This window comes from Callorhinchus milii, unplaced genomic scaffold, assembly GCF_018977255.1.
Source record: "Callorhinchus milii isolate IMCB2004 unplaced genomic scaffold, IMCB_Cmil_1.0 Scaffold11, whole genome shotgun sequence".
NCBI classification, from domain to species: Eukaryota; Metazoa; Chordata; class Chondrichthyes; order Chimaeriformes; family Callorhinchidae; genus Callorhinchus; species Callorhinchus milii.
Window position 1 is genome coordinate 111,281 of NW_024704752.1, and position 67,203 is coordinate 178,483.

At 48.4% G+C, this 67,203-nt stretch overlaps 2 protein-coding genes across 10 annotated transcripts; one reads left to right on the forward strand and one right to left on the reverse strand.

The window, feature by feature from the left end:
* Positions 1–9,490: 9,490 nt before the first annotated feature.
* On the forward strand, positions 9,491–22,145 carry LOC103190948 (leucine-rich repeat and IQ domain-containing protein 4). Of its 3 annotated transcripts, none has more exons than XM_042339175.1 (6): positions 9,491–9,606; positions 14,885–16,018; positions 16,140–16,313; positions 16,728–16,866; positions 18,245–18,441; positions 21,390–22,145. In XM_042339175.1, exons 2-6 carry the CDS (start codon positions 14,924–14,926, stop codon positions 21,549–21,551), a joined length of 1,767 nt encoding a protein of 588 aa, XP_042195109.1. In that variant the 5' UTR covers positions 9,491–9,606; positions 14,885–14,923; the 3' UTR covers positions 21,552–22,145. The 3 variants fall into 3 exon arrangements, with proteins under 3 accessions (XP_042195109.1, XP_042195110.1, XP_007910057.1); XM_042339176.1 differs by having other exon boundaries at positions 14,888–16,018; XM_007911866.2 differs by lacking the exon at positions 9,491–9,606 and having other exon boundaries at positions 14,859–16,018; positions 16,797–16,866.
* A 1,387-nt stretch (positions 22,146–23,532) lies between these two features.
* lrrc31 (leucine rich repeat containing 31) lies at positions 23,533–49,863 on the reverse strand. 7 transcript variants are annotated; one of them, XM_042339353.1, is made up of 11 exons: positions 49,801–49,847; positions 45,344–45,397; positions 44,779–45,030; positions 43,811–43,960; positions 42,027–42,194; positions 39,218–39,385; positions 34,818–34,985; positions 32,039–32,206; positions 30,931–31,095; positions 29,318–29,485; positions 23,533–24,768 (listed from the first exon to the last, which is right to left on the reverse strand). In XM_042339353.1, the coding sequence occupies exons 2-11, from the start codon at positions 45,354–45,356 to the stop codon at positions 24,398–24,400; spliced, it is 1,791 nt and encodes a 596-aa protein (XP_042195287.1). In that variant the 5' UTR covers positions 45,357–45,397; positions 49,801–49,847; the 3' UTR covers positions 23,533–24,397. The 7 variants fall into 7 exon arrangements, with proteins under 7 accessions (XP_042195287.1, XP_042195288.1, XP_007910058.1 ...); XM_042339354.1 differs by lacking the exon at positions 49,801–49,847 and adding an exon at positions 48,267–48,411; XM_007911867.2 differs by lacking the exon at positions 45,344–45,397 and having other exon boundaries at positions 49,801–49,863.
* Positions 49,864–67,203: the final 17,340 nt, after the last annotated feature.

Here is a 67,203-nt window from a genome sequence, read left to right on the forward strand (position 1 = left end):
GACGAAGTTTGCTAAATAACTAGTCGGAATGCCCTCCTCTAGATGATAACCGATACATCCAAGCATGAACGGTGTGTGTAATTCTCTGTGTGTGTGTGTAATTCTCCTGTGTGTGTGTGTGTAATTCTCCTGTGTGTGTGTGTGTGTATGTAATTCTCCTGTGTGTGTGTGTAATTTTCCTGTGTGTGTGTAATTCTCCTGTGTGTGTGTTTGTGTAATTCTCCTGTGTGTGTGTGTATGCAATTCTCCTGTGTGTGTCTGTGTGTGTAATTCTCCTGTGTGTGTGTGTAATTCTCCTGTGTGTGTGTGTGTGTAATTCTGCTGTGTGTGTGTGTGTCGTTCTCCTGTGTGTGTGTGTGTGTGTAATTCTCCTGTGTGTGTGTGCAATTCTCCTGTGTGTGTGTGTGTGTAATTTTCCTGTGTGTGTGTAATTCTCCTGTGTGTGTGTGTAATTCTCCTGTGTGTGTGTGTAATTCTCCTGTGTGTGTGTAATTCTCCTGTGTTTGTGTGTAATTTTCCTATGTGTGTGTGTAATTCTCCTGTGTGTGTGTGTGTGTAATTCTCCTGTGTGTGTGTGTAATTCTCCTGTGTGTGTGTGTGTGTGTAATTCTCCTGTGTGTGTGTAATTCTCCTGTGTGTGTGTGTGTAATTCTCCTGTGTGTGTGTAATTTTCCTGTGTGTGTGTGTGTAATTCTCCTGTGTGTGTGTGTAATTCTCCGTGTGTGTGTGTGTAATTCTCCTGTGTGTGTGTGTAATTCTCCGGTGTGTGTGTGTGTAATTCTCCGGTGTGTGTGTGTGTGTAATTCTCCGGTGTGTGTGTGTGTGTAATTCTCCGGTGTGTGTGTGTAATTCTCCTGTGTGTGTGTGTAATTCTCCTGTGTGTGTGTGTGTGTAATTCTCCTGTGTGTGTGTGTGTGTAATTCTCCGGTGTGTGTGTGTGTAATTCTCCGGTGTGTGTGTGTGTGTAATTCTCCTGTGTGTGTGTTTAATTCTCCTGTGTGTGTGTGTGTAATTCTCCTGTGTGTGTGTGTGTAATTCTCCGGTGTGTGTGTGTAATTCTCCGTGTGTGTGTGTGTGTTTCTCCGGTGTGTGTGTGTGTGTAATTCTCCGGTGTGTGTGTGTAATTCTCCGGTGTGTGTGTGTGTGTAATTCTCCGGTGTGTGTGTGTAATTCTCCGGTGTGTGTGTGTGTGTAATTCTCCGGTGTGTGTGTGTAATTCTCCGGTGTGTGTGTGTAATTCTCCGGTGTGTGTGTGTGTGTAATTCTCCGGTGTGTGTGTGTGTGTAATTCTCCGGTGTGTGTGTGTGTGTAATTCTCCTGTGTGTGTGTGTGTAATTCTCCTGTGTGTGTGTGTGTAATTCTCCTGTGTGTGTGTGTAATTCTCCTGTGTGTGTGTGTAATTCTCCTGTGTGTGTGTGTAATTCTCCTGTGTGTGTGTGTGTGTAATTCTCCGGTGTGTGTGTAATTCTCCTGTGTGTGTGTGTAATTCTCCGGTGTGTGTGTGTGTGTAATTCTCCGGTGTGTGTGTGTGTAATTCTCCGGTGTGTGTGTGTAATTCTCCGGTGTGTGTGTGTAATTCTCCGGTGTGTGTGTGTGTGTAATTCTCCGGTGTGTGTGTGTGTGTAATTCTCCTGTGTGTGTGTGTGTGTGTGTAATTCTCCTGTGTGTGTGTGTGTGTAATTCTCCTGTGTGTGTGTAATTCTCCTGTGTGTGTGTGTGTGTAATTCTCCTGTGTGTGTGTGTAATTCTCCGGTGTGTGTGTGTGTGTAATTCTCCGGTGTGTGTGTGTGTGTAATTCTCCGGTGTGTGTGTGTAATTCTCCGGTGTGTGTGTGTGTGTAATTCTCCGGTGTGTGTGTGTGTGTAATTCTCCGGTGTGTGTGTGTGTGTAATTCTCCGGTGTGTGTGTGTGTGTAATTCTCCGGTGTGTGTGTGTGTGTAATTCTCGGGGTTTAACCCCTCCAGACGTCCCGTATCAAAACGCGGCGTAAAGCGGTTGTGTCCGGAACAGGTTATTGAATCTGTCGTTGTGAATGATTTACCACTTCAGTGAGAAAGAAAACGTATTGATCTGTAATTTAGACGCAGTATATTCGTGAACAAAAGCTTTGGTGGACATTATGTGGAAGTTTGCAAAGAAAAAGGGCGAATGTGTCAAAACCTCCTGTCAGTAAATTAGCGTTTAATCGCCATCACCGCCTCAGCCTCACCTCCGCCTCAGCCTCAGCTCCGCCTCAGCCTCCGCCTCAGCCTCACCTCCGCCTCCCACTCAGCCTCACCTCCGCCTCCGCCTCAGCCTCACCTCCGCCTCAGCCTCAGCTCCGCCTCAGCCTCCGCCTCAGCCTCACCTCCGCCTCCGCCTCAGCCTCACCTCCGCCTCCGCCTCAGCCTCACCTCCGCCTCCGCCTCAGCCTCACCTCCGCCTCAGCCTCAGCTCCGCCTCAGCCTCAGCCTCAGCTCCGCCTCAGCCTCAGCCACAGCTCCGCCTCAGCTCCGCCTCAGCCTCAGCCACAGCTCCGCCTCACCTCCGCCTCAGCCTCAGCCTCAGCTCCGCCTCAGCCTCAGCCACAGCTCCGCCTCAGCCTCAGCCTCAGCTCCGCCTCAGCCTCAGACACAGCCTCAGCTCCGCCTCAGCCTCAGCCACAGCTCCGCCTCAGCTCCGCCTCAGCCTCAGCCACAGCTCCGCCTCACCTCAGCCTCAGCCTCAGCCTCAGCTCCGCCTCCGCCTCAGCCACAGCTCCGCCTCAGCCTCAGCCTCAGCTCCGCCTCAGCCTCAGACACAGCCTCAGCTCCGCCTCAGCCTCAGACACAGCCTCAGCTCCGCCTCAGCCTCAGCCTCAGCCTCAGCTCCGCCTGAGCGTCAGCCTCAGCCTCAGCCACAGCTCCGCCTCAGCCTCAGCCTCAGCTCCGCCTCAGCCACAGCTCCGCCTCAGCCTCAGCCTCAGCTCCGCCTCAGCCTCAGCCAAAGCCTAAGCTCCGCCTCAGCTCCGCCTCAGCCTCAGTCTCAGCTCCGCCTCAGCCTCAGCCTCAGCTCAGCCTCAGCCTCAGCCTCAGCCACAGCTCCGCCTCAGCCTCAGCCTCAGCTCCGCCTCAGCCTCAGCCTCAGCCACAGCTCCGCCTCAGCCTCAGCCTCAGCTCCGCCTCAGCCTCAGCTCAGCCTCAGCCTCAACCTCAGCCTCAGTCTCAGCCACAGCTCAGCCACAGCCTCAGCTCCGCCTCAGCCTCAGCTCCGCCTCAGTCTCAGCCACAGCTCAGCCACAGCCTCAGCTCCGCCTCAGCCTCAGCACCGCCTCAGCCTCAGCTCCGACTCAGCCACAGCTCCGCCTCAGCCTCAGCCTCAGCTCCGCCTCAGCTACAGCCTCAGCTCCGCCTCAGCAACAGCCTCAGCCTCAGCCTTAGCCTCAGCCTCAGCTCCGCCTCAGCCTCACCTCAGCTCCGCCTCAGCCTCAGCCACAACCTGAGCTCCGCCTCAGCCTCAGCCACAGCCTCAGCTCCGCCTCAGCCTCAGCCTCAGCTCCGCCTCAGCCTCAGCTCCGCCTCAGCCACAGCTCTGCCTCAGCCTCAGCCACAGCCTCAGCTCCGACTCAGCCTCAGCCTCAGCTCCGCCTCAGCCTCAGCTTCGCCTCAGCCACAGCCACAGCTCCGCCTCAGCCTCAGCTTCGCCTCAGCCTCAGCTCAGCTCAGCTCAACCTCAGCCTCAGCTCCGCCTCAGCCTCAGCTCAGCCACAGCCTCAGCTCCGCCTCAGCCACAGCTCCGCCTCAGCCTCAGCCACAGCTCCGCCTCAGCCTCAGCCTCAGCCTCAGCTCCGCCTCAGCCTCAGCTTCGCCTCAGCCACAGCCACAGCTCCGCCTCAGCCTCAGCTTCGCCTCAGCCTCAGCCTCAGCTCAACCTCAGCCTCAGCTCCGCCTCAGCCTCAGCTCAGCCACAGCCTCAGCTCCGCCTCAGCCACAGCTCCGCCTCAGCCTCAGCCACAGCTCCGCCTCAGCCTCAGCCTCAGCCACAGCTCCGCCTCAGCCTCAGCTTCGCCTCAGCCTCAGCCTCAGCTCAACCTCAGCCTCAGCTCCGCCTCAGCCTCAGCTCAGCCACAGCCTCAGCTCCGCCTCAGCCACAGCTCCGACTCCGCCTCAGCCACAGCTCCGCCTCAGCCTCAGCCTCAGCTCCGCCTCAGCCTCAGCCTCAGCCTCAGCTCCGCCTCAGCCTCAGCCACAGCTCCGCCTCAGCCTCAGCCACAGCTCCGCCTCAGCCTCAGCCTCAGCCTCATCTCCGCCTCAGCCTCAGCTCCGCCTCAGCCTCAGCTCCGCCTCAGCCTCAGCCTCAGCTCCGCCTCAGCCTCAGCTCCGCCTCAGCCTCAGCCTCAGCTCCGCCTCAGCCCCGCCTCAACCTCAGCTCCGCCTCAGCCACAGCCACAGCCTCAGCTCCGCCTCAGCTCCGCCTCAGCCTCAGCCTCAGCCTCATCTCCGCCTCAGCCTCAGCTCTGCCTCAGCCTCAGCTCCGCCTCAGCCTCAGCCTCAGCTCCGCCTCAACCTCAGCTCCGCCTCAGCCACAGCCACAGCCTCAGCTCCGCCTCAGCTCCGCCTCAGCCTCAGCCTCAGCTCCGCCTCAGCCTCAGCTCCGCCTCAGCCATAGCCTCAGTTCCACCTCAGCCTCAGCTCTGCCTCAGCCTCATCCTCACCTCAGCCTCAGCTCCGTCTCAGCCTCAGCCTCAGCTCCGCCTCAGCCTCAGCCTCACCTCAGCCTCAGCTCCGTCTCAGCCTCAGCCTCAGCTCTGCCTCAGCCTCATCCTCACCTCAGCCTCAGCTCCGTCTCAGCCTCAGCCTCAGCTCCGCCTCAGCCTCATCCTCACCTCAGCCTCAGCTCCGTCTCAGCCTCAGCCTCAGCTCTGCCTCAGCCTCAGCCAAAGCCTAAGCTCCGCCTCAGCTCCGCCTCAGCCACAGCCTCAGCTCCGCCTCAGCCTCAGCTCCGCCTCAGCCTCAGCCTCAGCCTCAGCTCCGCCTCAGCTCCGCCTCAGCCTCAGCCTCAGCTCCGCCTCAGCCTCAGCTCCGCCTCAGCCTCAGCTCCGCCTCAGCCTCAGCCACAGCTCCGACTCAGCCTCAGCCACAGCTCCGCCTCAGCCTCAGCCTCAGCTCCGCCTCAGCCTCAGCCTCAGCTCCGCCTCAGCCTCAGCCTCAGCTCCGCCTCAGCCTCAGCCTCAGCTCCGCCTCAGCCACAGCCTCAGCTCCGCCTCAGCCTCAGCTCCGCCTCAGCCTCAGCCTCAGCTCCGCCTCAGCCTCAGCTCCGCCTCAGCCTCAGCCTCAGCTCCGCCTCAGCCTCAGCCTCAGCTCCGCCTCAGCCTCAGCCTCAGCTCCGCCTCAGCCTCAGCTCCGCCTCAGCCTCAGCCTCAGCTCCGCCTCAGCCTCAGCTCCGCCTCAGCCTCAGCTCCGCCTCAGCCTCAGCCACAGCTCCGACTCAGCCTCAGCCACAGCTCCGCCTCAGCCTCAGCCTCAGCTCCGCCTCAGCCTCAGCCTCAGCTCCGCCTCAGCCTCAGCTCCGCCTCAGCCTCAGCCTCAGCTCCGCCTCAGCCTCAGCTCCGCCTCAGCCTCAGCCACAGCTCCGCCTCAGCCTCAGCCTCAGCTCCGCCTCAGCCACAGCCTCAGCTCCGCCTCAGCCACAGCCTCAGCTCCGCCTCAGCCACAGCTCCGCCTCAGCCTCAGCCACAGCTCCGCCTCAGCCTCAGCTCCGCCTCAGCCTCATCTCCGCCTCAGCCTCAGCTCCGCCTCAGCCTCAGCCTCAGCCTCAGCTCCGCCTCCGCCTCCGCCTCCGCCTCAGCCTCAGCCTCAGCTCCGCCTCAGCCACAGCCTCAGCTCCGCCTCAGCCTCAGCTCCGCCTCAGCCTCAGCCTCAGCTCCGCCTCAGCCTCAGCTCCGCCTCAGCCACAGCCTCAGCTCCGCCTCAGCCTCAGCTCCGCCTCAGCCACAGCCACAGCTCCGCCTCAGCCACAGCCTCAGTTCCACCTCAGCCTCAGCCTCAGCTCCGCCTCAGCCTCATCCTCACCTCAGCCTCAGCTCCGCCTCAGCCTCAGCCACAACCTCAGCTCCGCCTCAGCCTCAGCCACAACCTCAGCTCCGCCTCAGCCTCAGCCTCAGCTCCGCCTGAGCCTCAGCTCCGTCTCAGCCTCAGCCTCAGCCTCAACTGCGCCTCAGCCTCAGCCTCAGCCTCAGCCTCAGCTCCGCCTCAGCCTCAGCCACAGCTCCGCCTCAGCCTCAGCCACAGCCACAGCCACAGCCTCAGCCTCTGCTCCGCCTCAGCCTCAGCCTCAGCCTCAGCTCCGCCTCAGCCACAGCCACCGCTCCGCCTCAGCCACAGCCTCAGCTCCACCTCAGCCTCAGCCTCAGCCTCAGCTCTGCCTCAGCCACAGCCTCAGCTCCGCCTCAGCCTCAGCTCCGCCTCAACCTCAGCCTCTGCCACGGCCTCAGCCTCAGCTCCGCCTCATCCTCAGCCTCAGCTCCGCCTCAGCCACAGCCACAGCTCCGCCTCAGCCTCAGCTCCGCCTCAGCCACAGCCTCAGCTCCGCCTCAGCCTCAGCCACAGCCACAGCTCCGCCTCAGCCTCAGCCGCAGCTCCGCCTCAGCCTCAGCCGCAGCTCCGCCTCAGCCTCAGCCTCAGCCTCAGCCTCAGCCGCAGCTCCGCCTCAGCCTCAGCCGCAGCTCCGCCTCAGCCTCAGCCACAGCCTCAGCCTCAGCTCCGCCTCAGCCTCAGCCTCAGCTCCGCCTCAGCCACAGCCACCGCTCCGCCTCAGCCACAGCCTCAGCTCCACCTCAGCCTCAGCCTCAGCTCTGCCTCAGCCACAGCCTCAGCTCCGCCTCAACCTCAGCCCTGCCACGGCCTCAGCCTCAGCTCCGCCTCATCCTCAGCCTCAGCTCCGCCTCAGCCTCAGCTCCGCCTCAGCTCCGCCTCAGCCTCATCTCCGCCTCAGCTCCGCCTCAGCCACAGCCACAGCTCCGCCTCAGCCTCAGCTCCGCCTCAGCCTCAGTTCCACCTCAGCCTCAGCCTCAGCTCCGCCTCAGCCTCAGCTCCGCCTCATCCTCAGCCTCAGCGCCTCAGCCTCAGCTCCGCCTCAGCTCCGCCTCAGCCTCATCTCCGCCTCAGCTCCGCCTCAGCCACAGCCACAGCTCCGCCTCAGCCTCAGCTCCGCCTCAGCCTCAGTTCCACCTCAGCCTCAGCTCCGCCTCAGCCTCAGCTCCGCCTCAGCCTCAGCTCCGCCTCAGCCACAGCCTCAGCCACAGCCTCAGCTCCACCTCAGCCTCAGCCTCAGCTCTGCCTCAGCCACAGCCTCAGCTCCGCCTCAACCTCAGCCTCTGCCACGGCCTCAGCCTCAGCTCCGCCTCATCCTCAGCCTCATCTCCGCCTCAGCCACAGCCTCAGCTCCGCCTCAGCCTCAGCTCCGCCTCAGCCACAGCCACAGCCTCAGCTCCGCCTCAGCCTCAGCCGCAGCTCCGCCTCAGCCTCAGCCACAGCTCCGCCTCAGCCTCAGCCTCAGCCACAGCCTCAGCCTCAGCTCCGCCTCAGCCTCAGCCGCAGCTCCGCCTCAGCCTCAGCCTCAGCTCCACCTCAGCCTCAGCCTCAGCTCTGCCTCAGCCACAGCCTCAGCTCCGCCTCAGCCTCAGCTCCGCCTCAACCTCAGCCTCTGCCACGGCCTCAGCCTCAGCTCCGCCTCAGCCTCATCTCCGCCTCAGCTCCGCCTCAGCCTCAGCTCCGCCTCAACCTCAGCCTCTGCCACGGCCTCAGCCTCAGCTCCGCCTCATCCTCAGCCTCAGCTTCGCCTCAGCCACAGCCACAGCTCCGCCTCAGCCTCAGCTTCGCCTCAGCCTCAGCCTCAGCTCAACCTCAGCCTCAGCCTCAGCTCTGCCTCAGCCACAGCCTCAGCTCCGCCTCAGCCTCAGCTCCGCCTCAACCTCAGCCTCTGCCACGGCCTCAGCCTCAGCTCCGCCTCAGCCTCAGCTCAGCTCCGCCTAGCCTCAGCTCACTCCGCCTCAGCCACAGCCTCAGCTCCGCCTCACCTCAGCCTCAGTTCCACTCAGCCTCAGCCTCAGCTCCGCCTCAGCCTCAGCCTCAGCTCCGCCTCAGCCTCAGCCTCAGCTCCGCCTCAGCCTCAGCCTCAGCTCCGCCTCAGCCTCAGCCTCAGCTCCGCCTCAGCCTCAGCTCCGCCTCAGCCTCAGCCACAGCTCCGCCTCAGCCTCAGCCTCAGCTCCGCCTCAGCCACAGCCTCAGCTCCGCCTCAGCCACAGCCTCAGCTCCGCCTCAGCCACAGCCTCAGCTCCGCCTCAGCCACAGCTCCGCCTCAGCCTCAGCCACAGCTCCGCCTCAGCCTCAGCTCCGCCTCAGCCTCATCTCCGCCTCAGCCTCAGCTCCGCCTCAGCCTCAGCCTCAGCCTCAGCTCCGCCTCCGCCTCCGCCTCAGCCTCAGCCTCAGCTCCGCCTCAGCCACAGCCTCAGCTCCGCCTCAGCCTCAGCTCCGCCTCAGCCTCAGCCTCAGCTCCGCCTCAGCCTCAGCTCCGCCTCAGCCACAGCCTCAGCTCCGCCTCAGCCTCAGCTCCGCCTCAGCCACAGCCACAGCTCCGCCTCAGCCACAGCCTCAGTTCCACCTCAGCCTCAGCCTCAGCTCCGCCTCAGCCTCATCCTCACCTCAGCCTCAGCTCCGCCTCAGCCTCAGCCACAACCTCAGCTCCGCCTCAGCCTCAGCCTCAGCTCCGCCTGAGCCTCAGCTCCGTCTCAGCCTCAGCCTCAGCCTCAACTGCGCCTCAGCCTCAGCCTCAGCCTCAGCCTCAGCCTCAGCCTCAGCCTCAGCCACAGCCTCAGCCTCAGCCTCAGCCACAGCCACAGCCTCAGCCTCAGCCTCAGCCTCAGCTCCGCCTCAGCCACAGCCACCGCTCCGCCTCAGCCACAGCCTCAGCTCCACCTCAGCCTCAGCCTCAGCCTCAGCCTCAGCTCTGCCTCAGCCACAGCCTCAGCTCCGCCTCATCCTCAGCCACAGCTCCGCCTCAGCCTCAGCCTCAGCCTCAGCTCTGCCTCAGCCACAGCCTCAGCTCCGCCTCAGCCACAGCCTCAGCTCCGCCTCAGCCGCAGCCTCAGCCGCAGCTCCGCCTCAGCCACAGCCTCAGCTCCGCCTCAGCCTCAGCCTCAGCTCCGCCTCAGCCTCAGCCTCAGCCGCAGCCTCAGCCGCAGCTCCGCCTCAGCCTCAGCCTCAGCTCCGCCTCAGCCACAGCCTCAGCTCCGCCTCAGCCTCAGCCTCAGCCTCAGCCGCAGCCTCAGCCGCAGCTCCGCCTCAGCCTCAGCCGCAGCTCCGCCTCAGCCACAGCCTCAGCTCCGCCTCAGCCTCAGCCTCAGCTCCGCCTCAGCCCCGCCTCAGCCCACCTCAGCCCAGCTCCGCCTCAGCCTCAGCCTCAGCTCCGCCTCAGCCTCAGCTCCGCCTCAGCCTCAGCCTCACCCTCAGCTCCGCCGCTGCTCGGCCCCGGGACCGGAGTGCCGCGGCGCGGACCCAACGTCAGGCTTCAGTGTGACTTCAGCCGCTTCAAAACTGCAGCGTTCAGCCGCTTTCAGTGGCTTTTTACCCCTTAAATGGCGAGATTTAGGTATGTGATTCTCCCCCACAATCAGCGCATTGGATACCGTGTACTTTGTCAAAGTATTTGCTGAGACTGAATTGATTGTGTTCGGTCGCTATGGCGATCACCATTCAATATTACAATGCAATACATTTGTGTAGCGCGGGTGGGGCGGGGGGGGGGGGGGGTCAGGGGGGTGGGAGGGTGGGATGTGGGAGGGGGGTCAGGAGGGTGGGAGGGTGGGGTGTGGGGGGGGTCAGGGGGTGGGAGGGCGGGATGTGGGAGGGGGGTCAGGGGGGTGGGAGGGTGGGGTGTGGGGGGGTCAGGGGGGTGGGAGGTGGGATGTGGGAGGGGGGTCAGGAGGGTGGTCAGGAGGGTGGGAGGGCGGGATGTTGGAGGGGGGTCAGGAGGGTGGGAGGGTGGGGTGTGGGGGGGTCAGGGGGTGGGAGGGCGGGGTGGGGGGGCAGGGGGTGGGAGGGCGGGGTGGGGGGGGCAGGGGGTGGGAGGGCGGGGTGGGGGGGGCAGGGGGGTGGGAGGGCGGGGTGGGGGGGCAGGGGGTGGGAGGGCGGGGTGGGGGGGGCAGGGGGGTGCCCAAAGGCTGGATTGAAGAGGAGGGTCTTGAGACTGCCTTGAAAGAAGGGAGGGGGCGAACAGGCAATGTGGGATGAAGTACCAAAGTGGGTGCAGAGAGGCTGAAGACCTGACTGCCAAAGGTGGGGCTGGGCGGGGGACATGGAGCCGGCCAGAGACTGGGTGGGGCAGGGCCATGGAGGCAAGGACAAGGATTTTGAACTGTATCCTATGGGGGATGGGAGCCAGTGGAGCCGGGCAAGGTTGTGGGTGATGGGGTCACGGAGCCTGGTGTGGGAGAGGTCACGAGCTGCAGTGTTCTGGACGTCATGATTTGCAGCTTGTGGAGGGAAGAGTTGGGAGAGCAGGGAGTTGGGCAGTCCAGTCCAGCTATTATGAACATGTGAACAAGGGTTTTGGACGGCCTGAGGGGTGAGGCAGTGGCGGAGCTGAGCGATGTTGCTGAGGTAGAAAGAACAGCTGAGGGTCATACAAGATGCCAAGGTTCCGGACTGGCGTGTTGAGGTGGAGTGTGCATCGTTAGACGGTGATGCTGCCAGTGTCTGAGGTATGGAGGCACTGACGGGAGCCAATCAGGAGAGCCTTGATCTTCTGTAGAAAGTTAGCTCTCATTCAGGACTTGATGTCTGACAGATATTCTGTCATATTCCATATGTATGCGGATGACACCCAACTCTATCTTTCTGCCTTCACCCTCAACTCCAGGACCACTGCTGTCGTGACAGAATGTCTGGGGATTATGTCACCAAGAGGGAGCATTATAACACCTAAGGAGGCCATTCGGTCCAACATGTTTTCCGGCTCTTTGGAAGAGCTACCCAATCCCACTCCCCCATTCTTTCCCCATATTCTTGCAAGTTTTTCTGTTTCAAGGACCTATCTAATTCCCCCTTGAAAGTTGTTATTGATTCTGTTTCCACCGACCCTTTCAGGCTGTGCATTCCAGACCGTAATAACTTTGTGTAAAAAACTGTCTCCTCATCTCCCCTCAGGTTCTCTTGCCAATTATCTTAAATCTACGTGCCCTGGTTACTGACCCACCCTCCAGTGGAAACAGTTTCCATCTACTCTATCAAAACCTTCCATAGTTTTGAACATCGCTATTAAATCTCCCCATAACTTTCTCTTCTCTAAGGAGAACAATCCTCAGCATCTCTAGATCTGCTGGATTCATCCACCCCTTCAAGAATGAGTTGATAGATTTTTGGTAGGTCAGGGCATTAAGAGATATGAGGAGAAAGCGGGAAATTGGAGTTGAAAGAATCAGTTGAAGTATAGATCAGCTTTGATTAATTAAATGGTGGAACAAGTTCGAACGACCTCCTCCTGTTCGTAAATTCGCAAAATTAAAGTCCCTCGTCCCCTGGTACCAATCTGGTAAATTTCCTCTGCACCCTCTCCAAGACCTTGATATCATTGGAGGGGAGTCACCAAGAGACTCGAGACCTGCTCAAACAGCTGCCCTATTGCCAGACTCCGATTGCACATGGGATTCGCTATCCTAGCGTGAAAAATATACAATATCATTTTTCCTCTTTCCCAACCTCCTTTCTCTCCCCATAGCGCCATGTTATTTTTCACTTCCATCTGGACAAGCAGATAACATTGAACATCTCATCCTTAAGTGTGCACCCACCTCCAATACCCTATTGTCACCCGCAGCAAACTCTGCGGGACCATCACTCCAATCCTCACCTGGCTCCATGGTTTTAAACGGATCGACTTCAAGCTTCTCACCCTCACAGATCCCGTCACACCCTTGCACCTCCCTATCTCTCTGCCCAGCTCTCCATTCAGCGAACGCAGGCCTCCAGCCTCCATCTATAGCCGAACCTTCAGTCATTACCTCCAACCTCTGAAACTTCTGCTTTTATTCCTCCATTTCGCCCCCTCTCTGTCGATAACAAAAACATTGACATTTTTATAGTGGCTTTCACATCAGAATGACGTCCCAAGGCACTAGACAGTTAATGGTTTGCACCTGAGCTGGGGGTTGTGATCAAGAGGATTGGAGGGTAGATGACACCTCAGGGAGGGAGGGTGGCCGAAAGCAGGTCAAAGAGGAAAGTCTTGAGCCAGGCCTTGAAGGAGGCAAGGGAGCAGGTGAAGGGGAGGGATTCTGGAATGGAGTTCCAGAGGAAAGGGGCAGAAAAGCTGAAGACCCAATCGCCAATGTTGGGGCGAGCAGAGCAGGAGACATGAAGCAGGCCAGTGTCTGCTGAGCAGAGGGATGGTGGTCCCTCTCACCCGCCGCACCACCATTGGAGGTTGCGCTTTCAGCCACTACACTCCGAAACTCTGGCACACTCTCTCTCAATCCCTCCGCCTTGTATCCCCTCACCTCTTTTACAAGACCCGCCTGAAAACCTTCCTCTTCGACCGTGATTACGGCCACTTCTCCACCCCCCTCCCCCCCCCCCCCCCCGGCTTGCAGTCAGGCTACACTACTTTTAGGAGCTATGAAACGCTGCCCTGCATGGAGGTGCAATACAAGTGCAAGTTATTGTTGTTGTGGTTGTTATGTGCTAATATGTCGCAGAGGCAGAGAAACAGCTTTCTTCCTATTGTTGATGTTGTTCATCAACAACAACAACAAAATTACATTTATAGAGTGCCTTTCACGTCGGGAGGACTTCCCAAGGCGCTGGATGACTGTGGGGTTGGGACCCGAGCATGGAGTAGGGGTGGGGAAGGCAGAGAGGCTGAGACATGGAACAGGCTGAACGGAGGGAGTGGGCTGGTTGGTAGGGAGTCAGCAGGTCAGAGAGATAAGAGGGGGCAAGACCATAGATGGCCTTGAAAGTGAGGACGAGGATCTTGAATTCGATCCTCTGGGGGATGGGGAGTTAGTGGAGTCGGGCGAGGGTGGGAGTGATGGGGTCACGGAGCCTGGTGCGTGAGAGTACACGAGCTGCAGAGTTCTGGATGATCTGCAGCTTGTGAAGGGAAGAGTTGGGAAGGCCGATGAGGAGGGAGTTTCCATAATCGAGCCTTGATGTGATGAATGCATGGGTGAGGGTTTGGGCAGCCTGAGGGGTGAGGCAGTGGCAGAGTCTGGCAATGTTGCGGAGGTGGTGGTAGGCAGTGCCGGTCATGGCGCAGATGTGGGGGAGAAAGCACAGTTCAGGATCAAACAAGACACCCAGGTTCATGACTGCCTTCGTGACATTGAGTGTGCAGCCGTGGATGCTGATGCTGACAGCACCCGAGATGCGAAGGCACTGGCGTGAGCCAATCAGCAGGGCCTCGGTCTTGCTGACGTTCAGTTGGACAAAGTTGTCCCTCGTCCAGGACTTGATGTCGGACAGGCAGTTGGTCAGGATGCCAGTAGTCCTGGAGTTGAAGGTGGAGGCAGAGAGATAGAGTCGTGTGTCATCCGCAAACATGTCTGCAGATGATGTCACCAAGGGGGAGCATGTAGAGGGTGAAGAGGAGGGGACCGAGGACACAGCCCTGAGGAACACCGCACGAGATGGTGAGGGGGGTGGAAGAGAAGCCATTAGCCGTGACAAAGTGGAGGCAGTGGGAAAGGTAGGACCTGAACCAGTCAAGGACAGAACCTTGAAGGTTGAGGTGGGAGGAAAGGCGGTGGTGGAGGATTGAATGATCCACAGTGTCAAAGGCGGTGGAGAGGTTGAGGAGGACGAAGAGGCAGAGGGAGCCCTAGTCACACATGGTCAGGATGTCGTTTGCGACCTTGACCAGAGCAGTTTCCGTGCTGTGGGCAGCATGGAAACCTGATTGGCGGGGCTCATGGAGGGAGTGGGAGGAGAGGAAAGAGCAAAGCTGGGAGGCAACGGCTCTCGCAAGGACCTTGGACAGGAAAGGGAGGTTTGAGATGGGCCGGTAGCTGGATAGCTGTGATGGGTCAAGGGAAGTTTCTTCAAGGTGGGGATGATAGTGGCTGTAGAGGACAAGGATTTTAAAGGTATAATAATAATAATTCATACATTTGATATAGTGCCTTATCACGTCATTGAAATGTCTCAAAATGCTTCACAAGATATACTCTAAAATGAATTGACTGTATATTTTAGTGGGTAAAATGCGGCAGCCAATTGTGGTCAGTCATGTCCCACAAACAGTCATGGATTTAGTGACCAAATTATTATTTTTTTATTTTGGAGGGATTATTCCCTCCGGAAATTATCCACCAATCAACTAACAATGAGGTTCCTACTGCAAGGTAAACGGTAAGGAATAAGGAAACTTGCCTAAGGTTTCACCCTGCCCAGGGATCAAACCCAGTCCTCTCGCTTGTGAGGTGAGTGCTCTGTATGGAGAGCCAGTGGAGCCAGGTGGGGATGGGGGTGATCAGTTCACGAGCTATGTATGGGAGAGGACACGAGTTGCAGAGTTCTGAATAATGTGCAGCTTGTGGAGGGAAGAGTTGGGAAGTCCAGCGAGCAGGGAGTTAGCGTAGTCGAGCCAGTCGTGATGAATAAGGGTCTATATTCAAACCCCACCTTAAAATCTCCCTTTTTGATTGGACATAAAGTCACCTTCCCCCCACCCCCCCAGTGTGAAGTGCTCGGAGCCGTTATCCTATGTGAAGGGCACTGTATAAATACATGTTGTTCCCCCACAGCCCTAACCCCCTACATACTGCATTGGAGTCCAGATGTTGGTTATGAACACATAACTCTTTGACTCAGAAGAGGAGAGTCCTGGTTGCTGATTCAGGCTGGCACATAATTATTTTCTTTAATATTAGCAGGTTTTGACATCAGATTTCCAGTAACAAGAATACAGGATGTCCCATATTATTTCAAAGACAACGAATGTCAAGTTCTCAGAGGCATTAATCACACCCAAGGCTCCCAGCTATCAAGGAATAGAACTACCATGGATCAAAGGAAATGCTGAACTTGCCCCTGATTCCTGGAAACCCCTGACAGAGCGAGTCTTTTTTGTAGATTTGGCAAAGTCAGGGCTGCAGACAATCCCATGTGCAGTGTTGCAGCTGCAAGACCTGGAGGAGCTTCACTTGGAGAAAAATGAGATTCTGGAAATTCCTCCTGAAATAAGATATCTGAAGAACCTGAAGATCCTGTATGTAAACAATAACAAAATAAACATTATCAGCAAAGAGTTTGGGGAATTAACTCAGCTGCAGAGCTTGGATCTCAGTGAGAATCCTTTGACTGAGGGTTTACCCACACAGATTGTGTGTCGGCTGCAGGCTCTGCGGGAACTGCGACTGTATGACATGAATTTGACAGAATTACCCGCCGAGATCTGTAAAATGCTTCTTCACCTAGAGCTGCTGGGATTGTCAGGGAATGAGTTCGCTGTTTTGCCCTGGGAGATAATCAGCCTTAGAAATCTAAAAGAAATTTACCTCCAGAGAAACAAGTTTTGTCTGCTGCCGGTCTATCTTTGCCAGCTTTGTAGTTTGGAGATCTTGGATATGGGACAAAATGCACTGGAGTATTTGCCAGATGAGATCAGATCTCTACAAAAACTGAAACATTTATATCTGGCATACAATAACCTCAGAGCTACTCCAGAGGCGCTCCATGACTGCATTAGCCTTCGTGTGTTGGATCTAACTGGGAACCAACTATATGAAAACAAAGTTAACTCTCTCCCAAAAGGAATAGCTGAACTATCGGTCTCTAATAACCAGCTGTGCACAATCCCCCCATCAATCCCCACTGTAGCCAGTGCTCTGCAGCTTCTCTACCTCAAAAACACACAGTTAAAGAAACTGCCCTCTGCTATCTACTGCCTGAAAGGTCTCCGAATCTTAGATCTCAGTCAGAATCGCTTGCGACACTTCCCAAAGCACATCTGCTGCTTGGACAAGTTAGAGCTCCTCTCACTCGATGATAGTAAAGTGAAAGAGGTACAGTATGGCAACAGAAAACTAACAGTGATAATAATGATTAAATGCATGGTAACCATAAAAAGGCAATTTGTTATATTTAATACTTAAATAGATAGAAATTATTTTATTTTATTTGTAGATCCCTCCAGAAATAAAGAATCTACACAATTTGAAAACCCTGGGTCTGACCGGCAACAGATTCCAGGCCTTTCCACAGGAGATCTGTTCTCTGGTGTCCCTGGAGAGGCTGCACCTCGGGCAACACCATGGCATGAAATTTACAGGTTTACCTGACGCTATTACGGGGCTTGTGGTAAGAAGCTAATGTCTAGTCGGTCTTTACTGCCACAAATGGCTGCTGTGTTTGCCGACACTTATACTTGACAATGATTGCTTGTGAAGCGCTTTGAGCTATGTTGACATATTAAAGTGCAAAACAACTCTTTCGTATTCCCGTTCTTATAATTAAGTGGGGATGTGGAAAACATGTGTTCAGACAGTGAAATCATGACTCCCAACACCATAAAAGGTTAAGTGTTGCATGAAAAACAACACCTCTTAGAAATTGCCTTTCAGAAAGAGCAGGGGACTGATCTGCAGCCATAAGCAACCAAGTTGGAGAAAGTTGCATTAGGGCCTGAGATATGCTTCACATGAAATGGTTATTGCAAAGGTTAGCTGCATGTACATAACATTGCTGTTGTTTAAAACCTTTATGTTTTGTCAGAACCTGAAGGAGTTGTATCTCGAAAACAATTTGATTGAGTTTTTGCCAGCGACGTTTGGTCTCTTACAGAGCCTGAAGATACTGGATTTACATGAAAATCGCATTCTGGAGATCCCACAATCTATATGTGACATACAAGGTGCATAGCTGATACATTCAATATTCTCCACCTTTCAGATATTCCTTATAACAAACAATTCAAATAATTTGGAAAATAAGAATAAGCCTCACCGGAAGGCAGATTTAAATAGTATTTAAACCTGTTAAATTTAATGCACTTGTTTTTCAGCAGCTAAAAATGTATTATTTAGCTTCTGCTGGATTGTTATACAATTGAGTGGATCTACTAGTCTGTGATGAACCGTTTTATGGCATGGTCTAAATTATTGACCTTATTAATCTTAGATATAACTGTCTTATATTTGACGGCAATCAGTTATCTTCCAAATATTCCATAATTCGTATTCATAGCTCGTGCCCTCTGTTCCACCATCGGTGGCCATGCCTTCAGCCACTATGCCCAGAAACTCTGGAACTCTCCCCCTCAATCCCTCCGCCTTGCCCCCTCCCTCCCCACCTTCAAATCCCACCTAAAGACCTTTCTTTTTGATCGTTCTTACGGTCACCTCCCTCTCCCCCTGGCTCGGTGTCAGACTCTATCACTGTCAAGCACTCCGGGATGCTATATAAATGCAAATTGTTGTTGTTGATGAAGGTTTTGAATGGTCTAAAACTTCACTGTTCGAACCAACTTGTGGGACGCTGCTGTGCGCAATTGGATGCCACATTTCACCCACAAACTATGCAGACAATTCACTTTACAGTATATTCTGTGAAGCACTTTTAAACATCTTGAAGACATGATAAGGCGCTATATCAAATACAAGGATTATTATTATTATAACCTCACTGGTGTGGCCAGAGCAATGCACCTGTGCAGCTAAACCTACATTTACAGTGTGGGTTCAACAAATCAATCAGTAATTTTGGATCATAAAAATGACATGATTATATTAAAGAAAGTTATTCATTCAGAGCATGTTCATAGTTTTTTTTGAATAAATATCTTTCTAAGACACACATTATGAATAATAGCTTTTTGTCATCAGCTGTGGCCTGTGGTCAGTTCTGCCTCATAACCAGCTCCCAGTAACAATAAGAGCAGATTCCAATAACGTCCAATTTGGAGTGACCTGGGTCTTACACTTTCTTGAATGAATTGTAACACTTGAAAGGACCAAGAGCAAGTTGATTGTCAACAAAACAACAACAACAACAACAAATTACACTTGTGTAGCGCCTTTCACATCAGGCCACTGGGATCCTCACCAAAGCAGGTGGTTGCGATCTCAGGAGGGGTGGAAGGCTGGGAAAGGAGAGGTGTGAATGTGACCAAAGGCATGGACCAAAAGGAGGGTCTTGAAGGACCTTCTGTGGTAAAAGGACATAAAGAAAAGGAAAGGAGCAATATCTTAGTTGAAGAACTGATATGATCAATTTGGGGTGTGATCCAACAGGCCTGAAACAATTGATATTTGACTGCAATCGCTTAACTCAACTTCCGGAGAACTTAGACCAATTGCAGAAGCTGGAGGTTCTATCCCTGACGAGAAACCCACTGAAGGAGCCTCCAGATGATGTCTATCAGCAGGGAATTCCTGCTGTTTTCCAGTACTTACAGAAAAAGAGACATCAGAGGCTGATGGCAATCAAGGTTTGTACTGCTGAAAAAATACCTTAAGTGGTTAATTTATGGTGATTTATGTTTACATTTTGGTGATGATTTTTTAGCATCAAGAACACATGCAGGTGTTGAGCGCAGGATGATACTCTTCACAAGTTGTTTGTGGACTTTGAGGCAGTTCTACCCCCTTATATGTACACCAACAATATGGCTTGCTATCCCTCGCAGAGTGTACTCGGTGGCCTCTGTGTTCAATCCTCATAAACAAATGCAAGTCCCTATAACTGGGTGTAATTTGACTTATTTCTTCCATGTCAACAGATACAACCATTTGCTATTTAAACTAAAGCAAATTGGGAAGTTTCAGTTAATCAGAGGTTCATTTTATACTTTGTACACTTTGCTGAACCTGTTTGCGTATTCCCCCTTGATGTATACAGAAAGCTCAAGCAAGCATGGTTAAGTTAACTCAACAGAATTTTATTGTAGCTTCGATGAAATCTGCAATCCTTGGCATTCAATCTTAAACTGCACAATAAATATCAACAAACACAACTATAAGATAACAAATATTAATCACACTTAAGCTAAACACTCTAGAGGTTTCTTGTAATCATAGAATCATAAAATCATACAGCGCAGAAGGCACATCGTGCCTGTGCCAGCTCTTTGAAAAGAGCTTCCACATCAACCCCACTCCCCCGCTCTCTCCCCATAGCCCTGATCAACCCCACTACCCCCACTTTCTCCCCATAGCCCTGATCAACCCCACTCCCCCCTCTCTCCCCATAGCCCTGATCAACCCCACTCCCCCACTCTCTCCCCATAGCCCTGATCAACCCCACTCCCCCACTCTCTCCCCATAGCCCTGATCAACCCCACTCCCCCCTCTCTCCCCATAGCCCTGATCAACCCCACTCCCCCCTCTCTCCCCATAGCCCTGATCATCCCCACTCCCCCACTCTCTCCCCATAGCCCTGATCAACCCCACTCCCCTCTCTCCCATAGCCCTGATCAACCCCACTCCCCTCTCTCCCATAGCCCTGATCAACCCCACTCCCCCCTCTCTCCCCATAGCCCTGATCAACCCCACTCCCCCACTCTCTCCCCATAGCCCTGATCAACCCCACTCCCCCGCTCTCTCCCCATAGCCCTGATCAACCCCACTCCCCCCTCTCTCCCCATAGCCCTGATCAACCCCACTCCCCCACTCTCTCCCCATAGCCCTGATCAACCCCACTCCCCCGCTCTCTCCCCATAGCCCTGATCAACCCCACTCCCCCGCTCTCTCCCCATAGCCCTGATCAACCCCACTCCCCCGCTCTCTCCCCATAGCCCTGATCAACCCCACTCCCAGCAAACTTGTCCTCCCCAAATAATTATCTACTCTCTTAAAAGTTGTTATCAAATCGGCCTCCCCCAGCCTTTCAGGCAATGCATTCCAGATCTGAACCGTTCGCTGTGTGTAAACAATGTTGCTTCCCCTCCCCTCTGTTCCTTTTAACAACTACTTTAAATCGGTGTCCCCGGGTTACCGACACACCCACTATGGAAATAGTTTCTTCTTGTTCACCCTATCGAATCCCCTCATGATTTTAAACAAATTTCGAGGGGGGAAGGGAATCAGGATGCAGCATCAGGAAGGAGAAACAAGTTACATGGGAGAGGCGCATAGCAATGTAATAAGGAGAAGTCCAGAAAAAAGAGGGATTAGATGAGGGAGAAATGCAGACCAGATGCAGGCAGTCTTAGAGTGCATCTGCGTAAATACATGGAGTGTGACAATAGTGGGTAGGAGATAGATGAGCAAATCTGCAGCAGATTTCAGAAAGATGCAAAACCAATAGAGTAGTGATAATGGGGGCTCTTCAATTAGGATTAACGTAGACTGGCAAAATAACAATGGCAAGGAGGGGGAAAGATTCCTGAAATGTGTGCAGGATAAGTTTCAACTGGAAGAGGGCTAATTTCAGTGAGTTAAAAGGGACCTGGCCAAGGTGGACTGGAAAGAAAGATTGGCAGGTAAAACAGCTAACGAGCAATGGGAAGCCTTTAAGGAAGCGATAGCTCAAGGACAGAACAAATACATTCCCACAAAGGGGAAAGGTAGGGCATCTGTGGATTTCAAGAGGAAAGTAGACAGGTATCAGAAGGAAAGTGGGTTGAAGTGGTATGCGGATAAGGGGATGGAATCCTCTGAGATCTGCTGCTCTCATAGTTGAATGGCCTCCTGTGTTCTGCCGCCCGCATTCTCACCTGCACGAAACCCCACTCCCTGACTACCGCAGTTCTGTCCCAGAGAGGATCGATTTCAAGATCCTCACCCTTGTATTCAAGTCCCTGCACGCCTCTGCACCCCGCGACCTCTCTGACCTTCTCTCCTCAAAACAGTACCCGTTGCCTTCGTTCCTCTGGGTCTGGCCTGCTCCTCGTCCCCCGAGTCCTCCGCTCCACCCTCGGAGGCCGTGCCTTCAGCCACTGAGCCCCGAGGCTCTGGAACTCCCTCACTCCCTCCCTTCCTATTTTCAGGTCTCTGCTGAAGACGTTTCTTTTCGACCGCGCCTTTGGTCACCTTCCTCCCCCCACCTACTCCCACCCCCCACACCCCCCGGTTCGGTCCTGGGATCCGTTACTGTGAAGCGCTCTGAGACGTCGTCCCGTGTGGAGGGCGCTATATAAATCCATGTTGTTGTATACATTTTCCCAGTTGATTGTGAGTGGTGCCATACCCACGTGTTTCTTATCTTTGCCAAGAAAAGTTTATAAAATTTCAAAATTTATAAATCCAGATTTGCATATCAGAGAAATCATAATTCAAGGAATGATCAGCATAACATTCTCAGATATAAATTCAAAGAGGTGGCACAGTCACCCCAGCACTGACTGGGTAGTGATTATAGAATCATATTGACCTGTCAGGATTCACTTTAGAAGACTGAGCAGACTCATTCCTAAAATTTTCCCTCTCTGAATTGTAGCTCCAGTCATGGTGGCGTGGTCTTATGGTTCGCCTGCAACTTGGACCTTTCAAAGACTTGTTTCCGAAGAAGAATAAGAAGGGAAAGAAAGAGAAAGGGAAGAAAGAGAAAGGGAAAAAAGAAGCGGACAAAGGAAAGAAACAGAAAGGAGCAAAAAAGTAGACAGCTGTGAAATGCTGAGATTAAACCAGGCTGTATGAATTTGCATTTATATAACGCTCTTCACGCCAGATGGCATTTTGGAGGTTGATTGCCAGTGGATGCACTGCTTCAACTTTCTGTTGAAAACAAGTCTAATTTATTGTAAGATACAATCACAGGCTCTAAAAATTACAGTGCAAGCCGCTGGTTAACCCCGGACGCTGGTGAATTCGGACAAAATGCGGGACTGGTTGCCACTGCGTCTCCTCACTCTATGACTCCATCCAGCCACGCTTGGCTCTGGAATAGAGGTGGGAGGAGGCAAATTGTGGTTGATTGACAGCGGACTCCAGCCATTCACAATTGGAGTTGGCTGTCAATCAGCAGCGAGCAGAGGAACGAGGAAGAAATAAGGGAAGGAATGGGAGTAGTCAAATCGTGATTGATTGACAGCCTGCAGTAAATCACCTTGGAGACTCCGCTAATTGGTCCCCTTCCCATCCAATGGGAATGGCAATGGGAGGGAAGCGATCCACCGCTCCTCTGCTGGGAGGGAAAAGATAGCAGTTACTGTGGTAACCTCGAGCGCCACTTAAACGGCCACTTCCCCCACCCCACCCTCCACCACCACCAAGGGAGGGGAGGGGAGGGGGGGGTGACCGATTGCACGGTCAAAGAGGAGCATTTTGAGCCAGGACTTGAAGGAGGTTAAGGAAGGTGGAGTGATTGGGGGATGGAATTCCAGAGGTTGGGGGCAGAGTGGCTGAAGGATCTCCCGGGTGGGGTGGGTGGGTCGGGGGACGTGGAACAGCCAGAGCCGGCTGAGCGGAGGGAGCGGGCTGGTTGATAGGGGGTTAGGAGGTCACAGAGCTAGGGTGGGGGGAGGCCATGGAGGACTTGAACTGGATCCTCTGAAGGATTGGGAGCCAATGGAGTCGGGCAAGAGTGGGGGAGATGGAGTCACGGAGTTTGGTGCAGGAGAGTTCTGGATTATCTGCAGTCTGTGGAGGGAGGAGTTGGGAAGGCCGACAAGCAGGGAGTTTGCATAGTCGAGCCTGGAGGTGATGAAGGCACGAACAAGAGTTTCAGAGGTCTGAGGGGTGAGGTAGTGGCGGAGTCGGGCGATGTTATAGAGGTGAGGGAAGGCAGAGTGGGTCATGGCTTGGATGTGGGGGAGAAAAGACAGTTGAGGGTCGAACAAGACAGCTGGGTTCCTGTCTGGCTGGTGAGCTATAGTGAGCAACCATGGAGGGTGATGCTGCCAGAGCCTGAGGTGCTGAGGCGCTGGCGCGAGTCAATCAGGAGGGCCTCAGTCTTATTCACATTCAACTTTAGGAAATTTGCTCTCATCCAGGACTTGATGTCCGACAGACAGTCTGTCAGGACAGCAGTGGTCCTGGAGTTGAGGGTGAGGCAGAAAGATAGAGTTACGTGTCATCCTCATACATGTGGAAGTTGACCCCATGTCTGTGGAAGATGTCCCCGAGGGGGAGCATGTAGATATTAAAAAGGAGACGAGGACAGAGCCCTGGGGGACGCCAGACGTGACAGTGCAGAGGCTGGAGGAGAAACCGTTAAGAGGCAACAAAGTGGAGACGGTGAGAGATAGGAATCAAACCAGGCAAGGGCAGGTCCGTGAATATTAAGTAAGATTAAGGAGATACACCAATGTGTCTGGCTTAAGCAGCCTTCACTGTAACTGAATTATAGATAATATTCATTGCTCATAAAATCATCAACTTCATTAACAACAACTTGCATCTATATAGTGCCCTTCATGCAGTTAGTGTCTCCTGATAACTTATTGCTTCGAGGGTAAGGGGCTCAGTGACGAGTTAACCGTCAGTTAGGCAGAGGTCCTCTCAGCCATAAGTAGGCGCTGTGACTGCCGTGCATGCTCAGATACAACACAGAGGCCGCTGGTCTATTGAAGGACCACACTATTATCTGAAGATAATTTTACTTAAAAATGTTTTGTAAGTTTGTTCACAAATCACAAGGATTTCACAAAATAACATTTTTAATTTTCCGACCAAACTTTTATGATAAAGCTAGTGCATAAATTTGGTGCATAAAATGCAGCAAAACGTTCAATTAATAAAATCTCAGCCAGACAATGGAGGTTAATAAAACAGATAGATTGTCTGCAGGAATGCAGCTAAACAGTGATCGTTAATGGAGTTAGATAATGGTGAGCACAGCTCTTTTACTTCTAAATCAATGTCCCTGAGACGACAACACTGTTATATTGTTTCTTGTGAAAAAAATTAAAATAGATTTATTCCTATATAAAGTACTTTTAAGCATAACATTGGACTACTGTAAATTATACGTTTACTGGAGTAGCAGAAATAGACAACACAACGGTGCTGATATTAAGCTTTGTAATCTTGTCCTGTATCTACTAAGGTTCCAAAACAAATCATATTTTCCATTTGCTTCAACCTGTGATCACTCAACTTTGGAATGTGCAGGTAAATGAAAGAAACCAGCTCAGGGGATTCTTACATAGTTCAGAGAAGGTTGAGATTTCTAGAGATAAAATATTTGATTTAACAAAAAATCTAAACTTCAACAACCATTGGATTATTATTTTAGACTTTAAAATTGTGCAGAATTTTAGAATATTTGTAAATTCAGTTTTAATTCGGAAGCATTTCTTTTATGAACAATGGAAAAAATAACTTCCAAGAGTTCAACAATTTTCCAAAATTCTGCACAATTTTAAATTTTAAGACCACGACATGTTAAAGCTAAGACCTTCAAATTTTGCACCTGAAAAACTGGGATTTAACAGAAATGTGGTCTGGAGTATTATTTTAAACAATAAGAAAATTAAAGAGCAATTTGAATCTGAATTTAGAAGCTCATCTGTTTCGTGAATATTTTCCTTCTGGTGGAGGTAAGAGTGGTGAGTAACAATACTCAAAATGGATGTTCCTCTTATTCTGTTGATTAAAAGCATGGAGGAATTCTCTCTGAATGGTGCTGAAAGTCCATCGTTGCATTCCCAGATGTGTGAGAGAGGGAAATCTGGACAGACTATCCAGTAGAGCTGGGAACCAAGGGCTGGAATCTCGCCGAGTCGAAGGCTGAAGGCTAATGTCCAGCTCCAAGAGGCTGTTGAGACCGGTCAATTCCTGGAAGAATGTGCCCCACGATTGATCATCGATAGTACCATTGTACATTAAATCCAACATCTGTAATTCTGGCAAATGTCCAGCACAGGAGACAGACACTAAAAGAAATAACAACTTACATTATTATAGTGTCAAAATGGCTCCAAATGCTTCATAGAAATTGTCAAGTGCACTTAGTTTTTGCAGTAAAACGCAGCCATCATTTAAGCCATGCGAGCACAGGATAGCACTTTCACCTCTGAGTCAGAAGCTTATCAGTTCATGCCTCATGGAGGGAGTTTGAACTCACAACCAACATCTACTTCTCATTTCAACACATTCATACAGGTGACTCCTTGGTCAAATGGCTATCTAACAGGTGGAAAACCATTGCTATGCTTAAGAGTATCTAAATTAAACTACAGTTAATAGATTCTACTTATGCATCATTTCCATTTGTCTGGTATTGAATGCACACTTTCTCCCTGGGTGGAAACACTTTAATTAATTCAGGAGCATTCAGGTGCAGGTTGCCGAGTGCCAAAGCTTGGTGACCTCAGAGTGTGCACTGGGATGGAATTTAGGCAGCTCACAAGATTAATTTGGATGATAATAATAAATAATAATAATAAAAAATAATAATCTTTGGCCTATCCGATCTCATCCTTCCAGAACATCTACCCTACCTCTGTATCCTTTCTTTCTTGCCATTCCCTCTTTGAACCCCTCCAATCCGGCTTCCACGCTGCCCACAGCACGGAAACAGTCCTGGTCAAAGTCATGAATGACATTTTGAACATCTGTGATCAGGGCTCCCTCTCCTCCTTGTCCTCCTCGATCTCTCTGCCGCCTTCGACACTGTCGACCACTCCATCCTCATACACCGCCTCTCCTCTCTACTTAATCTTTTGCGGACCTGCCCTTGCCTGGTTTGATTCCTATCTCTCTCACCGTCTCCACTTTGTTTCCTCTTAATGGTTTCTCCTCCAGCCCCTGCATTGTCACGTCTGGGGTCCCTCCCAGGGCTCTGTCCTTGGTCTCTCCTCTTTAATATCTACATGCTCCCCCCTTGGTGACATCATCCACAGACATGGGGTCAACTTCCATATGTATGCGGATGACACCCAAGAACAACAACAAGGCACCCTCAACTTCAGGACCACTGCTGCCCTGATGACTGCCTGTCGGACATCGTCCTGAATGAGGGTAAATTTCCTACAGTTGAATGGGAACAAGACTGAGGCCCCCCTGATTGGCTCGCCTCTGCATCTCAGGCTTTGGCAACATCAACCTCCATGGTTACACACTTCTAATCACCAAGACAGTCAGGAATCTAGGTGTCTTGTTCGACCCTCAACTGTTATTTTCTTCCCCACATCCAAGCCATGACCCGATCTGCCTTCCCTCACGTCCGTAACATCGCCCGACTCTGCCACTACCTCACCCCTCAGGCCGCTGAAACTCTTGTTCATTGCTTCATCACCTCCAGGCTCGACTATGCTTGTCGGCCTTCCCAACTCCTCCCTCCACAGCCTGCAAATAATCCAGAACTCTCCTGCACCAAACTCCGTGACTCCATCTCCCCCATTCTCACCCGAATTGGCTCCCTATCCTTCAGAGGATCCAATTCAAGATCCTGGACCTCATCTACAAAGCCCTCCATGGCCTCACCCCACAATACCGCTGCGACCTCCTAGCCCCCTACCAACCCACCCGCTCCCTCCGCTCAGCTGGCTCTGGCCTGCTCCATGTCCCCCGACCCACCCGCCCCACCATTGGCGGGAGAGCCTTTAGACACGCTCCCCCCAACCTCGGGAATTTCATCCCCCAATCACTCTGCCTCGCCTCCAAGTCCTGCCTCAAAACCCTTTTCTTCGACCATGCCATCGGTCACCTCCCTTCCCCTCCCCTCCCTTCTCCCTCCCCGACTCCAGCTCGGGTCTGAAATGCCGTACACTGTCCAGCGCCATACAGTGCGCTATACAAATGTAATCTTGTTGTTGTTGTTGTTCTAAACATTCAGATGCAAAACTGGTGATAGTTGTTCAAGGCATCTTTTGATCCTGAAAATCCAATGGAACTATAGGCCTCAGTGGCAACATTGTGCAGTATCATTAAACCTCTCGGGACAGGAAGCTGTTGAACTATATAACTCAGAGAAGCCGCCAATAAAATAACAAATGTTGGAGAGTTGAGGTACAATGTGCTGGTAGAACCGACATTAAAATAGAAAGGTTGAAGTTTGCAAGACAAAAGTAAACTGAAAAGGAAACATGTGATCAATACATAGAAGGAAATTAGCAAGAACTTGCGAATTCAGTGATGAGACATCAAATGATCAGGGACAATAACATCAATAACTTGCATTGATATGCAGGGTAGCTTCTTGGAGGGTTTAGGAGTGGTGGAGCCAGGGAGAAAGCCATATGCAAAGAGGAATGCCTTCAGGTATGATCTGAAAATGTGGAAGGGTGGGGGCAAGGGGAAGGGTAAGCAGGTAGGGAGATGCCGAGGCATGAACGGATTTGTAGACAATTTTTGGTCTCCTTATTTAAGGAAGGATGTACTTGTCTTGGAGGGGGTGCAGCGTAGATTTACTAGGTTAGTACCAGGGATGAAGGCGATGAGTTACAAGGATAGGCTGACCAATTTGGACCTATATTCTCCAGAATATAGAAGAATTAGAGGGGATCTTATAGAAACCTATAAGATCATCAAAGGGCATGATAGAGTAGATAGTGGGAGATTGTTTCCCCCGGTTGGAGAAACTAAAACCAGGGGTCACAACCTTAAAATCAGAGGCAGCCCTTTCGCACTGAGTTGAGGAAGAACTTCTTCACTCAAAGGGCGGTGACTGTATGGAACTCACTACCCCAAAGGGCTGTTGACGCTCAGTCCTTGAACATATTCAAGACTGAGATAGATAGATTTATTGCAAAAGGGATTAAGGGATATGGGGATAAGGCCGGGTCAGGTTATTAGCTGGAGTTAGATTAGAAGATCAGCCATGATTGAATGGCGGGGCAGGCTTGAAGGGCCGAATGGTCTACTCCTGCTCCTACATGTTATGTTATGTTACAATTGTGAGGATTTTGAAGTTGATCCATTATGTGATCGGGAGCCAGTGGAGTCTGGCAATGACTATTGTGATGGTGGTATGGAGTTTAGACTGGGTGATTATACGGGCAGCAGAGTTTGAATCAGCTGGATTTTGAGAATGCTGGAGCTGGGGAGACCGATGAGGTGGGCATTGGGAGGTGATGAAAGCATGGATGAGGGTTTCAGTTGCATTGGGTGGGAGGTACAGTTGGAGGTGGGCAATGTGACTGAGGTGGAGGAAAGCGGTTCTGGTCAGGGAGCTGATATGGGGTAGGCAGGACAGCTGGGGGGAACCTGATGCCAAGATTATATACAGGTTCTGATGGTCTTAGGGATAGGTTGGGGAGGTGAGGAGGTCAGAACCACGAGCAGAAGATATTGACAGGAGCACTCATCCAGGCCTTGATGTCTGACAAACAAGCTTACAGAATCACAGTCACAGCTGAAGTCACAGCTGGAGGAGCAGAAGTAGATCTCAGTGTCATCCACACCCATGTAGTTGACCCCGTATCTGCAGATGACGTTGCCGAGGGGGAGCATGGGAGGAAATGAGGGGGCCAAGGATGGATTGAGGTATGCTGCAGGTGAATGGAAAGGGGCAGGATACCTCGATTTCAGGACCACTGCTGTCCTGACAAAGTGTCTGTCAGATAATGAAAGACAAATTTCTCCAGTTGAATGTCAACAAGACTGAGGCTTGGCTCCCGTCAGCGTCTCCTCACCTCAAGCACTGACAGCATTACTATTAATGGCTCCTCTCTACACCTCATTGAGCCAGGAAGGAACCTTGATGTCTTGTTCGACCCTCAACTATCTTTTAAACCACACATCCGTGCCGTGATCTATTCTGCCTTTCTCCACTTCGGCAAAATTCGTCACCATATCACCCCCCCAGGCTGCTGAGACCCACATCCATGCCTTTGTTACATCCAGGTTTGACAATGCTAACTCCTTGATTGCCGAACTTACCAACTCTTCCCTTCACAAGCTGTAGATTATTCAGTACTCTGCAACTCGTGTCCTCTCCCACACTAAGCTCCATGACCAGATCACCCCCATTCTCACTAGGCTACACTGGCTCCCCATCCTCCAGAGGATCAAATTCAAAATCCTTGTTCTCACCTTTAAAGCCCTCCATGGTCTTGTTCCTCCCTATCTCTGTGACCTACTAAACCTTTACCAACCTATCGCTCCCCACACTCAGGAGGCACTGGCCTGCTCCACGTATCTCACCTCTTCCATTAGCATCGGGCTTCAGCCTTTCTGGCCCCACCATCTGAATCTATCCCAGAGACCATCTGTGTCGGCCTCTCTCTTGCCTCCTTCAAGGCCCATCTCAAGACCCTCCCTCTTCGATCGTGCCTTCTGTCATCTTTCCATCGCCCCCCCCCCACCCCCCCTCTACCCACCATACCTCTTGATTGGGTGCAAACCCCCAGCTTGGGTGCAAACCCTTCACTGTCCAACACCTTGTGACATCCTCCCACAGTGAAAGGCGTTATATAAATGCAATTTGTTGTTGTTTCTGTTGTTAATTTGTTAAAGGTATAATCACACTCTTCTTGTTACCTAGTGCTGCCAGGTCTTGGATGGTCAGATTGCAGCTACTCAGCCTCAACACTTGAAGATGAGTCACATATTGGAACACCTCAGCCAACAGCTTAATATTCCCACCGAGGCACTTATTCCAGGAAAGGTCCAACATCTCCAGTGTGGTAAGATTTGGAATTGTGTCAGCTGTAAAGTTTAACATAATTTTATTTGTTTTTAATACTTTCCAAAGCTTTGAAAGATTTCATCTGAAAGTAGGAAATACATTTCTCATTCAAAAGGCTGTTCAAGAAGCATATGAATCCTTTCAAGTAGAAGTGTTTAACTAACTTATCAGGGATAAATTTATAGGGATACCTATTGACTGATTAGTGTGACCGTGAACAATCATCTCTAAAAAGTGACCATCTAGGATTTGAGAATGAGAACTTAGTTGGATCGTGTGTAGTTTTGCTCAACTGCATAATAATCCTTGGATTTGATATAATCCTTGCATTTGATATAGCGCTTTATCACGTCTTCTAGACGTGTCAAAGTGCTTCACAGAATAGAATTGATTACATGTTATGTGGGCAAAACTTGGCAGAAAATTGCGCACGGCAGTGTCCCACATATAGCCGTGGATTGAGTGACCAAATTATTATTATTTATTTATTTTTTGCAGGGATTATTATCCCTGGAAAAGCGATCCGCCAATCAACTAACAACTGGGTTACTATTTACTGCTCGGTAAAGAGGCGTGTGGAATAAGGAAACATGCCCACGTTTTGCCCTCCTGGGAATCGAACTCAGGTCCTCTTGCATGCTCTCGCTGGATCCTCTTCAAGTGCTCTAACCACTGAGCTACAGGACTCCACATTATGGGTCAGTTGCAGTAATACGTCCAATTTTGGAAAACCCATTACAATAAGGATATCACAGACATCTAATTATAAAAAGCTATTTCTCACACAAACATCCCTTACCTCAATATATATAAAAATGCACCAAAACAGAATAAAACTACTTTATGGAATTGTATTACGTGCAAAGATAGGAACATAGAAGTTGAGTTTTTACTACTTTTCTAACAGGAAAGCTGTTATTTTACACCCAAGATGCAAATAAATCCAAGATTTTGACATAGGGAAGATGTTTCCACTTGTGGGGGAGACCAAAACCAGGGGACATCAACATAAAATAATCACAAATAGATCAAATAGGGAAGTTAGAAGACATTTCTTCACCCAGAGAGTAGTGGGAATGTGGAACATGCTATCACAAGGAGTTGTTGAGGCAAATAGCATAGATGTATTTAAGGGGAAACTGGAGAGATACATGAGGGAGAAAAGAATAGAAGGTTATGCTTGAAGGCTTAGTTGAGCAAGGGCAGGAGGAGGCTCATGTGGAGCATAAACACCGGCATAGACCAGTTGGGCCGAATGGCCTGTTTATGTGATGTACATTCTAATATTCTACATCATATATTCTAATGTAATGTAATATAAGTAATGTAATGTAATATATGTAATGCATATGTAATATAATATATGTAATGCATATGTAATATAATATATTCTAATGTAATATATTCTAATGTAATGTATTATGATCTATTCAAGAAAAAAGCAGCACTATCAGGAACAGCTTACCTAGCTCTGTAATCGAGTCTTTGGTTAGGCTGCAGTTGCTGGCGATGAAATCTTTTAATTTAGGCAAAAAGCGAAGTCGGGCAAACAATTGTTCAGCAGTTCCTATGTGCTTGTTTAATGCTAAGTTCAGTACTTGAAGATTAGCCAGCAGTGGAATGACCTGGGCTGTAAGCAAAACATTATAACTTGTTGTATAGAACAGTTTGTTTACATTTCCATTGAGCCATTACCAGAAATATTTGCACTTATATCAGATTTAAAAAGTCTCTTTTTAAAAGTAAACCAAGCATACATCTGTTCTACTTCTATAAAAATATTGTTTCTTAATTAATTATGCCTTATATTCTACTTATTTTATCCCTGGATATAACATCACAGCACACAATGTCAACAACAACAACAACAAAATTACATTTATAATAGCGCCTTTCATGTCGGGAGGCACTGAAAATGTCCTTGATAAGTCTGGTGGACTAAACTAAAACTTGAATGTTTCATTTTACTGATACATTAACTTGTATAAGTCATTAACAAGGCTGCAGTTATTGTGTCAAGTTTTGGTCACAATAAACTCAATGCAAGAATGGGTTATTGGTGCCATACCTGTCAGCAAACTCAACAATGTGCCCTCAACAGAACATTTCATGCAGAGAGACAGAGTTGAAACCCAATTAAGGTGGGAAATTGGGAAGGAGTGAAGAGTGAGCTGACTTCAGGAACAGACTAAGGGATACTTTTTAAAAAGTGTTTTGAAACTGAGATAGAGACTGCAGGGATAATGGATTTTGAAAGAGAGTTACAAAGAGTAGCGGCTGAAAAGTAACAACAGCAAATCTTGCATTTGAAATTACACATATAATATCAAAACTTCTGGAAATGCTTTGCATGGAATTTCGGTATAGTGACTGTGTAGTAGAATTCAGGCACAACAGACAATTTACACATAACATTGTTCCACAAACAGTTTCAAAATATGAGCAAAATATTTGATCAAAAAGAATGAAATTGCTAATTCTACATAAATTGTTCACAAAATCTCTCGGGAAATGCGTTCTGGTGAGTTCAAACTGTAACATTAGAAGGATACTCTCATTGAATCTTTACTCACTCAAAATGGAGATATCCTCTTTGGTTAATGAGCACTGATGGACATCCAGCACACACAGCTTGGTGAGGTTCAGCAGCTCGGTCCCTACCTCGTTGAAAGCTCCTCCAACATTCTTATTACAGGAGAAATCCAGCTCCGTCAGATCAGATAAGTGTCCAAGTGTAATGACTGAAATAATAAAAATCTGATATTATGAATGTATCATGAATTCCCTGTTTCTAAGGTATCCTGTTAGAAATCACTGCATATTGGACACCATTTAAGAAACACTGTGGAGAATCCGATGACGCTATTAGAAAAGAGAAGGGAGTTTTTCCTGCTGGCCAACAATCCCCCAAATCAAATTGGTCATTCGTTTCATTGCTGTTTGTGGGACAATGCTGTGTGCAAATTGTCTGCTCCACTTTACAGATATCAGTAAAGTCCTGATAACTTTCCCTCCAAGGGCTCAGGGACGAGTTATAAATGTATCCAGGATATTGACCGCATGCAGACTTAAGTCTTAAGTGGCAGTGCTAAGTTAAGCCAGGGTCAAGTTTATAAAGCACCGGCTACATTTACAAAATACTGGGTAGGCCTCAGCGAGAGACTGTGTTCAGTTCTGGGCACCACTTTAGGAAGGATGTCAAGGCATTGGAGAGGGTGCAAAGGAGATTGACCAGAATGGTACCAGGAATGAGGGGCTTCAGTTATCAGGAGAGGTTAGAGAAGCTGGGATTATTCTTCTTGGAGTAGAGAAGGTTAAGAGAAGACTTAATAAAAGTTTTCAAAATGATGAGGGGATTCAATAGGGTGAACAAGGAGAAACAATTCCCACTGGCTGGTGAGTTGGTAACCCGAGGACACTGATTTAAAATAATTGTTAGAAGAAGCAGAGGGGAGGTGAGGAGAAATTTTTTCAACAGCAAGTTGTTGGGATTTGGAATGCATTGCCTGAAAGGCTGGTGGGAACCGATTCGATAACAACTTTTAAGAGAAGTAGATAGTTATTTGGGGTGGACAATTTGCAGGGCTATTGGGGAGAGAGTGGGGGAGTGGGATTGAATTTGATAGCTCTTTTCAAAGAGCCGGCACAGACACGATGGGCCAAATGATCTCTTTCTGTGTTGTATAATTCTATGATTCTATGATTCTAAGTTAGCCAGAGTTTACTGTATCTTGTGAAGCACTCTGGGAATCTTCCTGGTATGAAAGGTGCTATACCAAATGTAAGAATTACTATTACATAAGGACTGCATGGGATGAATCCTAGGTTGCTAAGGGAAGTTAGGATGAAAATAGAGGAGGCTCTGGCCACAATTTTTCAATCCTCCTTGCATATGGGAGTTGTGCCTGAGGTCTTGAGGGCTGCAAATGTTACACCCCTGCTCAAAAAAGGAAAAAGGTATAACCCTAGTAACTACAGGCCAGTCAGTCTAAGGAAACTTCGAGAGACTATAATCCGGGGCAAAATTAATTTTAACTTAAAAAAATGTAAGTTAATTAATGACAGTCAAAGTGGATTTGATGATATACAGAGATGAAGGTAGTGCAGTTAATGTAGTGTGTATGGGCTTTCAGAAGGTGTTTGATAAGGTGCCACACAATAAACTAGTTAGCAAAATTGAAGCCCATGGGATAAAAGGGATGGTGGCAGCTTGGATACAAAACTGGCTGGGAAACAGAAAGCAGAGGGTAGTGGTGAATGGTTGTTTTTCAGACTGGATGAAAGTATACAGTGGTGATCCCCAGGGGTCGGTATTAGGTTCACTGCTCTTTTTGATATATGTGAATGACTTGGACTTGGGTATAGAGAAAAAATTGAAAGTTTGCAGATGACACAAAACATAGTAAACAGTGAAGAGGATAGTAGCAAACTGCAGGAGGACATAAACAGACTGTTGGAAGTGGGCAGACACATGGCAGATGAAGTTTAATGTAGAGAAGTGTGAGGTGATGCATTTTGAGAGGACGAATGAGGAGAGGCAATATACAATAAATGGTAGCATTTTAAAGGGGGTTCAGGAGCAGAGAGACCTGGGGGTTCACATACACAGGAGGCGGCAGGACAGGTTGATGGAGCTGTTAAAAAAGCATATGGGATCCTTGGCTTTATAAATAGAGGCACAGAGTACAAAAGCAAGGAAGTTCTGCTAAATCTTTATAAATCACTGGTGAGGCCTCAGCTGGAATATTGTGTCCAATTCTGGGCACCACACTTCAGGAAGGATTCAAAGTCTTGGAGAGGGTGAAGAGGAGATTCACCAGAATAGTACCAGGGATGAGGGACTTTAATTATGCGGAAAGACTAGAGAAGCTGGGATTGTTCTCTTTAAGGCAGAGAAGATTAAGGGGAGATTTAACAGAGGTGTTGAAAATTATGAGGGGTTTTGATGTGAGTAGATAGGGAGAAACTGTTCCCATGGCTGGAGGGTTGGTAACAAGGCAACACAGATTTAAGATAATTGACAAAAGAACCAGAGGGGAGATGAGGAAAAATGTTTTTACAGAGAGGTTTTACAGTCTGGAATGCACTGCCTGAAAGGGTGATGGGGATAGATTCAACAACAACTTTCAAAAGGGAATTGGATAGGGACTTGAAAAGGGAAAAATTGCAAGGATATGGGGAAAGAGCGGGGGAGTGGGTCTAATTGGGTAGCTCTTCCAAAGAGCCAGCACAGACACGAATGAACTCTTCCTATGCTATAATATTCTATGATTCAATGACTATTTTACTTAGCTGGAAGCAGTGATGATCTACTTTTGCTTGAAAAATGTTACCAGGAAACTAAACCATTACCTAAAGCCTGGAGAATATCCGATTTAAGTCCACACATGTGCAACTTTAACTTCTGCAGACGAGACAAATGCTTTAATTGTTGAGGTAGAGTTTTCAAACCACTTCCGACATCTTTATTCATGGAAAGATCCAAGACTTCTAGTTTAGGAATCACAGACAAAGCATTTCCTGATTGAAAGGAAATATTAAAGTATAGTTGGTTAATAATTATACCATGGTCTGCATCACTCCTGTACAACCAACTCTTCTCAGTCCACTCTCCCATTCGTCTACCACCCTCTCCTCCAACACCAAATGCAAGGAGATGATGGATTTCCTCGAGTCCATAGTCGAGGGGATCCGCTCTTCTGCCTCTATCCCCTCTACCAGCACCCTGTTTCCACCTCCCACTTCCCTTTCATCCCCACTCATCCCTTCCTCCACACTTTTGGCCCTGTGTCCCCCTCTGTGTTCACCTCCAGCATTTCCCATATGAAACCCACCCTTTCCACACCTCCCAACTCCACCACTTTGACCACTACTAACAGACCTCGTTAACCTCTCCCTGTCCACTGGCACCATAACCACCCCCCTAAAGAGAGCCGTCATCACCCCTACCCTCAAATGACCTTCCCTTGACCCAACTCGGCTCTCCAACTACTGTCCCATTTCAAATCTTCCTTTTCTTTCCAAGGGCATGGAATGAGTCGTCGCTTCCCAGCTTCGCTCTTTCCTCTCCCAACATTCGCTCGCTCCATGCACCCCTCCAATCTGGATTTTGTGCTGCTCACAGCACAGATATAGCCCTGGTCAAATTAAATTTTGTTCTCCTGCGACCAGGGCTCTCTCTGTCCCCTTGTCCTTCTTGACCTTTCAGCCGCTTCCAATACCATCGACCACTCTATCCTTCTCCACCACCTCTCCTTTCATCTCCACTTCAACAGTTCTGTCCTTGCCTGGTTCCAATCCTATTGTTACCATCCTCTGCCCTTCGTGTCCACCAACAGCTTCTCCTCTAACCCCCGCACTGTCACATGGGGTCCCTTAGAGCTCTGTCCTCTTTCTCTCCTGTTCAATCTACACATGCTCCTTGGTGATGTCATCCATAGGCATGGGGTCAATCTCTACATGGATGTGGATGACCCCCAACTCTATCTCATCGCCTCCACCCTCAACTCCAGGACCGTTGATGTCCTGGCTAATTGTCTGGATGACATCAAGTCCTGGACAAGAGCCACTTCCTCCAGCTCAGTGTTGGCAAGACAGAGGCCCTCCTGCTTGGCTCCCGGCACTATCACTATTCATGGCTGTGCTCTTCACCTCACTGAGCCAATCCGAAACTCTTGTGTCCTTTTCGACCCTCAGCTGTCCTTCAAACCCCACATTCCGCATAGATACATAGATATATAGTTACATAGAATGTAATAAGCCATTGTCAGTATCTGTAGAAACTGAATCACGAGATGAAATCTCCCGTTTTTTAAACATTTTAGCTGGTTAAATTGGAATAATGACATTGGACCATTACATTTAATAGAGGTCGCCTTCCATGCAGCGACTACTTCTGGGACGACTTATACTTTTCCCACCCACAAAGCTGGTCTTCGCATTCAATTTCAGCTCGACCATCTAGGGGGAGATGAGTGGACAAGTACAACCCAGTCAATCATAACAGTGGCCAATATCTGCATGGAGGACAGGATTTACATTGGCAACCACACACATGTGTCGTGTGTGGTAGAATGTGAGATAACGGGGTCGATAGATAAAATAAACACCGTGACAGTACAAGAAGGAGAAGTGATAATATTAAGAATGTCGGTATTCTGATTTTATTCTATGTTATTATTTACTTTGTCTGTTCCATTATTTCAGTAATTCTCAAAGTCTGTAAGCAAGGATAGAGGGAAACCCACTAAAATAATATTCAAAATTTCTGTGGTCATACTGTTTATGTTAATCATGATATTATTGATAATAATGTGCTGTAATTACAGATGATAAAATTGGTTGAAAGGATTGATGTGGTGGCTGAGATAAAAGGGAATCATGAAGATTCTGATGGTGATAGTGGGCCTGTGCTGTCAGCTTGACCCACCCCAGATGGGGACTGGATAGTTAGCAATTCCAGAATTCTGGTTTGTCTTAAGTTCCTAATCACAGCTGCTGTAACAATTTCATTAAGTTATTGCACTGAACTTTATTACTCGTGTCTTATGTTTTTGTGATTGCCCAAGCCATAATTTTATTTACATTGATTCTGTCTATGTTATTTGTATTCGCTATTAAGGGCCACCTGGGTGCAATCTGACCATTTACACTTAATAAATCATAGATAAATGAGAGATCGAAAATCTTATATTCTCACTCTCAAAGATTATATTTGTGATGTTTAATGTTTTTTAAGGCTTTTAATTCTGTATTTTCTTGGTTAGTAATGGCTGAACTAATATACCGTGCAGCCGTTGTGCCTTGATGACGCTGTAATTCAGATACTCTGGCTAACAAGAATTTCTCTCTCTTCCTATCTCTGACAGTTCTTGCTGCATGCGTTCTACTTTCTCCTGACTTCTCTCCGCACAAAAATGCGCCACATACACCAACAACTGTCTGGCCAACTTCACTTTAATCCAGCTTTCATAAACTTCTTTATCTTGGTGAATTCTTACCTCCTTATAGACTCTTTGGTCATCAATGGAAGTAATCCTTCCTTGCCCGCAATCCCGAACAACTTTTTCTCGAAAGCCTTTGTAGCTTCTGTGGTCATTTTACTCTATAGGTGGATCTCAACTCTCAATCCTGATCTTGCAATACAGTTCCTTCATCTCGATCGGCTAGTTCACAACCTTGCTTTCGAAACCTATCTACATTGCTTAGTCAGTTAACTCTAGATTAATTACACCTGGCTGACCAATTTGTAAGAGATTCAGATGGAAACAACCAATACAGTTGTGTAATAATCCAAGGTTTATTAAGTAATACAAACAGCTTAATTTATTCTTAAAACTGAGATCATAGATACAGTAGAATCGATATCGATTCCACTGGGAAGTGTGCTGACCCTCTACACAAGTCCAACTATTTCAAAGTTACATTTTTTTAATGTATTCATACATATGAATTCAAGATCCTCATCCTCACCTACAAGGCCATCCATTCATGGCCTTGCTCCCTCCTACCTCTTCGACCTACTATCCCCCTACTTACCTGCCCGTACCCTCCATTCCTCTGGCTCCGGTCTGCTCCACATCCCCTACCCCAACCGCCCTACCATCGGTGGCCGGGCTTTCAACCTCTCAGCCCGAGGCTCTAGAACTCCATCCCCCAGTGCCTTCGCCGCTTCCTCCCTTTCCTCCTTCACGGCCGGTCTCAAGTTCTTTCTCTTCAACCGTGCCTTCAGCTCCACTCTCAACTCTCTACCCCCTCCTCACTCCCCTCACCCTGACCCTGCTCGGGTCCCGACCCAACTGTCCAGCGCCTTGGGACATCCTCCCGACGTGAAAGGCGCTCTATAAATGCAATCTTGTTGTTGTATTTCTAACTCCACCTCCCCTTGTCACAGAGATAGCCTCCACCCTTCGCAGGCTGCTTTGCAGAGAGAGAGATATGGACAACGTCTGGGCAGCCTTCCACAACCTGCTTGTTTTTCAGCCTTGAGATAGGCAGGTGTTGAGCCTTTTAATCAGAACCTCAACCGCTCCAGCAAAGCTACTTTTAACCCATGCTAAGCTAGTCATTAAATCAAACAAACCTTATTAAAAGGATTATGGGTAGGTTACCTTATAAACGTACATAAAGATTAATTAAAAGCCTTAAAAAATTAAACATCACAAATATATTCTTACAAAACCCTCATTCTCCCCTTCAAACCCCTCCACAGTCTTGCTCCCACCCCACCACTCCGACCTTGTTAACCCTATCAGCCTGTCCGCTCCCTCTGCTCGGAGGACACCAGCTGCTTCAGGTCCCCCGCACTTCTGGCCCCACCACTGGGGGTCAGGCTTTCAGCATCTCTGTCCCCATACTCTGAAACTCTGCAATCCCTCCACCTCACCCCCTCTCTTGCCTCCTTCAAGTCCAGTCTAAAGACCATGACTTCAGCCACCCTCCCACCCACATCCCCCCGGCCCTACACCTTTCCTGACCCAACTTGCATCTCGGGTCCAAAAAACCCTGACTGTCCAGCGCCCTGGGACGTCTTTCCGATGTGAAGAGCACTATACAAGTGTAATTTGTTGTTGTATATTTTGGTGGACCAAAGGCAAATGGCCTTCTCCTTTTGTTAAATTCATCTGATCAAAGCAGGGTGGCAGGGTCAGGTGTCAGAGGAGATGAAGGGTCGGGGGGGGGGGGGGGCTGTGTGTGGGGAGAATCTAATTAGATCCTTGATCCTTGAAAGCCATTTACATGGTAATATTTACCCAAAGAGCTCCCATCTTCTGCAATTAGGTTGCAATCCATGAATTTGAGAATTTTAAGATTGCAGCCAGGTTTCAGTTTCTGGGTGAGATGAAACAGATTCCCTCCTAAACAGTTGTTATAGGATAAATCTACTTCTTCAAGATGAGGAAGAAATGGAATGGCATCACCTGAAAACACAACAAAGGTTATTCTTCCATAATATTTCCGAATCTTATGATACTTTCTGATGCCCTGGCAAAGTCTGAATCAAACTTCTATTCCTAAAAATTCAAGCTCAATATTTTGTAAATTGTAGGTTTGATTTATGTCAGCCTGGCTCAGTTGGTAGCATTCTTACCTCTGAGTCATTGTGGGTTCAAGCCTCGGAATAGAACTTTGAACTCAAACAGTAATAATAATAATAATAATAATCCTTGCATTTGATATAGCGCTTTTCACGTCGGGAGGACGTCCCAAAGCGCTTCACAGAACACACTGTAAAGTGAATTGACTGTATATTTGTGGGCGAACGCGGCAGCCAATTGCGCACAACAATGTCCCACAAACAGTCGTACATTGAAAATGACCAATTTATTATTGTTTTGGTTTTTGGAGGGATTATTATTAGGCTCTGTGTGGAGTAAGGAAACTTGCCCAAGGTTTCGCCCTCTGCCTGGAATTGAACTCAGGTCTCTCGCTTGCAAAGCGAGTCCTCTAACCACTGAGCTACAGGACTCCAGTACAGTCCAATGCAGTGCGGGTTGTCCACCTGACATGAAAGGTACTGCTTGCTATACACGTCATTTGTTGTTGTTTTTGGGGGTGCTACCCTTCAGATGAGACATTAAACTGCAGTTTCTGTCTGTTCAATTTGACATTAAAGATCTCATGGTGCTATTTGAAAACAGAAGGGCGTTTGTCCCAAATGTTTGTTCCAGTCAATAAACGCCCAATAAAATTGATTATTCATTTCATGAGTGTTTGTGGGACATTGGTGTGGACAACTTGGCTGCCATACAAAACACAAAACATTCAACTTTACAATAAAACTTGTGAAGCGCTTTGAGATGTCCTCCTGAAGAGAAATGTCTAAACCATACATAAGGATTATTTTTATTATTTACTATCAATAAAAAGGACAGTTACAAACCAAGGTAAAAACAAGGAGAAAGTTGGCCAAAATTAGAGGGAGAAATTTTTAATTGGTAAATAAATGGATGAACAGTTTTATTGAAAAAAATAGTGCATTATAAAATTAGTATATCACTTCAAAAGGCCAGGGTTTGCTTCCTAGGTGAAGCAGGGTTGTGAAGAACAGTTAGGTGTAAAAAGGAAAAGGTAAGGGGTGGGTGGGGATGTGGAACGACGAAGGGTGTGGATGGGGGAAGAGGGACGACTGGGAGGAGGAAAGGGGGGAGACGAGGGGGGGACAAGGAGAGGGGACTATGGAATCAGGGGAGACTACAATGCCCTTACAAAGAGAGTCTGAAAGGGTATGGGCCAAGAACTGGCAAATTAGGCTTATTAAGTTTAGATAATTGCAAGATACTACATTGAGGAAGTAAAAATAAGAAATACCAGTGGATGGAATGGAACTTGCAAAAAGAGGATTCTGAAAGAGATCTTAGAGTGTTCATAACTCCGCATTCACCATTGTCAAAAATGTCTCAGCCAAAATGAACAAGGCAGAGGGGACACTGGGCTATATTACCAAATCATTTGAGTTCAGATCACTCGGCGTATATCCAGGCCCTAGTGATGTCAATGGTACATAATATATAATATAATAAAATATATAATATAATATGTAATATAACTTAATATAATAATATCAATGCATTTGATAAAGCGCCTTATCATGACTTTGAGACTTTTCCAAGCACTTAGAAGAATAAGAAATGATTAGACAAGCTAGGGTTCTTCAGTCTTTAAAGGAGAGATCTCAGAGGGGACCTTTATAGAGGTATATACATTTTTAAATAAGATAGAACAAGTAAACCCAGGTGCACCAAAACCGCAGAACAATTTTAAATTTACAAAGGATAATAGGATTTTCTTTACCGAGAAAATAATTAAATAATAATAATAATTCTTGCATTTGATATCGCGCTTTTCACGTCTTCAAGATGTCTCAAAGCGCTTCACAGAATATACTGTAAAGTGAATTGTCTGTATATTTTGAGGGCGAAATGCTTTAGCAAATTGCACACAGCAGTGTCCCCACATCATGGATTGAGTTACCAAATTATAATAATTATTTTTTAAGGGATTATAATCCCCGGGAAAGCGATCCTACAATCAACTAATAACCAGATTCCTTACTGCTAGGTAAACAGAGGCGTGCGGAGTAAGGAAATTTGACCAATGTTTCGCCCTGCCTGGGTATCAAACCCAGGTCTTCTCGGTTGTGAGGCAAGTGCTCTAACCACTGAGCTATATTTATATTTGAAACCACCTTTTCACATCAGGAGAATGTCCTTAGGCGCTGGACAGTAAAGGGATCTGCACCCTAACCCCATCAGGATGGGTGGCAGGCGGGGAGGATAGGGGTAGGAGGATGACCGAAGGCACGGTCGAAGAGGAGGGTCTTGAGATAGTTCTTGAAGGAGGCAAGGGAGGGGGCGAGGCAGAGGGACTGCGGGATGGAGTTCCAGAGAGTGGGGCAGAGAGGCTGCAGGCCCACCTGCCAATGGTGGGGGGGTACGTCGGGATACGTAAAGTAGGCCGGAACCCGCTGAGTGGAGACCAGATTAATAATAACTGCAAATATTACAATTGATATACCTCTCATCCACATGCAACACTGAAAATAGAGATACTGACTGTTACCTAGGGCTGAAACATCTGCACTTGTTAGTCTGCAGTTACTGAGACTGAGGACCTGCAGTTTCGGGATGTGCTGCATGTGTGTGGTGAGCAGCTTCAGAGATCCACCAATTAAGTCATTCCAAGACAGGTCCAACTCCTCCAGTGCTGGAAGGCAAGGGAATATTGTGGCTGCAAAATACAAATAGTGTATTTTAGTCATAACCAAAACACAATGTGTAACAAAGCAGAATATTCAATACTGTAAAAATGATACACAGTTTGTTCAGTCAATTTTTGAAGGTGAAAGTGCAGGGAGTATGTCTCAATCGGGGGCCACACTTCAACTTCAACCTCAACCTCATAGTCTAGGCTGACACTACAGTGCAGTCCTGGGGCAGGTGGGCTGCACTGTCAAAGGTGCCATAGTTTGTTAAACCAAGGTCCTGTTTGCCTAGTTAGGTGGACTCTGGTTGGTGCATTTACATATATATATACGATCACTATGTTTCATAAAAAGATTGAAGTGCTTTGAGTTGTTCTTATGGTTTTAAGCGATGTATCAAATATAAGGAATAGTATTTTAAAAGCATGCTTGATAAATGCTTTTCTAGGTGCACAAGTAACTCCATTTATTTTATTTCAGGATAAGTGTCACGTTTTCCTCACCCACAAAATATACAGTCAATTCAGTTAAGAGTATATTTTGTGATGCTCTTTGAGACGTCTCGGAGACGTGATAAGGCTCTAACATAAGCCACTTCAACCATGGAGGGCAACACATCTCAGCATGAAACGTGTAAGAGCATTGCCACCATCTTCTTGTCCACAGCTCAGCTACACAACCCGTTGGGGGATGGTTCCACAGTTGGAGGTGCGGAGTTTAAGCAGCAGCTGCTTGCCTCTCTGCTGGCCAATCAAGGTGGATTCCAGCGCTGGACATTTATGTGTCACAAACTTGGATTTTGTGGGCAAAACGCCTTCCAGCAGCTGTCGCCCTAAGCCTCAGAGTTTTCTCATCAGTTATCTTGCAGATATCTGCCTTCAATGACCAGATTAAATTTGTTATTCACTTCAAAAGTGTGGATTCCTGTAGCTCAGTGGTTGGAGCATTTGCCTCGCAAGAAAGAAACCTGGGTCAATTCCGGGCAGGGCAAAATATTGGGCAAGTTTCCTTATTCCACATGCTTCAGTTTACCTATAGCAGTAAGTAGGAACCCAGTTATTAGTCGATTGGCGGATATGATTTTCCGGGATAATAATTCCTTCAAAAAAAATTGGTCACTCAATCCATGACTGTGCACAATTGGCTGCAGTGTTTCGCCCACAAAATACACAGTCAATTCACTTTATTCTGTGAAGCACTTTGAGACGTCTCGAAGATGTGATAAGGCACTATATCAAATACAAAGATTATTATTATAACTGTTTGTGGCACTGCTGTTTTTACCTACAAATATGAGTCACTACCTTTTGCAGTAAATCCTGTAAAATGCTTTGAGATGTTTCAAATATGTGATAAGGCACTATAACAAATGCAAGGATTATTTATTCTTCTTGACAGATTGATGCAACACCTGCAGTCCAGATCTCAGTCTGCATTATGATAATACTTACATTTGATACAGCTCTGCATCACATCTTTGAGACATCTCAAAGCTCTTCACAGAATATACTGCATGTATGATACAGGTGATTTGACTATTTTGTGGGCGAAACGCAGCACCCAATTGCGCACAGCAGTGTTCCACAAACAGTCATGGATTGAGTGACCAAATTATTATTTTTGCATTGTTGGATAAACTTACCCAATTCAACAATCTCATTAGAAGTCAGCCAGCTGTTATTGAGGTTCAGGAATCTATATTGTGCCTTTTTCCCCGGCTTCTCAGTGAATTCTTTAACCTGGGCCCAACCAGCTGCATTGTTGTCTTCATGATCTGTAGAATCAATTGCACCTTTAACAAGGAAACAACAACAATCATAAATAATCTTTAATCCAGCCGTGGGGACATGAAATGCAAGGAGATAATGTTACATTTGTACATTATATTGGTTAGGCTGTAGTTGGATTACTGCATTCAGTGTTTGGCAAATTAGTACTAATAATAATAATTCTTGCTTTTGATATAGCGCTTTTCATGTCTTCTCGACGTCTCAAAGCGCTTCACAGAATAGACTGTAAAGTGAATTGGCTGTATATTTGTGGGTGAAATGCAACAGCCATTTGCGCACAGCACCATCCCACAAACAGTCGTGGATTGAAATGACCAAATTATTATTGTTTTGTTCTCTTGAGGGATTATTATTAGCGTGTGGAGTAAGGAAACTTGCCCAAGGTTTCGCCCTGCTGGGAATCGAACCCAGGTCTCTCGCTTGGCAAGCGAATACTCTAACCACTGAGCTACATTTATGGTATGCTATGTTATGTTATATTTATGTTATGGGTTTGATAACATAAATTGATCATTGAGTAATTAATCAATTTTTTTTCAGTGCAACAGTGACACATGGCTTCCTTCTGTACTATAGACTTTCTACGACAAAGTCGAGAGAATGGCGGGTAGGAGATTTTATGGACAACAAACTAACCCCAAACCTCCTTTCCATATAATTACAAGACCCTTGGTCAGCATGATATACAATAGAAAATAGTCAGTTTGCAAAATACTGTGTTAAAATCCTGAATTTGCAGAATTCAAAGCTTGAATTTCCTAGAAAAAATCTTTTGTAATTTTAAGAAAACAGCTTTTGCAGTGCTATTTAGTTATGGTACCTGGTGTCTTTGAAATATTATTTTCTAAATCAGGTACTATTTCTCCCTCTTCTTCTTTTTCAACTCTTTCTGGGACATTCTCTGTTTCATTGGATTTCTCTGATGTAGTGTTAGAAAAGCCAAAGAAACGTGATACTGATGGGTGTGACCCTCTCTCAGCAAAGGATGTCTTTCTCCAGATCTGCTTCAGGAAAAGATCAAAGGGCGATTTGGACTGCTTCTCAATACTCTCCTCCTGCTGCCGTTTGGAATCTAAAAGAAATCTCAAAGGTTAGAAATAAATAAATGATTTTGCCACTGGAGAGATGTTCTATGGAGAGCGGATAGCAGCCAGATAATAATAATAATAATCCTTGCATTTACTATAGCACCTCAACACATCTTTGAAACATCTTAAAGCGCTTCACAGGATATACTGTAAAGTGTAGTTTGTGAGTGAAACATTGAGACAGCTTGTTGGTAGCATGTTTTTTTTAAGAGTAGAACAATTTGAGAATGGCCTAAAGAGACTTGGTTTATCTCATCAGTTCCGAGTTCTACAACTAACATTGAAGAAAAAAAATACCCATGTTTTCCATAAATCAAATCGCTTGGATGCTCCAGACTCTTTCATCCACACCTTAAATGAAGAAAACAATGTTGATTTTATCAGCATTGAGCTGCAAATATTTTGCACAGAAATACACAATCATTGTAACATACAGTTACAATGATTAAAAGATAATATTTTAAGCATTAACATAAAATCATAGCATTTTACAACTCAGAAGGAAGCCATTCTCCCTAAAAGTGGAACACATTAGACCCACCGCCCTGTCCTTTTCCCATCCTTTATATATTAGTTCTCGAATAGTTATCCAAATTCTACACCTATATTATAGCACACTGAATAATACTCACACTGTCAGTCGGTGGACGGGATTCAAAATACAAAGTAACCCTAATGTGGATCAGTATAAACAACTTTTTACCTTTTTATGTTTATTTTGATTCAACAAAAACAACATCCATTTACCCTTCATAAATAATAATATTAATCCTTACATTTGATATAGCACTTGATCTTGTCATTGAGACAAGATCAAAGCGCTTCATAGATTATATTGTAAAGTGGGTTGACTGTGCATTTTGTGGGCAAAACACTGTAGCCAATTGCACCCAGTAATGGCCCACAACCAGACTTGGATTGAGTGACCAATGTTTTTTTGAGGATTATTAGCCCCCGGAAAGCGATCCACCAATCGACGAACAACCGGGTTCCTGCTTATTGCTGGGTAAACAGAGGCATGTGGAGTTGCCTAAGATGTTGTCCTGCCTGGGAATCGAATCCGGGTCCTCTCACTTGTGAGGGTGAGCGCTGCAATACGGGACTGCAATAAGAGTATACATCTTGGATGCATTTTTAATATTGTACATAATCAAGGCATAAACATTATGATTACTTCCCTTCCCTTCTGTATAGTTTAGATCTGCTTAACTTGTGAATCAATCACTTTCAACGTTATTGAAGGATGTTGATAGCTGATAGCAAATTAAGAAAGGAAGTGAAAATGTAGATTTGTGTGTCATCCATATACACATGAAAGTTAACCCCACGTCTGCAAATGACGTCCTCCCACCCCCGCCCGGTCATCTGCTGTGACCCCAGGGCTCCACCCTTGGCCTCTTCTTTCCTCATTTATATGCTCCCTCTCGGTCATGCCATCCGCAGACCCGGGGTAAACTTCCACATGAATGCGGATGACACACAAATCTACTTTGCCAGATTCGACTCCAGGTCTTCCTATGTTCTATCAGCTTGTCTGGCAGACATCAGGGCCTGGAAGTGTAAACTTCCTGCAGCTGAATATGGACAAGATGGAAGCCATACTCCTTGGCTCCTGTCAACATTTTCACTCCTACGGAGCTAAACTCCTCAACCTCCCTGGACTCTCCCTCAGACTCACTGAACCAGTGTGTAATCCAGGTGTCTGGTTCAACCCCCAGCTGTCCTTCCTCCCCCACATCCAGTTCCTGACCAGGACCGGCTTCCTCACCTCTGCCACATTGCCCGTCTCCGACCATACCTTACCCCAAATGCAGCCGAAACCCTTGTGCATGCATTTGTCACCTCCCACCTGGATTACTCCAACGCACTCCTCGCTGGTCTCCCCATCTCCACTATTCAAAAAATCCATCTTATTCAGAACTCTGCCGCCCACATACTGTCCTGGACCAAACTCCGTCCCCACATCTCACCAGCGCTGTCCCAGACTCCACTGGCGCCCCATCACCAAACAGATCGACTTCAAGATCCTCACTCACGTGTTCCATTCCCTTCACTCCCTGGAACCTCCCTCCCTCTCCGACCCCCTCACTCTCCCCAATCCACTACCTGGCACCTCCGCTCGACTGGCACTGGCAGAAGCTCATCCCTCGCACCCGCCGCCCCACCATCGGAGGTCACGCATTTAGCTTCTATGCCCCAAAACTCTGGAACACTCTCCCTCAATCCCTCTGCCTTGCCCCCCCTCTCCCCCTTTTCAAGTCCCATCTGAAAACCTTCTTTTTCAACAACAAAAAAAATTACATTTATAAAACGCCTTTCATGCCGGGAGGACGTCCCAAAGCGCTGAGACTGTAATTATGGTCACCTGCACCCCATGGCTTGGAGTTAGGCTCCACCACTGTTAAGCGCTTTGAGACGCTAGCCTGTGTGAAGGGCGCTATATAAGTACAAGTTGTTGTTAATTTAAAAAAATGATCTTCCTTTTCTAAAGATTATCTTTGAATCATTGCAGTTAAGGGGCACACTTAAAACAACGCTTGTTTTGGAGTTGGGATGGGGAGGAGGTGTGCAACAAAGAGGCATCATATGTTTCATCAGAACCCAACAAATGATGAGATTTATTACAATATGTTTGTGTGCTTAAAGAACTTCCTTAATTACTATATTTTCTTTAAAATAGTGGCCTTTTAAGGATAGTTCACCAGTTATAAGTTAATAATACCTATAAACCATTTGGGGAAATATTCCTTCGGAAGTGAAATCAAGTAGAACATATCAACTGTTAAACTAAACAGTACAAATATATTCGTATCATATGCAGTTTTACAACATCGATTTTGTTGAAAACCAAGTTTCTATGTCTTCGTTTAAAACTTCCTTATCTTACCTCAAAACCTTCATACATCACAGTGTTTTAATCCAAGGACCATCTCGGGGACAGTGGTGTATAATTATATTATTTGATAAATACTGACGGATAAGTTGTAATGATTACAGTGCATCAATCACTCCATCACTCACTAAAGACACAAACTTTTCTTTACCGATATTTTCGTAGAAAAACGATACACAAACTGCTGTTATTTTGAACGTCACTTCAGTTATTAATAGATCTAATCGCTAAACCCAAGTTTATTTCATAGATTTCCTGATCCCAATCCGGGTTCAAACCCTCGGGTATGAATGACATTAGATTTGTGTGCGGATCCCCCGCACTCACCTGCACTGCGGGTCCTCTCGGCTCCGGTGGGAATACGGCACTGCACTGAGTGACCAGGAAGTCACTGTCCGACACACAGGGAATCATTCCGGGAACTTCCCTGAACTAAGGATACCCACAGCGCACACCGCACCGCACCGCCACCGCCACCGCCCGCACCGTACACACCGCACCGCACCGCCACCGCCCGCACCGTACACACCGCCACCGCCACCGCCCGCACCGTACACACCGCACCGCCACCGCCACCGCCACCGCCCGCACCGTACACACCGTACACACCGCCACCGCCCGCACCGTACACACCGCACCGCACCGCCCGCACCGTACACACCGCACCGCACCGCCACCGCCACCGCCCGCACCGTACACACCGCACCGCACCGCCACCGCCACCGCCCGCACCGTACACACCGCACCGCCACCGCCCGCACCGTACACACCGACACCGCACCGCCACCGCCACCGCCCGCACCGTACACACCGCACCGCACCGCCACCGCCACCGCCCGCACCGTACACACCGCACCGCCACCGCCACCGCCACCGCCCGCACCGTACACACCGACACCGCACCGCCACCGCCACCGCCCGCACCGTACACACCGCACCGCACCGCCACCGCCACCGCCCGCACCGTACACACCGCACCGCCACCGCCCGCACCGTACACACCGCACCGCACCGCCACCGCCACCGCCCGCACCGTACACACCGCACCGCCACCGCCCGCACCGTACACACCGACACCGCACCGCCACCGCCACCGCCACCGCCCGCACCGTACACACCGCACCGCACCGCCACCGCCACCGCCGCACCGTACACACCGCACCGCCACCGCCCGCACCGTACACACCGACACCGCACCGCCACCGCCACCGCCACCGCCCGCACCGTACACACCGCACCGCACCGCCACCGCCACCGCCCGCACCGTACACACCGCACCGCCACCGCCCGCACCGTACACACCGACACCGCACCGCCACCGCCACCGCCACCGCCCGCACCGTACACACCGCACCGCACCGCCACCGCCACCGCCCGCACCGTACCGCACCGCCACCGCCCGCACCGTACACACCGCCACCGCCACCGCCCGCACCGTACACACCGCCACCGCACCGTACACACCGCCACCGCACCGCACCGCCACCGCACCGCACCGCCACCGCACCGCCACCGCCCGCACCATACACACCGCACCGCCACCGCCACCGCCCGCACCGTACACACCGCACCGCACCGACAGCAACAAGAACACAAAACAAGAACAGGACACAGTACAAGTCCACAAACTGTCAACTTCATAACCACATGGATTCGAATTGAGAGGAGAAAACAGCGCGAGATTCAAAACTATTGTATTGATTAATGCGCGTTCCACCGACTAAATAAACACAAGCGTTTTGAATTTGGGTTCTCACTGTGTGTTATCCCCCAATCACAGCACCGGGTGATCACCGACTCTCGTATCTAAATGACCTTTTCTCCGCTGAATCCTTCTCTTTCTTGAACATTATTTTTTTACCATCGCTCTCCTTAAGGTCTTCATTGACGGCCCTCATCTCCTGGTGTGTTTGACGCAGAAATATCCCGTCAGAGATTTAATGTACTGCGTAAAGGTCGGAGGTCAGCAATGCAGATTCTAGGAATACGAAAACTGAGAGGGAAAGAGATAGAGTGCGTCAGAGAGAGACTGAAAGGAAGAGTGAGAAAAACGAGAGAGAGACTGTGAGAGACAGAGACACAGAGAGAGAGAGAGACAGAGAGGTGTGTTGTGCTCAGTCTGGTGTCTGGGCCATGGGGACCCCACACCATGTTTGGGTAATCTGCCACTTTATAAATCACTGCTGCGATCGCCAGAATACTGTGTGCAGTTCTGGTCACCTCAATATAAAAAGGATATTGCTGTGATTGAGAAGATGCAGAAGAAAGCCACCAAAATGATTGAGGGGGTGGAGGGACTGGACCATGAGGAACGATTAGATAAACTGGGCATGAAGCTTCAGGGACAATATCATTATGATCTTTAAGATCCTGAAGGGAATAGGTAATGAAAACCATAAAAAGCTGTTTTCAAACCAGAGTACACAGCCTCTGACCAAAAGCATCATTTTGCCCCTCGGGCTCAAGGAAATATATTAAGTCCCGAGAGGAGAGATGTTACTTGAGCAGCGTTCATCGAGAAAACACTTTCAAGTCAATATTTTTGATTCTTGGCAGGCGGTTTTTGTTTTGGGTCTCGGAGATGCCAACCCAAGGAGTTGGTGGGTTTCCAGCTGCAATTGGAGTTAGTTGTTTGTTTTTGGATTTAATTAGGAATTCTTAAACTGGTTCTGCTTTTCTGTGCTTAAGAAAGAAACCAATGAAAACTTGACCACCCAAGGTTACAATCCAGGTAATAATAATAATAGTAATAATAATAATCCTTGCATTTGATATAGTACCTTATCACGTCTGCAAGATGTCTCAAATAGATACACAGAATATACTGGAAGTGAATTGACTATATTTTGTGGGCGAAAGGTGGCAGCCAATTGCATACAGCAGTGGCCCAAAAACAGTTGTGGATTGAGTGACAAAATTATTATTTTTTTGAAGGAATTATCGGAAAATTCCAAAAAATCGGAAAAGCGATCCACCAAACAGAAGTGTGTGAAATAAGAAATTTGCCTAACGCCATGTCTCCTCAATTTCAAGATTATTAGTTGAAACCTTGCAGTGTTTTGTGAAGCTAGTTCCACCTTCATTCTTTGTAGCTTTACACACAGTGCTGATATGATTCGATGCAAATAACATACAGGTTAATTTAAAAAATTCTTAACTTTAATATAATGGCTTTCCTGTTGGGAGATGTCTCAAAATTCTTAACACAATATATACTGAAGAGTATCAACTGTATTTTGTAGGCAAGCATTTCAGTCAGTTTGCTCAAAACAATGTGACACAACAATGAGAGGGAATTAGCATTAAGTTTTTTAAATTTCGGAGGAAGCTTTAGACTTGCCTTGTGTTCCCGAATCTTCTAGGGATAATATGTATTGCCTTACTCCAAATATTGGGAATGATTTCTTTGAACCAAATCTTTTTGGTTTTATTCGCGAAAATAAAGACTATAATTTGGGACAAAATCAATTTTTTCTTAGAAAAATATGGGTTAATAAAGGATAGCCAACACGGATTTGTTAAACAAATGTTAAACAAATGTCTAACAAACCTGATAGAGTTTTTGATGAAGTAACGGAGAGGGCGGATGAAGGTAGTGCAGTTGATGTAGTTTATATGGATTTTCAAAAGGCATTTGATAAAGTGCCACATAAGAGACTTGTAAGGAAAATAGAAATCCCCGGTATTAAAGGGACAGTGGCAGCGGATACAGAACTGGCTGGGAGACAATTGTTTTTCTGACTGGAGGGAAGTTGCAGTGGTGTCCCCCAGGGATCGGTATTGGTACCACTGCTGTTTGTGATCTATATAAATGACCTGGACTTGGGTACAGGGAGGACAATCTCCATGTTTGCAGATGATACTAAGATGGAAAAGTAGTAAACAGTGAGCATTGAGGAGGGAAGGAAGAATGAGGAGAGGCAATATAAATCTTAAAGGGGTGAAGGAACAGAGAGACCTGAGAGTTCATATAAGTACATTTTTGAAGGTGGCAGGACAGAGATAAATCTGTTAAGAAAGCTTACAGAATACTAGGCTTTATAAATAGGGACACAGAATACAAAAGTTAGGACGGTATTATAAAACATTGTTAGGCCTAAGGCTAGTGTTCAATTCTGGGCACCGCACTTTAGGAAGGATATCAAGGCATTGGAGAGGGTGCAAAGGAGATTTACCAGGATGGTACCTGGAATGAGGGGCTTCAGTTATCAGAAGAGGCGAGAGAAGCTAGAATATTCTCCTTGGAGTAGAGAAGGTTAAGAGGAGACTCAATAGAAGTTTTGAACATAATGAGGTGTGAACAAGGAGAAGGCTATGTGGAGAGAGCTGGGGAATTGGATTGATTTGGATAGCACTTTTCAAACAGCCACCACAGATATAATGGTCTGAATGGCCTCCTTCTTCATGTATAATTCTGTGATTCTATCATCCTGTGAATTGTAATTCTGTTGTGGAGTCCTGTAGCTTACTGATTAGCATGCTCAGCTCACAAGTGAGAGACCTGGGTTTGATTCCCGGCAAGGCGAAACATTGGGCAAGTTTCCTTACTCCACACACCTCTGTTTACCTAGCAGTAAATATGAACTCGATTGTTAATTGATCGCTTTTCGGGGGTAATAATTAATTCAAAAAAATTTATAATTTATATTACTCCACAACTGTTTATGAGACACTGCTGTGTGCAATTGGCTGCCACGTTTGATCCACAAAATATACAGTCAATTGACAATATATTCTGTAAAGTGCTTTGAGACATCGCGAAAATGCAGTGACACTATATCAAATGTAAGGATTATTATTATATATTTGCTTATATATAATGTCCAGCTTTTAATATTTATTCTCTTTTTTGCATGCACACTCGCTATGGGCCTCCCTAATTTTAATGTTGTCTTACCAATTAGGGCTAGGGTAATGGTTGCCAATTAGGATTGGGGTAAAGGTTTAGGGTAAATAGGGTTAGGGTAAGGATAATTAGGGTAAATGTGGTTAGGATTAGAGTAATTAGAGTTAGTGCAAAATAGAGGTAAGATTAGGATTGTTTCACATGTGGAGTAAAATCAGATTTGATTTTTCCACAAACATTCACGAAAATAGCGTTTCACTGGAACTTGTGTAAAAACGTCGAGTGAAATAAAATTATAAGTGGTTTAACGTACAATTGTGAAGTAAAATTATATTTGATACCATTTTTCCACAAACATGCACAAAAATAGCATTTTGCAGAATTTCTATAAAAATGGCAACTAAAATGAAATCGCAAATGGTTTAAAGTACGAATGTGGAGTAAAATGATATTTGAAACGATTTTCTCAAAAACATGCATGAAAATAGCGTTTCTTGGAATTTCTGTAAAACTGGTGAGTTAAATCAAATTTGAAGTTCAGCGAGTTGTTGGAATTTGGAATGATCTGCCTGAAAGGGTAATGAAGTCCGATAACAGCTCTTAAGAGAGAACTGGACAGCTATCTGGGGAAGACGGGTTTGCAGGGTTATGGGGAGAAAGCTGGTGATTGGGGTCAGTGAAAGTGACGCTCTGTCAAAGAAGCCGCACAGACTCGATGGACCGAATGGCCTCCTTCTGTGCCGTAACATTCTATGAATCTATGAAAAATCTATGAAGTACAAATACGGGGTAAAATGATATTTGATATGATTTTCCCACAGGTACAGGTCAGTCGGTAGGTATGGGTTCGTCGGTCCGTACGGGTCAGTCGGGCCATAGTGGTTGGTCGGTACGGGTTGGTCGGTCCTTACGGGTCAGTCGGTATGGATCGATCGGTCTATACGGTTTAGGAGGTATGGGTTGGTCTGTATGGGTCGGTCGGTACAGGTTGGTCAGTACTGGTCGGTAGGTACAGGTCGGTCTGTATAGGTTGGTCTGTATGGGTCACCACCTGCTCCCTGGATCCCATCCCCACCCCTCTCCTTAAATCCCAGCTCCACCTCCTTACCCCAATACTCGCCGACATCATCAACCTCTTCCTATCATTTGGCACTGTACCTACCCCCCTCAAAACAGCCACTATCACCCCCACCTTGAAGAAACCTTCCTTTGACCCATCACAGCTATCCAGCTACCGACCCATCTCCCACCTCCCTTTTCTGTCCAAGGTCCTTGAGAGAGCGGTTGCCTCCCAGCTTCGCTCTTTCCTCTCCTCCCACTCCCTCCATGAGCCCCGCCAATCGGGTTTCCATGCTGCCCACAGCACGGAAACTGCTCTGGTCAAGGTCACAAACGACATCCTGACCATGTGTGAGCAGGGCTCCCTCTGCCTCCTCGTCCTCCTCGACCTCTCCACCGCCTTTGATAATGTGGACCACTCAATCCTCCTCCCATCGCCTCTTCTCCCACCTCAACTTTCAAGGTTCTGTCCTTGATTGGTTCAGGTCCTACCTTTCACACCGCCTCCAATTCATCTCAGCTAATGGCTTGTCCTCCATCCCCCTCACCGTCTCATGCGGCATTCCTCAGGACTCTGTCCTCGGTCCCCTCCTCTTCACCCTTGGTGACATCATCCGGTCCATACGGGTCAGTCAGTATGGGTTGGTCGGTCCGTATGTAAGGTTCAGTCGGTACGGGTCAGTTGGCACGTAAGGGTCAGTCGATACTGGTCGGTCAGTCCATACGGGTTGGATGCTCCCTATGAGTCAGTCGGTACGGTTCGATCGTCAGGTACAGGTCAGTCGGTATGGGACGGTTGGTCCGTATGGGTCAGTTGGTCCATATGGATTGGTGGCCCCTACGGGTTGGTCGGTATGGATTGGTCAGTCTGTACGGTTCGGTCGGTATGGGTTAGTTGGTCCATATGGATCGGCCAGTCCATACGGGTAGGTAGTTAAGGGTTAGTCGGTCTGTACAGTTCGGTCAATAAGTGTCGGTCCGTACGGTTTGGTTGGTAAGGATCAGTAGGAATGGGTCGGTCAGTCCATAAAGGTTAGCTTGTCCGTATGGGTCGATCGGTACAAGTCGGAAGGTTTGTACGGGTCGGTCGGTACCGATCAGCCGGTTCGTAAGGGTCGGTCAGTACAGGTCGGTCCATACAGGTTGGCCCATACGGGTCGTTCGGTCCATATGCTCAGTTGGTCCGTATGAGTCAGTTTGTCTGTATGGGTCGGCCGGTCCATACGGGTCAGTTGGTAAGGGTCAGTCGGTCTGTACGAGTCAGTCAGCATGTGTCGGTCCGTACGGGTCGGTCGGTCCGTACAGGTCGGTCCGTAAGGGTCGGATGCTTCTTAAGGGTCGTTCGGTACCGATTGGTCGGTCTGTACTGGTCGGTCGGTAAAGGTCGGTCAGTCCGTCTGGGTTGGTTGGTCCGTACGGGTCAGTAGGTATGGGTAGGTCGGTCCATACAGGTCAGTCGGTCCAGTTGGGGACAGTCAGCATTCATGGGTTGGTCGATACGGGTCGGTCAGTCCATATGGGTTGATTGCTCCCTACGGTTCGGTCTGTATGCGTCAGTCAACAGGTATGGGTTGGTCGGTATGGGATGGTTGGTCCATACAGGTCGGTATGTATGGGCTGGTCGGTCCATACGGATTGGTTGGTTCGTACAAGTCGGTCCATATGGGTCAGTAGGTATGGATTGGTACGGGGCAGTCGGTCCATACAGGTTGGTGAGTACGGGTCAGTCCACATGGGTTGGACTCTCTCTGTATAGAGATGTCACTGTGTGTGTGTGTCTGTGCGCGCATCGGTGTGCGCGCGTCAGTGTGCGTGTGTGTCAGTCTCACTCTCTCTGTCTCACACAGGATACACTGAAAGGTGTAGTGACTGTGCTTTTGTTTATATAGAGGTTCTCAATGTTAATATCAGACTATATACAGGTGTCACTGTGTGTGTGTGTGTCTGTGTGTGAGTCTCTGCCTCACTATTTCTGTCTCTCTCACAGTATCAATTATAAAGTGTAGTGACTGTGTACTGTGTCCATATAGAGGTTCTCACTGTTAATACCAAACTATATAGTGTGTGTGAGAGAGAGACAGAGAGAGCAACCCAGTCCCCCAGGCAACCCAGCGCCCACTTGGCAACTCAGCCCCCCTGGCAACTCAGCCCCCCAGCTGCCTGGCCGGAAACTGTAGAGTTTCACCACAAGACCGATCTCCCAATGGTATCAGCAGTTTTAACAGTTTTTAGGGCACAACACCTGAATACTCACAATAGCAGTTCCCACAGCAATTCCCACTCTCACCCAATTCCTCCTCACTCCAGACAGAGTACTCTCTGCTCAAGTGAGGCTCTTGCAGTGATCCCCTTTATATACCCTCCGGATGCTGCAGGTTCCAGTTGGTCCGCAGTCATTTACAATTAACACCCAATCAAGTGATTAATCAGTATGTTGCTTGTTATTGGTTGTCCAACTAATTAGCAACAGCTGCTCCCGAGAGAGAGAGAGAGAGGGGGAGGGAGAGTCCCCGAGACTGGGATTAGAGTCCCGGATACTGGGGTTCGAGTCCCCGATACTGGGGTTAGAGGCCCTGAGTTTCGCTGACGCGGTTATAAAAGAAACAGCTGTTACAGTCATGACAGGAAAGTGTGTGAGGGAAATAGTTTCCCTGGTGATGGCTCAATAATATAATGTAATATAATATAATCTAAATATATAATAATATATTGATAATGTAATATAATTATAAGTCTCTCTCACACTCCCTCCCTCTCTCTTGGGAGCAGCTGTTGCTAATAATGAGCAACATACTGATTAATCACTTGATTAATTGTAAATGAGCGGCCAAGTGGGGGCCCGGGCGGCCAAGGGGGAGCTGTGTCTGTGTGTCTGTCTGTGTGTGTGTGTGTCTGTGTGTCCATCTGTCTGTCATTCTCACGGGTTACACTGCAAAGTGTAGTGACTATGTTTTGTCTATATAGAGGTTCTCACTCTTAATATCAGACTATATGAGGTCTCACTGTTTCTATGAGCATCTGTGTGTGTGTCTGTGTGTGTGTTTGTGTCTATTACTATTTCTATCTCTCTCACAGGATAGAGTGTAAACTGCAGTGACTGTGTTTTTACTGTACAGAGTTTCTTACTGTTAATATCCGACTATATAGAGGTGTCACCATGTGAGTGGGTGTGTATCTGTGTGTGTCTGTCTGTGTGTGTGTCGTTTGTGTGTGATGTGTCTATGTGTTTGTGTTTCTGTGTGTTTGTCAGCCCGGCTTAATGGGTTTGTGTGTGTTTTTATGTATGAATGTGTGTGTCTGTGTGTGTGTGAGTGTGTCTGTCAGCCCAGCTCAGTGTGTGTTTGTTTGTGTGTTTGTGTATCTGTGTGTGTGGGACTGTGTATGTCATTGTGTGTCTGTGTGTGTGTGTGTCTCACTCTATCTGTCTCGCTTGATCACAGGATACACTGAACAGTGTAGTGACTGTGCGTTTTGTCTACATAGAGGTTCTCACTTTTAATATCAGACTACATAGAGGTGCCACTGTTGTATACATGTGTGTGTGTGTGCGTCTGAATTTGTGTGTGATTCTGTGTGTGTTTGTCTATATGTTGTCATAATGGGGGATTTCAATTATCCCAATAGAGTGGCAAAATAGCAACGTTAAGGGCAAGGCAGGAGAAAGATTCATCAACTGTGTACAGGAAAATTTTCTTGAGCAGTATGTCTCCAGTCCTACAAGGAAGGAAGCATTGCTGGATCTTGTTCTAGGGAATGAAGTAGGTCAGGTTGAACAGGTTTCGGTAGGGGAGCATCAAGGTAACAGTGACCATAATATTATTAGATTTAGATTACTCATGAACAGGGACAAAGTACAGTCAAGGGTGGAAATGCTTGACTGGAAAAGGGTTAATTTTGATGGGCTAAAGAGGGACATAGAGTTGGTGGACTGGCAAGTAAGAATGGCAGGTAAAACGACTCATGAGCAATGGGAAATCTTCAAAGATACAATAGATATATTCCCACAAAAGGGAAATGTGCGAGAACCAAGCCAGCCTGGATGACCAGAGATATTCTGTCTAGGATGAAACAGAAGAAGATGGCGTACGACAATTGGCGGATGCAAGACACTGAGGATAGCAAAGCGCATTATAGAGAATGCAGGAGTGATCTTAAAAGAGTGATAAGACAGGCTAAAAGATCGCATGAGAAGAGGTTAGCGGGTAACATAAAGGGGAATCCTAAAATATTTTATAAACACATAAAGGAAAAAAGGTTAGTTAAAGGTCGGATGGGGCCAATGATGGCAATCTTGTTGTGGAGGCAGAGGGATGGCTGATGTACTGAACGAGTACTTTGCATCTGTCTTCACAACGGAAACGGATGTCCCAAATGCCACAGTATTGGATGAGAGGGTAGAGGACATAGATCAGATTACTATAGACAGAGAGGAAGTTCTGAAAAGATTGACTGGGCTCAAAATTGATAAGTCACCAGGACCAGATGGGTTTCACCCAAGGTTGCTGTGGGAGATACGGGTTCAAATAGCGGAGGCTTTGGCCATTATATTTCAATCGTCATTGGACACAGGAGTGGTGCCAAGAGACTGGAGAGTGGCTAATGTTACCCCACTCTACAAAAAGGGGCAGAAAGACAAGCCCGGAAATTACAGGCCAGTCAGCCTAACTTCGGTAATAGGAAAGCTACTGGAGACCGTAATCCGGGACAGAATAAATCTCTACTTAGAGGAACACGAGGTAATTAGAGACCCCCAACATGGATTTGTTAAAGGCAAATCTTGCCTAACAAATCTAATAGAATTTTTTGAAGAGGTGACTGCGAGGGTTGATGAGGGAAATGTGGTGGACATTATTTACATGAATTTTAAAAAGGCTTTTGACACAGTACTGCATAAGAGGTTAATAAAAAAACTGGAGGCCCACGGTATTAAGGGGACAGTAGCCGTTTGGATTAGGAACTGTCTGAGTGATAGAATGCAGAGGGTGGTGGTTAATGGGTGTTTCTTGCAATGAAAGGAGGTGTGCAGCGGTGTCCCCCAGGGATCGGTATTGGGACCACTGCTCTTTCTAATATATATTAACGATCTGGACTTGGGCATAGGGAGCACTATTTCCAAGTTTGCAGATGATACCAAGTTAGGTCGGGTAGTAAATAATGCAGAGGATTGTGACGGACTGCAGGCAAACATACACAGAATGGTGGAATGGGCTGACATGTGGCAGATGGATTTCAATGTGGATAAGTGTGAGGTGATACACTTAGGGAGGAAAAATGATAGGAGGCAATTTTGGCTTTGTAGCTCAATCTTAAGGGGTGTGAATGTACAGAGAGATTTGGGCGTTCAAGTAAGCGAATCATTGAAGGTGGCAGAGCAGGAAGATAAAAAGGCAATAAAAAGGGCATTTGGTGTACTGAGCTTCATTAGTAGGGCATAGAGTATAAGAGTAGGGGTTATGGTTAATCTGTACAAAACACTGGTTAGGCCTCAGCTGGAGTACTGCATCCAGTTCTGGGCACATTACCTCAGGAAGGATATTAAGGCACTGGAAAGGGTGCAGAGGAGATTCACGAGAATGATACCAGGAATGGGGAAGCTTAGCTATGAGGACAGAGGAGAAGTTAGGACTTTTCCCATTAGAGCAGAGAAGGTTACGCGGGGACCTGATAGAGGTCTTCAAGATCATGAAAGGTTTCGACAGGCGAGATAGGGAAAAGCTGTTTCCGCTGGAAGGTGTGTCTGTGACCCGCGGTCACAGCCTTAAGATATCCACCAAAAGAAGCAGAGGAGAGGTTAGAAGAAATGTTTTCACTCAGCGAGTTGCTGGAATTTGGAATGATCCGCCCGAAAGGGCAGTGAAGTCCGATTCCATAACAGCTTTTAAGAGAGAACTGGACAGGTATCAGGGAAGACGGGTTTGCAGAGTTATGGGGAGAAAGCTGGTGAGTGGGGTTAGTGAAAGTCAGTTGCTCTGTCAAAGAGCCGCACAGACTCGATGGGCCGAATGGCCGTCTGTGCCGTAACATTCTGTGATTCTATGTGTGTGTGCATCTGTGTGTGTGCGACTGTGTGTGTACATCTGTGTATGTGCGCGTCTGTGTGTGCGTGTGTGTGTGCATCTATGTGAGCGTGTGTTTGTGTGTGTGTATCTGTGTGTGTGTATGTGTCAGCCCGGCTCAGTGTATGTATGTGAGGGTGTGTCACTGTTTCTGTGTGTGTTTATTTCTATGTGTGTCTTTGCTCGCGCAATCTCTCTTTGGTTCACATTCTCTCGCTCACACTCTCGCTCTCTCTCGCATGCACACTCTCTTACGTTCACACTCTGTGGTACTCACACTCTCTTGCAATCTCTTCTGCGCACAATCACTCGCATGCATACTTCATCACACAAACTCTTTCTCTCGCACACTATCTTGGGCACGCACTCTTGCTCGCATACTATTATGCGCACTCTCTCTCGCATGCACTGTTTCACTCGCACACTCACTCATGTGCACTCGAGCTCCTGCGCACTCTCTCTCGCTCGCACATTCTCGCACGCAGTCTCTCTCTTGCGCAAATTCTCTCGCTCACAAAATCTTGCGCAGTCTCTCTCATGGGTTCACATTCTCTTGCACATACTCTCGCTTGTGTACTATTTCTCGCGTGCACACTCACGTGTAGTTTCTCGCACGCACTCTCTTTCGCGCTCACTCTCTCACATGCACACTGTCACGCAGCCTCTCTCTTTGGCACACACTCTCTTGCACCTATTCTCTCTTGTGCGCACTCTCTCTCACTTGCACCCTCTCGCGTGAACTATCTCTTGTGCGCACTCTCCTTTTGGCACACAATTGCGCAGTGTCTCTCGCGCACGCACTCTCCCGAGCAGTCCCTCTCTTTGGCACACACACTCTCACACGCACTCTCTTTCACGCGCAGTCTCTCTATTGTACACTCTCTCGCGTAGTCTCTCTCTCGCGAGCACACTCTCTTGGTTGCATACTCTCTCTCGCACACTCACGCACAATCTCTTTCATATGCATTCCCTCTCGCGTACACTCTCGCTCACACACTTGGGCGCACTCTCTCTCTCTGGCTCGCAATCTCTCGTGCAGTCTCGCTCTCTTCGGCTCACAATCTCTCGCAAACACTCTCTCTCGCGCAGTATCACATACACTCTCTCGTGCGCATTCCCTCTCGCACGCATTCTCTTCCGCACCCACTCTCTCATGCAAACACTCTTACGGGCACACTCTCTTGCACACACACTCTCTCTCGCAGTCTCTCTCTGGCTCATAATTTTTCGCTCTCGCACTCCTGCGCGCACATTGGCGCGAACTATCTCTCACGCACACTCTCTCGTGCGCACTCTCTCGCAGGCACGTTATCTCGCGCGCACTCTCTCACACACACACATAAGGGGAATCTCTCTGCCTTCAGCGCGCACTCTCTCTCACTCAATCTCTCGCGCGCACTCTCTCTTGCACATTCTCTTGCTCGCACACACTCTTGTAAACTCTCGTGCGCACTGTCTCGCACACACTTTCTCGCACGCAAACTCTCGCAGGTCTCTCCGGCTCACAGTCTCTCACGCACACTCTCTCTCGCACACACTCTGTCTCTCACACTCTCTCTGTCTCTCACACACTGTCTCTCGGCACACACACTCTCGCACACAGTCTTTCACACACACTCTCTAATGCGAAAACACACTCTCTCAGTCTCTCACGCACACTCTCTCGCACACACTCTGTCTCTCACACTCTCTCTGTCTCTCACACACCGTCTCTCGCACACACACTCTCGCACACACAGTCTTTCACACACACTCTCTGATGCGAAAACACATTCTCTCGCAGTCTCTCTCTCTTCTGCGCCAATTTTCTCGTGAGTGACTCTCCCCCTCATCCACTCTCTCTCGCAAACTCTCGCGCAGTCTCTCTCTCCCTTCGGCTCTCTCCCTCTTGCGCTCTCTCGTATTTGTGTCTGTGTGTGCACCTTTGTGTGGGCGTTTGTGTTGTGTGTGTGTGTGTGTGCCTGTCTCACGCTTTCTGTCTCTCTCTATATCAGGATACACTGTAAAGTGTAGTGACTGTGTGCTTTGTCTATATAGAGGTTCTGACTCTTAATGTCAAACTATATAGAGTTCTCACTTTCTGTGTGGGGGTGTGTGTGTGTGTGTTAGTGTATGTCTATGTCCATCTGTGTGTGTGTCAGTCTCACTCTCTATCTCTCTCTGTCTCACACAGGATACACTGAAATGTGTAGTGACTGTGTGTTTTGTTTATATAGAGCTTCTCAATGTTAATATCAGACTATATACAGGTAACACTGTGTGTGTGCATCTGTGTGTGTGCGTCTGTGTGTGTTTGTGCGACTGTTGGTGTGTGCATCTGTGTGTATGCGACTCTGGGTGTACCTGTGTGGGTGAGTGTGTCTGTCTGTCTCACTAATCCTGTCTCTCTCTCACAGTATCAATAATAAAGTGTAGTGACTGTGTGCTGTGTCTATATAGAGGTTCTCACTGTTAATCCCAGACTGTATAGAGGAGTCACTGTGGCTTTGCCTGTGTGAGTGTGTGTGTCCTTCCGTCTGTCTCTCTGTCTCTTCTCACAGATACACTATAAACTGTAGTGACTATGTGTTTTGTCTATATAGAGATTCTCACTGTTTCTGTGTGTGTGTGTCTGTGTGTGTGTGTGTATCTCTGTTTATGTGTGTATGTTTGTGTCAGCCCGGTTGAGTGTATGTATGTGATGGTGTGTCACTCATTCTGTGTATGTTTGTCTGTGTCTATGTATGTCCATCTGTGTGTGTGTCTGTGTGTTTGTGTGTGTGTCTATGTTTGTGTTTGTGTGTGTGTGTCTATGCGTCTGTGCCTGTGTGTGTGCAAAGTGTAGTGACTATGTGTTTTCAATGTTCTCACGGTTAATATCAGACTGTATAGCGGTGTCACTGTGTCTGTGAGAGTGTGTTTGTGTCAGCCTGGCTCAGTGTATGTATGTCTGTGTATATACATGCCTACATGTATGTGTCTGTGTGTTTATATGTGTGTTTGTATGTCTTTGTGTCTGTGTGTGTGCATCTTTGTGCATGTGTATGTGTGTTTCTTGTGTCTGTCTCATATTCTCTGTCTCTCTCTCTCCAACAGATACACTGTAAAGTGACTGTGTTTTCCCCATATAGGGGATCTCACTGATAACATTAGACCATACAGAGATGTCTGTGAGTGTGTGTGTCTATCTATCTGTGTGAGTGTCTGTGTGTTTATCTGTGTGTGTGTCTGTGTACTCTCTCATGCGAACACTCGCTCGCGCACACTCTTGTGTGCACTCTTTCGTGCGCACTTTCGAACACACTCTCTTGCTCGCACAATCGCTCTCGCACTGTCTCGCATTCTGTCTCGGTTGCGCTCTCGCTCGCATGCACTCTGTTGCCCGTACTCTCTCTCGTGCGCACTCTCTCTTGCAGACACCCTCTCATGTGCGCATACTCTCGCGCAGTCTCTCCCTTTGGCACACACTCTCTCGCGCCCATACTCTGTCTTTCTTGCACTTTTGCGCGCACCCTATCTTGCACATTCTCTTGCTCACACACACTCTCTCGTAAACTCTCGCGTGCACTCTCTCCCTTGCAGTCTCTTGCACGCCCTGTCTCATGCGAATTCTCTCGCATACACACTTTTTCGCCCACAAACTCTCGTGCAGTCTCTCTATCTTTGGCACACAATCTTTCGCGCGCACACCTTCGCGCAGTCTCTCTCGAGCGCGCACCCTCTCTCGCGTAGTCTCGCTTTGGCACACAGTCTCTCTCACGCACTCTCTTTTGTCCGCAATCTCTCTCTTGCACACTCTCTTGGTCACATACTCTCTCGCGCAAACTCTCTAGCTCGCAGAATCTCGCGCAGTCTCTCTCACTTTGGCTCACAATCTCTCGCACACACTCGCTCTCGTGCTCTATCAAGTGCACTCTCTCATGCGCACTCTTTCTCGCGTGCGCACAGTCTCGCACTCTGTCTCGGGTGCGCTTTCGCTCACGCGCACTCTCGCTCGCTCGCAAACTCTCGCGCAGTATCACTTTGGCACACACTCTCGTGTGCAATCTCTCTCTTGCACACTTTCACACAGTCTCTCTCTTGCTCACACTCTCTCGCTCGCAAACTCTCGCACAATCTCTCTCTTCGATTCACATTCTCTTGCTCATAGTCCCGCTCGCGCACTATCTCTCGTGCGCACTCTCACGCAGTTTCCCTCTCGCACGCACTCCCTCTCGCGCGCACTCTCACATGCGCACTCTCTCGTATGCACACTCTTGTGCAATCTCTCTTGGCACAAACTCTCTTGCACATACTATTGCGCAGTCTCTCTCTGGTGCGCACTCTCTCTCACACTCTTGAGTTCACTCTCTTGTGCACGATCTTTCTCGCACGGACTCTCTTTCGGGCCCACTCTCTGTTGCACACTGTCGTGCATTCTCTCCCTTGCATGCACACTCTCACAAAGTCTCTCTCTTTGGCACACACTCTCTTGCTCGCATAATCTTGCGCATACTTTCTCGCACGCATACTCTTGTGCAGTCTCACATTTTGGCACACACTCTCATTCGCTCATACTCTCGCACAGTCCCTCTCTCGCGCGCGCTCTCTCTAGTGTAGTCTCTCTCTCTTCGGCTCACATTCTCTCACACTCTCTCTCCCGCGCAATCTCTCACATGCACTCTCTCTCTTTCACACCCACTCTCTGTTGCGAAAACTCAAACACGCGCACACTCTCTCGCAGTCTCTATCTCCTCTGCACCATCTGTCGCATGCACACTCACTCGCGCGCACTCTCTCACATTTTCTCATACACACTATATTGCGCACACTCCCTTGCGCACACTCTTGCGTGCATTCTTTCTCGTATGCACTGTGTTTCAAGCGCACACTCACGCACACTCTCTTACTCGAACACTCTAGCTCGCACTATCGCGTGCACTCTCTCACATCCGCTCTTGCCGGCGCTCACAATCGCACGGACAAACTCTCGCACATACACTCTCTCATGCAGTCTCTCTCATTCGCAAACAATCTCGCACACACTTTCACACACACTCTCTTTTGTACTCATCTCTCTCGCGCGGTCCCTCTCGCACATTCTCTCACTCACAAACTCTCGAGCAGTTTCTCTCTCTCTCGGCTCACATTCTCTTGCACACACTCGCTCGCACACTATCTCTCACATGCACACTCTTGTACGTACTTTCTCTCATGTGCACTCTCGCACGCACAATCTGTCGCACAGTCTCTCTCTTTGGCACACTCTCTCGCACATACTCTTGCACAGTCTCTCATGCACACTTTCACACTCTCGCGGACACTGGTGCGCACACATATAAGGGCAGTCTCTCTGCAGCGCAAACTCTCACGCAATCTTTCGCGCGCACTCTCACACGCACTCACTTTCACGCACACTCTCTTGCACAATCTCTTGCGCACATTTTCTCACTCACACTCTCACATGCAAACTCTCGTGCAGTCTGTTTCTTTGGCTCACATTCTCTCGCACACTCTTTCACGCTCTATCGTGCGCACTCTCTCTCGCTCACACACTCTCTTTGGTACGCAGTTTCTCATGCGAAAACTCGTACACACACTCTCTGGCACACACACATAGGGCAGCCTCTATATCTTTGGTGCACACTCTCACATACAATCTCTCACATGGTTTCTCATGAGCACTCTCTTTCGCACGCACTCACTTTCGCGTACACACTCTCTTGCACATTCTCTTGCGCAGTGTCTCTCGTGCGTACTCTCTCACATGCAAACTCTCACGCAGTCTCTCTTCGGCTCACATTCTCTTGCGCACACTCTCCTCGCACTCTCTCGTGTGCATTCCCTTTTGCGCGCAATCTCGCACACACACTCTTTCGCACACTTTCTGATGCAAAAACTCACACACACAGTCTCTCGTAGTCTCTCTTCTGTGCACCATCTGTCACGTGCGCACTCTCTTGCATGCACTGTGTTCCACTCGCACGCTCACGCACACCCTCACTTGCTCGCACTCTCTCTTGTGCGCACTCGCTTTCCCGCGCACTCTCTCTCGCAAACATACTCTCTCACACAGTCTCTCTCTTTGGCACAACACACTTTCGCACGCACTCTTTCGCACGCACTCTTTTGTGCACACTCTTTCGCGCAGTCTCTCTCTTGCTCACACTCTCACTCAAAAACTCTCGCGCAGTTTCTCTCTTTTCGGTTCACATTCTCTTGCACAGTCTCGCTCGTGCACTGTCTCACGTGCACACTCTCTCGTGCGTACTCTCACACGCACACTCTCTTGCATGCACACTCTCTCGTGCTGTCTCTCTCTTTGGCACAAACTCTCTCTCACATACTCTTGCGCAGTCTCTCTCTAGTGACCACTCTCTCTCATACTCTCACGTGCACTCTCTCGAGCACAATTTGTCGCACGCACTCTCTTTCACACTCATGTATTCTTTCTCTTGCATGCACACTCTTTTGCACGCACACTCTCTCACGCAACCTCTCTCTTTGGCACACACTCCCTCTCATGCACTCTCCCGTGCGCACTCTCTCACTTGCACTCTCTTGCGTGAACTCTCTCGCACACGCAACTCTTGTGCAGTCTCTCTCTTTGGCACACACTCTCTCGTGCTCATACTCTCACGCGCGCGCTCTCTCGCATTCTCACTTGCACTCTTTGACACACACCAACATAAGTGCAGTCTCTCTCTGTCTTCAGCGCACACTCTCTCTCGCGCAATCTTTTGCGCTCTCTCTCGTGCGCACCCTATCTCACAAGTATTCACTTTCGCACGCACTATCTCGCGCGCACACTCTCTCGCATGCGAACTCTCGCGCAGTCTCTCTCTTCGGCTCACATTCTCTTGCGCACACTCACTCTCGCGTACACACACTATCTTTCACACTCACTCTCATGCAAAAACTCTCTCTCACACACACTCTCTTTGGCACACACTCTATTGTACGCACTATCTTTCGTGCTTTCTCTCGCGTGCACCTCTCACACGCACTCACATTCACGCACACATTCTCTTGCACACACTCTCACTCAGTGTCTCTCACGCGCGTAAACTCGCTTGCACACATTCTCTCATGCACACTCGCGTCCACTTTCTCATGGGTACTCTCTCGCGTGCACACTCACTCGCACACTCGTGCACACACTCTTGCTTGCACTCTATCTCATGCGCAATCTCTTTCTCTTGTGCACTCTCTCGCACAGTCTCTCTCGCGAGCACACTTTCTTGGGTGCACGCTCTCCCACGCGCACGCTGTGTCACGCGCACGCTCTCCCACGCGCACGCTCTCCCACGCGCACGCTCTCCCACGCGCACGCTCTCCCACGCGC

What these genes read in the sequence shown, in the direction of transcription:
- LOC103190948 (XM_042339175.1), top strand. Translation starts at nt 14,924, where the DNA reads ATGTCCCATATTATTTCAAAGACAACGAATGTCAAGTTCTCAGAGGCA. An exon ending in ACGCTATTACGGGGCTTGTG is followed by an intron (nt 16,314 to 16,727) that starts GTAAGAAGCTAA and finishes ATGTTTTGTCAG; the next exon opens with AACCTGAAGGAGTTGTATCT. An exon ending in AGAGGCTGATGGCAATCAAG is followed by an intron (nt 18,442 to 21,389) that starts GTTTGTACTGCT and finishes TCTGAATTGTAG; the next exon opens with CTCCAGTCATGGTGGCGTGG.
- lrrc31 (XM_007911867.2), bottom strand. Translation starts at nt 49,837, where the DNA reads ATGAGGGCCGTCAATGAAGACCTTAAGGAGAGCGATG. An exon ending in AGACCTTAAGGAGAGCGATG is followed by an intron (nt 45,031 to 49,800) that starts GTAAAAAAATAA and finishes GATTTCTTTTAG; the next exon opens with ATTCCAAACGGCAGCAGGAG. An exon ending in AGAGGATATCTCCATTTTGA is followed by an intron (nt 31,096 to 32,038) that starts GTGAGTAAAGAT and finishes TTTTGCTTACAG; the next exon opens with CCCAGGTCATTCCACTGCTG.